General features: G+C 45.7%; 3 protein-coding genes and 1 long non-coding RNA gene across 10 annotated transcripts; 2 read left to right on the forward strand and 2 right to left on the reverse strand.

The window, feature by feature from the left end:
• Nucleotides 1-32,030: 32,030 nt before the first annotated feature.
• Nucleotides 32,031-34,175, forward strand: LOC310659673. The gene is made up of 3 exons (XR_014502926.1): nt 32,031-32,407; nt 33,015-33,079; nt 34,059-34,175. It is a non-coding gene; the product is annotated as an uncharacterized lncRNA (long non-coding RNA).
• Nucleotides 34,176-39,232: 5,057 nt separating this feature from the next.
• Nucleotides 39,233-49,483, reverse strand: TNFSF13B (TNF superfamily member 13b). The gene is made up of 6 exons (XM_083402874.1): nt 44,584-49,483; nt 44,363-44,459; nt 42,266-42,322; nt 41,252-41,364; nt 41,015-41,165; nt 39,233-40,096 (listed from the first exon to the last, which is right to left on the reverse strand). The coding sequence occupies exons 1-6, from the start codon at nt 44,890-44,892 to the stop codon at nt 39,984-39,986; spliced, it is 840 nt and encodes a 279-aa protein (XP_083259000.1). The 5' UTR covers nt 44,893-49,483; the 3' UTR covers nt 39,233-39,983.
• A 1,224-nt stretch (nt 49,484-50,707) lies between these two features.
• On the reverse strand, nt 50,708-63,956 carry ABHD13 (abhydrolase domain containing 13). Of its 6 annotated transcripts, none has more exons than XM_083402444.1 (3): nt 63,914-63,956; nt 57,335-60,873; nt 50,708-51,665 (listed from the first exon to the last, which is right to left on the reverse strand). In XM_083402444.1, the coding sequence occupies exon 2, from the start codon at nt 60,836-60,838 to the stop codon at nt 59,825-59,827; it is 1,014 nt and encodes a 337-aa protein (XP_083258570.1). In that variant the 5' UTR covers nt 60,839-60,873; nt 63,914-63,956; the 3' UTR covers nt 50,708-51,665; nt 57,335-59,824. The 6 variants fall into 6 exon arrangements, with proteins under 6 accessions (XP_083258570.1, XP_083258573.1, XP_083258574.1 ...); XM_083402447.1 differs by lacking the exon at nt 63,914-63,956 and adding an exon at nt 63,818-63,891; XM_083402448.1 differs by lacking the exon at nt 63,914-63,956 and adding an exon at nt 63,769-63,888.
• Nucleotides 63,957-64,057: 101 nt separating this feature from the next.
• On the forward strand, nt 64,058-68,922 carry LIG4 (DNA ligase 4). 2 transcript variants are annotated; one of them, XM_083401275.1, is made up of 2 exons: nt 64,058-64,497; nt 65,186-68,922. In XM_083401275.1, exon 2 carries the CDS (start codon nt 65,199-65,201, stop codon nt 67,932-67,934), a length of 2,736 nt encoding a protein of 911 aa, XP_083257401.1. In that variant the 5' UTR covers nt 64,058-64,497; nt 65,186-65,198; the 3' UTR covers nt 67,935-68,922. The 2 variants fall into 2 exon arrangements, with proteins under 2 accessions (XP_083257401.1, XP_083257402.1); XM_083401276.1 differs by having other exon boundaries at nt 64,080-64,497; nt 64,882-68,922.
• The last annotated feature ends 1,874 nt before the right edge of the window (nt 68,923-70,796 follow it).

Raw genomic sequence — 70,796 nt, forward strand, 5'->3', positions numbered from 1 at the left:
CACTGTCCCTTGGCCTAGAAAAAACAGTTTGCCTCTTATGAGAAGAAGACATAGAGACTCTTCCCCACCCCCCCTTCTATTTTTACTTCATTTCATGTTGGTGTTTTGAAAATAATAACAACAAAGATTTGGATCACTGTCAAAGGTATTTCCACAGTGCAGGGAGGGAAACAGAGAAGAAAATACTAGATTAATTTACCTCTGTTGTAGACTAACTGCTATCCCTAAACCTTTAGCCTAAACCACTACATTGACTTTTAAACTAACTCTCAGTTGAGAGTAGGAGAGAGCCAGTCATTTGCAAATGAGAATTACCCTTTGTGTTGTCTGAATGGCTCTTCTCCAGGCTATCACCTCAAATGGAAATTAGCCTGACTTAATTAGCTTTTAACACTTGTGGATTCCTTAGGATTAAAGAGGTGTCTGACACATAGCCTAATACACTTGGGTCATGATTAAATTCTGACACCTATTAGACCCAGGATATTATGGTGTCTAGCACCACAAACTCCTAAAAATATCATCCCTGGGTCAGCTGCACTGGTTCCAGACCCAGTCCATTTGGGGCTGATTGTAAAGTGCTGGTTTTAAGATTCAAGCTTTTAAGCTTGTGGCCAGGTTAGCTGAAAGATCACCTGCTCCTATACGACAATGTTCAGATATTTGTCTGAAGCCCTGTTCTGAGAGCCCTCATCCAAAGACGCCAGGCGGGAGAGGGTCTTCTTCAGTGGTAGAACTCTGGTTATGGAAGACCACCCCAGCAAAGCTTGCCTGGTGAGGTCCTTATGGTCTCTTTGGCAACAGGTAAAGACCAATTTTTCAGTCAGGCCTTTTAAGCAACTTGTGTTTTTGTCATCCAAGTACCTTGATTTATTGTTATGGATGCTGTAGATTGTTTCACTACTTTCTCTGCCAGAAATAACAAGTTTTATGCTTCTTCCTTTTAGATTTTTTATTTTAAAGTTCTGCAACTCTCCCATACAAGGCGGCCATACAGTTGTGGTAAGCAAGCAAATAGATAAAATAGTGGTGAAAAGGCGCTGCAACATTCTGTCACAGCCCCAGTTGTAACTGTTGTTGTTTAGTTGTTTAGTCGTGTCTGACTCTTCGTGACCCCATGGACCAGAGCACGCCAGGCTCTGGCGTGGTCCATGAAGGAGAGTTGTAACTAATACACTGTTAAGGACAACTACTAAAACTAGTGTGGTGTCGTGACCAGAGAGTTGTCTTAGGCGAGGGAGATTGAATGTCAAATCTCTGCTAAGCCACTGGATGACCTTGGCAATCATGATCTCTAGCCTCGCCTCCCTCACAGGGTTGATCTGGGGATAAGAACATGGGCCATGTACATTGCCTAAGCTTTGAATTAAAAGGGCGTTATAAACATGGAACAAGCAAACCAAATTGCAACAGTAACCTGCCCAGTCCCCTTGTTTACCTTTCCAGCCAAAGTGGACAATGGCAATAACAGAAGCCTGAAAGACTAGGGGACTGAGAATAAAAATAAACCAACATACTTATCGCCAAAGAGTGTTCTCGCCAAATTTAGTTTCTGCTCTGGCCAGAATGCCTTCCTGTACCTGTTATGTAAAGGGGCGGGCGAAGATGAAAGATGCACAACAGTAAGATTATGTGAATGCTGAGTCTGACAAACTCTCAAAGTCTATAAACAGAAAAGTGAGAACAGAAGGTCCCCCCGGAGAAAAACAACTAAACAGAAATCAGCAATTTCAGAGCAAGTTACTTCTTTCTTTCTTTCTGTGCAAACCGCCCCCCCCACCGCCCCCCCCCCCACCAGCCTCAAGTTAGTTTCTTAACAGTTTGCTCCTCTGAATGTTCATCTGCTTTGAGAAAGGCAGAGCCAAGACTGAGAAGATGGAAAGCCTTTAGACAGATAATAGGAGTGGCATGCAAAGAATGTAGCTCATTAGAGGCAGCGCCTTATGAAATATGGGGAGGGGAAAGATCTAGAAAAGGGTTGCTCGTTTAAGAATTTAAACTTATCAGCTTAAGGTCACAGCAATGAGATGAGATCATAGAAAATTAGTTGTATCCAGATTTTTGACAACGTTCATGCAAATTAAGCTTTGTGTGTGCATGATGACAAAAAAAAGAGGAGACGAACTGTAGCAGGGAAAGCCATAATTGCAAAACAAGCAAGCACTAAACTAGAGCAGGGGTGGCTAAGCTGTGACCCTCCCAAATTGTTGGACTCCATCAGCCTCAGCCAGGGATTCACTAGAGTAAGAATGTCAAGTTTCTTGAAATATTAACTGCTTATTAGGTTGGCCGTGTCTCCTACTTTAAGTAGGTCAATCCTCAGTTTGAAGGCATATTTTATGTGATGCACTGCCTGATCCAAACTCAGTTTACAAAAAAAAAATGTGCAGAAGGGAGAGCAGGAGACACTGGTGGAGGAAGGGGGTGTGATGGGTGTGGCCCACCCCAGGTGTCATCCCTGAGGGGGGGGTGACATTGCCCCCCCCGCCCCCTGGGCTGCTTGCCGCTTGCTGTGGGCAGTGCCCCCAGGATGCTCACCCCGCCCCTGCAGCCGGCTAGCCCTGCCCCCGGGTGCACAGCATGTGTGCCGCTGCGGGTGCTGGAACAGCCAGCTCCGCCTCTGGCAGGAGGAGCCTTGAAGACACCTGCCAACAGCTGGCACAGCTGCAGAGCAGACTGAGCAAACACAGAGCTCACCTGATCACAATCTTTCCACTATGGTGAGTCATGCTGAATTATTATAATTTATAAATTTGCATATGTTATAAAGTTATGTGTATATAATCATATGTAAACATTCTGCAAATCTATTTTGGCACATGTAGGTGACCACTCTATTGTTGACAGTAACAAAGGGCCTTTTCTCTTGAGCCACTTGACACATTATGCGTGGGGGGGGGGGATCACTTAATGTACATTTTTGTGTACACTCAACAAGGAGCTACAACAAATCATGTATTATCCACATGGGTGACACACTCACACTTTACATGTTAAATTTGTTTCATTTAAAACACTTACATTTAAAAATATAATCCATGAAATGCTTTTTACACTGATGAATATAAATATTTAGACTTCAGTTAATACGCAGAGTTAGTAGATTTTGTTCCCCTCTCTCCTGCCATAATGTATTTTTATTTATTATTTACAAATTTATTTAAAGGCTACCTTACTAAGGAATTTGAAAGGCATCATCTCACCCCTCATGGCCAGACCCCACAGTCACTACACAGAATTGCAGGGAAACCTGTGAAACCATCATGCTTTCCTGCACTTTTTCCAAAGCCAACATTGCCTGACTTTCAAATACATTAAAAGTTCTGAACGGTCACAGAAGTCAAAGGATTCTGCTGGGTTTCTTTTTTTCCAGATCAGGTTTCCAGTCAAGCAGTAACGGTGTGACTAGTGTTAGATCTTCCTGGATTACTGTTCAGAGACTTTTGTATTTATATTCCATAGTAGGAACTCCTATTGACTTCAGTTGCAATAGTGGCTGTTCAGCATTTGTGATCCATGGTGACTAACCTTAAATTCCACAATAAATAATGATCACACAAAGCTGGTATGTTCATTGTGCCCTGTGAACTGTGAACTGTGAACTGGAAAGACAAAGACTGCCATCAGCCAACTGATTATGTGCCACCAACAAAAAGAATCACTCTCAGGCAGTGAATCAAAGGGGTGAGACATGTCACCAGCCTCTGAAACAACGAAGTAGTCTCAGAAGTTACACACACACTTCTGGTTCCACCTCTAACTGCATTCCTAAGGTGACTTAAGCAAGATTGACTTCACTTTTGTGAGCAAACAAAGTTTGTCTATTACCTTAGGCCTAACTATGGAGATATTGTTGCCCTACTGAGAAGGAATAAAATCATCTTTAGGTGGGAGTTTCCCCAAGGACTATCTTTCAGTTTAAAAGGAAGGAAAATAAAAATAAGATCAGTAGAGGACAAAGTAAAGTTTTTCTTTAAATACGAAGAAGGTTGATGGACTATATGGAATTGGCGGGAAGGACTGGCAGAATCCGAGACCAGGGAGAAGAGTCGGTGGAAGAAGATTGGAAAAAGTTTAAAGACAATTTATAGAAATATTGTAAAATTATGAATGTTAGAAAAATGTTGGAATGAAGTTATATGGCTTTAGTAGAAATGTTATAAGGAATTAAGTATAAATAGATTAATAGAATATTAAAGGGAAAAATAAGGTTAGAATGTGTTAAGATGATTATAGGATAGAAAACAGAGGAAGATGGAAAGGAATTGCTGAAACAATTAATAGAAGTGGAATACAAAAAGGGAGGTGTGAGGAGGTCGTTGAAAGAAGTGAATGAAAGATAAGATATTGAAACTGTTGGATGTGTTTGATGTGTTTTAAATTGTTTTTGTTTTGTTTTGTTAGTTTAATGTGTTAGTGTTATGTAGTGTTTTTGTATTGTATTGTATTGTTTTTTCTTTTTTTTCTTTTTTGTAATGTTTAAATTGTTGGAAAAGTAATAAATATTATTTAAATAATTAAAAAAAACAAAGTTCGTCTATTACCATGTTTTCTCCTGATCCTAGTTTACACTGTATGGTGAGAAAATTATGTTTGTCTCCCATATGACCTTGCAATGCATAATAATGTCTTTCTTTATTAAATTTGTATCCTATTCTTCCTCCTAAATGAGACCAAGGTGGCTATATGAATAAGGATCATGAAAGATGCTGCAGTAGAAAAGATCTTTGCCCAGCTGTTTGTAAAGAGGTGGGCAGAACACATCACTTTGTGTGCTAAGACTTTCCCACAGTCTTCTTTGAATTCCAGCATTAATGCAAAATATAAATATATTTTGTATGTGGGACTTAAGATGGGAGAAGAAACTTGCTGCTCAAATCTGCTTTGCCCCCTTCCTTATCTGTCCCCTCCCCTTATATTTTTGCTGTTGCTGTAACTCTGTTTGTTTGTTTGTTTGTTTGTTTTTGTTTGTTTTTATCCCACACAAAACTGAACTGCATTTCTTGAGCTTTGGATCTCCAGTCATCATTTGTTGTGTAAGCTGGTTGCCAGAAGCCACATATATCAATATAATTTAGAATTAGCCCGCAGAAAAGTGATATACTATATAGGAGCGGTTCAGGTTAACTTTTCTTCTTTTTCCTCTGCTCCGTTTCATTGGAAAAATTGTACTTAAAGGAAGCAAACTGTTTGGCTGAAGCTGTTGTTTGAGAAAACACTCTTTGTAAAGACTGTGTCCAGTTTGATGCACCAGAGTGCTGCTGATACAGCTTGTTTTTGCAAAGGGAAATTGTTGCCTTTTGCTTTACAAGCTCAGATGATGCAAGCCATCAGCAGCACAATTGAAGCATGCAAGAACAGAGAAGGAGCCTTTAATTATGCAGTAGTTGCCATGACAACTTTGCGTATCTAATAGGATGGCATCATGGACCATCGCCCTCCCCCGCGCTATCCCCAATTGCTTTCTCTTTATAGTTTGCCCTGGAATTCCTGATCAGCGGTCAAAGGCTAAGGGTGAGTCTGTGCCAGCTTTGTAGCCAACTCAAAGACCTGATTCTGCACCAAGGAAACATAAACCATGTTGTGTCAAAACGTATGATTCAGGGTTTAAAAAATCTTTAAGATTCCCTATGGGAAGTGATGGGTGGGGGAGCTTGTAAGAATGGCAGATATTATAACAGCTGACATGCCCAGAAGAGAGGGGCACTTGAGACACAGCAGCACGAACAAGAGTGCCCTCCATACATATTTGGACCCCCACTCCTCCCCCTCTCACTTACATCTCCCTCATCCATGAAGAAGGGCTGAGACACCCGGGAAGTTACTCGAGCATCTGTGCGGAGCCTCCAGTGCTCAATGGGTTATGCCTTTGAAATAAGAATAATGAGGGGTCCCTTCAAGGGGTTCAGCTTCTTAAGGAAGACTGGACCTTCGGAGAGAGAGGACCTTTTAAGGCTCAAACTGGTCGGGAACAGAGACCAGACCAGGATATATGAAAGCAAAGCGGCTATAAGCCTGGTCTTTATTAAAGCTGTTGCAACAAGATGCTCCCTCCACACACAGGAGAGAGGAGGAGGTGTGCAAGCCCTTATATAGACTTTGAAATTGCCCACCCTGTAGCTCAAGACCACCCCCCAGATACATCATACCTACATCACAGAAGGGGTGTAGCCCAAGACCACCCCTTTAATACATCAGAGAAGGGGCGGACTACAACAGAAATCTGAGTGCTCTGTTTTTCTCCTGTCTGCTAGGTTACTTGATTGGATTACCTGGGCATCCTGGCCACTCTTTTGTTATGATAACTACTCAACTCCTGAATCCAGGTCACCGGTCACAGGCTCACCCTATTCATATTTTAAATGTGCCCTTGAGAGAGGATTTGTGAGCAGAGAGACAATGGGAGGTTCCCCATTTCCTTTGACCTTGCAGAGAAATATTTGAGGTCGATTTGGAAGAGAGAAAATGGTTTCAGGACTTTTCTGTGGGTTTCAGGCATGTGGTTTCCATATTTGTATGTATGCTTGGTACATTTATGAACATCTAATATATCTAATCTTAAATTTAGATTTTAACATCTAATCTTAAAATTCTTATAACACTTTCAAAGGATGCCTTTTCAGTGGAAGTTTTGGGGGCTGCAAGAAGATTCTCATGAAAAATAAACATTAAGACTCTTTTTTCCAGCAGTTAAGAGTATGTGAAGAAGCTGTTTTTAGAAAGCTCATCTGGGAACTCAGTTAAACGTAGGTGTATGAAAGGTGTGTTTTGCCCACTTTCAGGAGGGCAAAGTCCCAGTTCAAGGGCTTAGCTAATGCTAGGCAATTAAGCCTCAAGGTCAGCAGCATCATGATTTATTATACAATGATTTATTATACGTACACAGTTTTATGACTGTGAAGTTTAATTAAAAGTCAGTAAAGTCAGCTGTTAATTACAAGCTGAAAATGAGTATCAAAGGAACTTGTGACATTGCGTTTGATGCCTTCCTTAAATTTTCTTGAATTAAACTTATCTGGGCATTTTAAAGCTTGAGGGTCTATATATGGAATACCCACAATAAACACTCACAATGCACCACAGAACCATTAATGAGATTCTAAACCTCACACCCTTGAATTGCAAATGTGCAGGTACAGAAACATGCACCACCAGTGGTCAACTGATCACACATGTCCTTGCTCAAGACCTAATCCTCATTGGAGGCAGAAGCGGGATAGGAGATGTCAGCAGCATTGCTTGGTTGTGATAGGAACTACGCTAGCGCCTGCCTTTTCCTCCCAAGCAGCATGAGAGTCTTAATCTCAGGATTGGGAGTTCAAGCCCCAGGTTGGGCAAAAGATTCCAGCAATGCAGGGAGCTGGACTAGATAATCCTTGTGGTCCCCAGGGCTTTTCCTGGAGGTACTCAAGGGTACGCAGTGGCGGCACCTCTTGTTGTTGTTGAAAAGTGTGGCACTTACTGTAACAAAAGGACTGTTGGTCGCTCCCAACTCTACAATTCTATGATGCTGTGATTCTACTTTATATAGGGTCCAGCCCCTGATTAGAATTGTCCCAGGCAGCATCTTCCTAGTCCTAAAGAGAGAAAAATTCACACTTTAATGAAAACTAGATTCAAAAAATGTTTTTACTTATTCAGTTCTTCATGTTTTGCTTTACCATTCCCCAAAAATCTGAAAGCTTTTGAGATAGCAGAGAGAGAGAGAGAGAGAATGCAAAGCCCTCTATCAGGGGTAGATCTTAATCCTTATCTCACACCAAAGGGGTGGGCCATCCCAAGTCTCACCCAGGAGCTTCCATTTCTTCTCCCAGCCTCCCATGCTGGGAATTCTTCCCTTTCCTGCCTCTTACCCAGGGTCCTTCATCAGCCATCCATCACCTTTTTGTGAGTGTCCTCATCAACCCAGCGTAGAGGACATAAAAAACTGAAATGAAACAGCCAAGCTTTCTTAAAGGCAGGCAACTTATTTTGTATGAGCCCCTTAGTTCCACGCCCCTTAAACACAGCAAATAGACCAAACAGCTGCAAACCTTCCTAATACTGTATTCCATTATTGTTAACTTACTCTTCTCTGAACCAACTAGCCAGCCAATTAAAAATGATAATTTCTTTTTTGTCTTTGCATTTTCAAAAGAACACAAACAAACCCACAAATCTTATTTATATGTGTGTGTAGTTTCATTGTGGAATGTTTCATCTTCAAGGAGCTAAAAATCAAAGGCCACCAAAGTGTGGTTGACTTATACTGGAGGCAAGTCCAAACAAGCTCGCCATAAGCCTCCCTCCCTTCTCACACCTGGATACCATCATGCCTCTTCATATTCACTGTAGTGGCAAGGGCAAAAAAAAGAAAGAGAAATTCCATTTCTTGATGGGGCAGGCAAGTAACAAATTCAGCAAAACCCTGTCTAGAATTTAAATCTGCTCCTTGTCTGAGCGGGGTGGGGGAGCCAACAATTGCACGAACTTCCCCCCATTTGTCATTGGTTAAGGAAAGCCTGTGCTACTCAGTAAGATTTAAAAATAAAATAAAGACTCCTTATTGTGGGATAAGCAGCCTTATGTAAGCAACATGTTTAAGTCTAAGTAATGCATGAAAATAATAGAGAAAGCTGTTCTTTCAGGCTTAGCCCATCTTGGGAGGAATTAGGTAATCAAACCTTTGTTCCCTCCAGTCTACGTGAGAAGCTCAGCATGTGAAGAGGTCTGAGCTGGTTGCTCCAAGCTCAGCCTGCATGGCTCTAACAAGCCTCTCTTGAATTTTCTATATCATTAATTTAGGAACTTTCACCACTTTCTAATGAAGCCAAGTTTTACTGCCTATGCAATTTTTTCTGAGTGATGTAGGAAAAGCACATGGACATGACCTTTGAAGAGTTTGTAAGTAAACCAATTTTTAACTTACCAAATGTGTGGTCTTTTTCTATACTGGGGAAAGAGGGGCATTTTGGAACTCAGAAGGCCATATTTTAAAGGTCAAACAGCCTATATTTCCAAGCTTTGCTGCATATTTTGTGATTTTAAATCTCTGTTGGAGTTCTCTCCCCAAAGAGTACTTCCCCAAACCTGGATTTTGGCATCCAAGTAATTCTTCTTTCTATGCCTATTTTCCCCTTGAACCAACATCTTTGAGCAGGGCTTACCTTTGTTTCCCTCCATATCCTGTCCTGGCATTGCCTGCTTCCCATGACCACCCCTATACTGGCTTCCCCAGACCTCTGCATTCAGCAGCATCATTTAACAACCCATTCAGTGGACTGTCTGAACCCCTGCTGACCTTAAAACAAACAGTACACTTTACTGCAGCCTATTTAGAAGTTCAGCTTTTCTACACTGTAAGTGCCGACAACTTATACAGTATGAAATACTGCTGCTCTCATAAGCTGCTTACATCTCTGCTTTTGTAACATTTCAATATGATCCAGTTGAGCTGCAAAATGTAATCAATTCCAGCCTGAGTCAGGGATGTGGAACTACAGCCCAAATCCAGCCCACCAGGAATACGGCCCCCAGCACTCTCACCACTTCCTCTGCTGGTAATGGAAGTTGGATTGGGTGGTGAAGCTGGGAACAGTGCTCTGCCCTGTCAGCCGCTGGACAGGCACAGGTTTCTGTATTTCCTCTGCATACAATGACAAGAGGGTCTCCTTTATCTAGGCAGAGAAGAAGACAAACTGAGAAAAGGAGGCCAATTTTTTAATGCAAATAGTCTCTGTGTGTGTGTGTGTGTGAGAGAGAGAGAGAGAGAGAGAGAGGTGGGGTGGGGTGGGGGCAGGGGGAGAGAATGGTGTGTGTGTGATGGCCTGGGATGTGGACTCGGATGCTGAACCTGAGGGATCCCAGCCTGCACAGGATTCCCCGCCTCCAGAACCAGCTGAGCCGGGACTGGGGCATGAGCCTGAAGGGTCCTCACCTGTGCTGGATCCTCAGGTGCAGGCACCAGCTGAGTCTGCTCTGGCTCCTGAGGTGATGGAGGACCCATTGCCTGCAGGTGCTCCACTCTCAGCCCCGTCAGAGGAAGCTGAGGTTGCCTCTGGGTCCGATAACCCTCCAGCCTCTCCTGAGCTGCAGAGGCTCAGGGCAGAGAGGCGGAGGGAACTAAGTTCCCGCAGGAGGAGTGCTTGCCTCCAGGCCAGGAGAGGTGAGTCACCAGATGATTGGGGCTGCCCTATGCCTCGGGGCAGATAAAAGCCGGCCAGCCCCAGTCCCAAGTTGTGGGAGCAACATTGTTGGTTGCTAGTTCCTGCCAGAGCTCCTGACCCGCCCTGGCTCCCTGCTTGCTTGCCTGTTCCTGTTCTCCATGTGGAGGTTTCGTCTTACAGGACAAATAAAAACTACCTTCAGCTGTAAGTGTGAATGTTAACTTACAAACTGATGTAACAGAATATACCGGGAAACAGAAACAGGTCTATTGCTTGATGTTTTGTTGCCAATGTCTCCGACAGACTTTAGCAAATGGTAAAGCACTCTGTTCAAATAATGTAATGTATTGTACATTACAATACAGGGACGCGGGTGGTGCTGTGGGTAAAACCTCAGTGCCTAGGACTTGCCGATCGCAATGGTCGGCGGTTCAAATCCCTGCGGCGGGGTGCGCTCCCGTTGTTCAGTCCCAGCGCCTGCCAACCTAGCAGTTCGAAAGCACCCCTGGGTGCAAGTAGATAAATAGGGACCGCTTACCAGCGGGAAGGTAAACGGCGTTTCCGTGTGCTGTGCTGGCTCGCCAGATGCAGCTTGTCACGCTGGCCACGTGACCCGGAAGTGTCTGCGGACAGCGCTGGCTCCTGGCCTATAGAGTGACATGAGCACACAACCCTAGAGTCTGTCAAGACTGGCCCGAACAGGCAGGGGCACCTTTACCTTTACCTTTATTGTACCGTCCAGATGTGCCTTTGGGGGTTTCTGTAGGTTTTGAGCCAATTTGACCCGATCTGAAGCTCTCCCACCCTTGAGTTGGAAACCTCCAGAGTGGCTTTTCCAGGAATGTAGTTGGGAGGTAATTGGTCACCTCAACTTTTGACTTATGCTCAGTTACAGCTACCCGTCTCTCTGTGTTAATATTATTTTATCAGTGTATATGCCTACTGCATGTTCTATTAAAATGCAGTAATATAACTGTTTTGTTTGGAGCAATTTTCATCAGAACTGCAAGAAGTGGGTGAGGATTACACTCCCACTGCAGTTCCAGTCCTGACGGGGTCTCCCTGGAGTAGCTATTGTTGTTCAAATCCCAATCACATTAAATGCAATAAGGCATTTAAAGTTCAGTTGTCATTTTGTCCTCAGTCCAGGCCCATTCAGTCTGCTTCAAATATCTGTTGCCTTTGAAAACTCCTATCACTAACCACTCAGTTCACAGATTCTCCAGAAGAGGATTCCTCAGATGCCTGTTCTTCCATAGGCACCAACTCTAAGAGGCCCAGGTGCCTCTGGCCCCCATAAAACATTTGGGAGGCAATGTTGAGGACAATCAGGCATGGATTGGTGCGCAGGCACTGGGCTCCAATCAGAGCGGGGCGCTGGCGCCGGGTTCGGGGAAGGAGGCAGGAGGGCTCTGACAGGGTCCTAGAGCCCACCGCTCTCCTGCCAAAGGCCATGTATCTGTGTGCAAGAAAGAGCGAAAGGGGTTTCCTCAGCCAAGTGGAGTGTATGTGGTCCATTCCTGAGTCAAGGGAGAGAGGCAGCTGGTGGAAAGGGCACTCAAACCTGTCCGCCTCCTCCCCTGTCTGCCTGCCCCCCCCCCCAATTGCTTGCCTTGTATGTACAGAAAGCCAGTGTGGTGTAGTGGTTAAGAGCGGTAGTCTCGTAATCTGGGGAACCGGGTTCGCGTCTCCGCTCCTCCACATGCAGCTGCTGGGTGACCTTGGGCTAGTCACACTTCTCTGAAGTCTCTCAGCCTCATTCACCTCACAGAGTGTTTGTTGTGGAGGAGGAAGGGAAAGGAGAATGTTAGCGGCGGTTCCACCAGTTGACGCGATAGGCATCCCCGGTGCCCCCTTTGGTAGTGGCGGCGGCAGCAGCCCAGAGCCAGCCTGGTAGCGCAGTTGGCTCTGGCTGGCTTCAGGAGCTGCTCGCTGCCATGGCACCCACCATTTTGCCTCCCCATATGATGTGTCTTGTGCCGTTGAACCAATCATGCAACATTCACTCCCTACTAATAAATCTACAACACTTAAAATATAAATCCGGGAACATTAAATGAAATCCTGGGACATTCAAGGGATGGATTTTGTTCGGGGACAGATTTTTAAATCCAGGGACTGTCCCCGGGAAATGGGGGCATCTGGTAACCATAGTCTAAGGGCACCTTGGATCTGGATTGCCTCTTACATTTCTGCACAAACTTGTGCCTGCATTCTCAGTGGATTTACTTCCAGGCAAAACATTCCAAAAATTGTGTTTTATTCTGTAAAAGCAGCACACTAGACTAGAGGGAATTAATGAAATAATGTGGACAGGAGGAAAATGCTTAAACAAACACACCCCAGGTCATGCATGTAGCCAGGATTTTTGCTGGGGGGACATGCCTTTTGTTGGGGGGGGCAGAACCTCCGTTTACTATGTATTTTTATTGATTTTTATGCCCCAGGTCCCTCCTCCATTCAGCTTCTCTTACTTTTTCTGCTGTTATGGGAGGGCTCCCTCCCAAGTCCCAAATGATGGTGGTCAACATCCCTTCCTTAGCAAAAGTGATTTAGTCTCCTTAGCAATGGTGCTGCTTCCCAAGTGCCAGAGCATGAGAGTTGTCTTCATGTTTTGTTTTATAACTTTCTTTCGAAATGTCTGGTTGGATTTCTTTTCTTTTTTTTTAAGGAAGGCTACGTACCTCGAGCTTCTGCATGAATGGGGCCTAGAACATATGTGTTAAGTTGTGGGCGAACATAGTAGATGACACAGTGATTTCTCCAGAGCAGCTCTTTATTGTAGCTGGACAGAACTGAACAGCAAACAGCTCAGCCAGCCTGCTTTTATAGGAGCCGGCTGTCAACATTGTATCAACAACCACCCAGGGTTTCCCGCCTAAAATAACTGACGTGGACCTGAGTGAAAACTATCTACAGTATCCCCCTGTTGGCCCAGGGGGAGAACATCAGTACATAACACCCCTCCCCACCGAGATAAGGCGTTAGTTACAATCGTAATGGTTTCCTTATATACAGCACTACACGTAATGGTTCAATTAGGCACAAAAGCATATCGGTTACATTTCCCATACTTAAACCAACAGTGATACATGTCCAACAACATAGTCCTTTAAATAAGTTGGGCGCTTGGAAACTCTGCCAGACCGCCGGGGACTGGTAGCCAAGTCCGGAGGGCCACCCAATTCTTGCTGAGGCTGTGGTGCGACCCTAGGTGGCATTGAACCCAAATCCCCTGGATCCACTGCTGTGGATGGAGCCTCCGCAAGTGGAGTGGTCCGAGTCTGTGGTAAGTCTGGCAGACCCTCTGAAGCGGCTTGGTTCGGCTCCACGCTGGCAGTTTGCGAGGGAGGTGTAGGTGGAGCCTCGCCATCTGTAAGTTTCTCTTCTGGAGCCACGAGCGCAGTTGGGGTCACCACGGTAGTGTCCAAGTCCCCAACCCTGCGCCTAAGCTGGTCTATGTGCCGGCGCCACAAGCGTCCGTCTTCGAGTGCCACCTGGTACGAGCGAGGTCCAGTGACTCCCACTACTGTGGCTGGCACCCAAGGAATGTCCCCCACATAGTTCCGGGCAAAGACCTGGTTTCCTGGAACAAAAGACCGTGGAGCATTGGCACAGCCTGGGGGTTCAGCCACGGCAAAGTCCGGGTGCAGCCGGTCGAGCGGTGACCTGAGGCGGCGGCCCATAAGCAGTTCAGCAGGACTCCGCCCTGTGGCCGCATGAGGGGTGATGTGTTGCACGAACAAGTATTCGGCAACCCGCTCGTGCCAGTCTCCCCGGTCCAGGCGCGCCAGTGCCTCTTTTGCCGAGCGCACCATTCTCTCCGCTTGCCCGTTGCTGGATGGATGAATTGGTGCCGTTAGGGCATGGCGGATGCCCAGTCCCAAAAGATACCGCTCAAAAGTGCCTGACGTGAACTGTGGTCCGTTGTCGGAGACAAGGACATCAGGACACCCATGCGTCGCAAAGAGTCCTCGCAGCACCCGGATGATGGCCTCGGTAGTGGTGGAGGGCATCAGGGCCACCTCCAGCCATTTGGAATAGGCGTCTACCACTACCATAAAGGTCCGGCCGTGAAAGGGGCCAGCCAGATCGATGTGCACCCTCGACCAGGGTGTCTTTGGCGTCTCCCAGGTGTGTCCCTTAGCTGCCGGTGGTGCAGGCCTTGATTCTTGGCACGCTTGACAGGCGGACACCCAGGCAGTGATGGCATCGTCCATGTTAGGCCACCAGACGTAACACCGAGCCAACGCCTTCATTTTGACAATTCCCGGGTGGCCAACGTGCAGAGCCTCCAGGACGCGTTGACGGAGTCTTTGGGGAATCACGACGCGGTCTCCCCACAGCAGACAGCCGCGATGAGCCGAGAGTTCATGTTGTCTGGTTGTGAAGGGCTGGAACTCCGATGCAAAAGGCCCTTGTGGCCACCCCCTCCACACCCAGTTGAGCACACGGCTGATGGTGCGATCCTGGGCAGATGCGGAGGCCACAGTGGCAGCCGATACAGGCGCTTCCGGAAGATCCTCAATCAGGAGGAGCGATGAAGCTGGAGCCGGGTCTTCCACAAATGCTGGAAGAGGGCAACAGCTGAGGGCATCAGCATGGCCCATCGATTTCCCCGGGCGATGGACGAGCCGGTAGTGGTAGGCAGCCAGGAAAACAGTCCATCGCAGCATGCGCGGCGAGAGGACCAGTGGAGTTGGACGATCACCGGCGAGGAGGCCCAGGAGCGGCTTGTGGTCAGTGATGAGGTCAAAAGTCCTGCCATAGAGGTATTCATGGAACCTCTTCACTCCAGCCACAAGTGCCAGTGCCTCCTTGTCGAGCTGGCTGTAATTCCGTTCCGTCTGAGATAGCGTCCTGGAAAAGTAGGCGAGCGGTGCTTCTCTTCCGTCTGGAAAACGGTGACTAAGGACAGCGCCGATGCCAAAAGGTGAGGCATCGCAGGCAAGGACCAGCGGCCTGGATTCACTGTACTGTACCAGCACACTGTCCGATGAAAGGAGAGCCTTGACCGCGTTGAAGGCCGCCATCTCCCGATGACCCCAGGACCAAGGTGTCTTTGTGCTGAGGAGTCGGTGAAGAGGCTCAGCCACCGTGGCTTTGTGGGGCAGGAACATGTTATAAAAGTTCAGCAGCCCCAGGAACGCCTGCAACTCCGTCTTGTTCTTTGGGATGGGGGCCTGCTGGATAGCGCGGATCTTGGATGTGGTCGGGTGAAGTCCGGAGGCATCGATAAGATAGCCCAGGAACTCCACCTGTGGAACGGCGATCTGGCACTTCTCCCTCTTTACCTTGAGCCCAGCCTCTTGGAACCTGGTCAGCACGGCACGGAGGCGCTCGAACAGCTGCTGGTGTGAGTCTGCGGACACCAAGACGTCATCAAAATATGGTACCACGCCCGGAAGCCCTTGCAGGAGACGCTCCATAAGGCTTTGGAAGATGCCAGGAGCCACACTCACCCCGAACTGCAACCGGCGGCAACGGAATGCCCCTCGGTGGGTGACGATCGTCTGGGCTTCAGCAGTGGCATCATTGACGGGCAGTTGTTGATAGGCTTGGGCAAGGTCCAGCTTAGCGAAGACCTTACCTTCACCCAGGGAATGCAGCAGGTGTTGGACAACAGGAACCGGATAAGCGTGCTGCTGAAGTGCCTTGTTGATCGTGCACTTGTAGTCAGAGCAGATTCTCACCGACCCGTCTGGCTTGACAGGCGTGACGATGGGGGTTTCCCACTTGGCGTGGTCAACCGGCTCCAAAACTCCTTGGGCGATCAGCTTGTCCAGTTGTTCGTCCACCTTAGCCTTGAGAGCAAAGGGAACCCGGCGTGGCTTTAGCTTGATGGGGGCGACTTGTGGATCAAGGCTAAAGGAGATGGGCGTACCTGTATATTGCCCCAAAGTGCCGTCAAAAACCTCGGCAAAGTCTTTGATCAGACCCTCACTCTCTGCGTTAGAGATGCAGTTGATGCCGGTGACTTCCAGGCCGACGGCATCAAAACAGTCTAGCCCTAGGAGGCTTGGCCGCTGGCCTTCGACCACCACCAACCGGAGCAGGCCCGAAAAATCCTTGAATGCGATCCGGAACCGGCCAACGCCTACCACGGGAATGTCGTTTCCCTGGTAGTCTCTCAGGTGTACGCGGTGAGAGTCAAGTTGCCTTTTGGACACTCTGGGTACCAGTCTTTTCATGGTGCTCCAAGACACGATGGACAGGGCAGACCCGGTGTCGATCTCCATGTCACATGGAGCTCCTTCAATGAGCACCGTGACGTTCAGCTTGCGTCGCGTAGGCGAGTAGGTTTGGCCAATCGTGGTTCCAGACGGGCAGCGGCAGTTGGTGAGAGCGAAACAGCTTTCCTTGGCAGACTGGAGTGAAGACTTGGACTTCCGAGTTGGTGAAGGGGGGGTGTCAGACGGAGCCGATCGGCAGACCTTAGCGATGTGGCCCCTTCTGGAACACTTCCTACAGATGGCGTCTCTGAATCGACACTTGGCACGGGAATGGTTGCCTCCGCAGCCGGCACATTCCAGTTGGCCCTTGGACTTCTGTTGGAACTTCTTGCGCTCCCGCTTTGTCTGGTGCACGTCATCGTCTTCACTGGAGGATGCCTCATCACTGCTGGCCTCTTCGTGATGCACTGGAACTGGCTTCCTAGCAAGATGCGGGCTGCTGGACTTGCGGATCTCCTGGGCGGAGCGTTCAGCAGCTTCTGAGGCCACAGCCTCCTCAATGGCTTTCTGTAGCGTGAGGTCTGGCTTGGCGAGGAGACGCCGTTGCAGATGGATGTCCCGGACCCCGCAGACGATTCGATCCATCAGGGCATCATCTAAGTCTCGGAACTCGCAGTGCATTGCAGCCTGTCGCAGGGCGGTGGTGTAGTTGTTGATTGACTCCCCCTCTGCCTGGTTCCGGTGGTAGAACGCATGGCGGGCAGCAATCTTGGACGGCTTTGGTGCATAGTGGTTGCGGAGCTTCTCTTGGATCGTGTCCCACGGTGTTGCCTCGACTGCTTCAGGCGCAACCAATGCTCGGGCCGTCTCAAACACCTCAGGCCCACAGAGGCTGAGGAATAGGCCCCGCTTACGCTCCTGTGATACTTGCGTCAGCTCGTTGGCTTGGAGGTAGCAGTCGAACCGAGCGAGGTAGGAGTCCCATGATTCAGAGGCTGGCGCAAATGGCGGTAGAGGCACAAGTGAAGCCATGGTTCCGATGCCGGCATGAAGGGCGATGGATGGAACATCGAGCTCTAGCCAGAACAGTCAGCTCTGAATTGGTTCTGTTCAGTGATTTCGCTCAGTGATTCAGCTCAGTGATTCAGCTCTGCTCAGAGGGTGGCTGCATCTGGCTGTGCTCTGATGTCCATCGATCCCATCCTCGTCGCCAGTGTTAAGTTGTGGGCGAACATAGTAGATGACACAGTGATTTCTCCAGAGCAGCTCTTTATTGTAGCTGGACAGAACTGAACAGCAAACAGCTCAGCCGGCCTGCTTTTATAGGAGCCGGCTGTCAACATTGTATCAACAACAACCCAGGGTTTCCCGCCTAAAATAACTGACGTGGACCTGAGTGAAAACTATCTACAGTATCCCCCTGTTGGCCCAGGGGGAGAACATCAGTACATAACAATATGTCCCCCCTGTTGGTGGCCCTAGTTCTGGCTCAGAATTTCCCCTGGCACGCTAGTTTTCTGTGTGCCATGATTGCATTCAGTCACCTGAGCTCTTGGCATAAACTCATAAACTTGCACTTGGCATAAACTCATTTAATCAGGTTTATCACCTCAGTGAGAGTATAGTCTCATTTTCGATATAAAAAGCCTATCCAAGCAACTGATGTGCAGGTAAGTGGCTACTCATTATTACTGATAATTGCACCTTAAATCATGTTCCTTGAAATTCTTTTACAGATCTCTCCCAAGCACACACCTGAGATTTCAGCATCTCACTTCAAAGCGACTCCCTGCTACTACCTGTGGCTGATCCCTACCATCTCTGTCCAGCTGGATGTGAGTCCCAAGTTTGCTCCTCCCAGCTCTGTTTAGTCTATTTTACCTCTTTTTCCTCCTTTGGTCTGAGTCTTTGGCCCTTTGCCCACTCTACTGACCACATCCCCTGACTGTGCTTCTCCTGAACTCTTGAACTGCAGCAGGACCCCAGGAGCTTCTTAGTTAGATGCAAAATAACTCTAATATTTAATAAACCAGGAAATGATTTAACAGCTCTAGACACCATGTCTTTGCCAATTAAGCATTTGGCAATATTCCCAGTGTTGGCACAATAACTGTTTAACCTTCAGAGGTGCCTTCAGAGCACTTCCATCTTGCCTTGAGGTGACTCCTTCTCTGACAAAGATATTCAGGGCAGTGAAGGGCCAATGAAGTAAGGTAGCCTTGCTTTCCCAAGTTGTGATGTCCTGGAAAACAGTAGATAATGCCATATTTGAAGTGGGGAAATTTAAGTGTGTGTGTGAGAGAGTTTTAACATGAATACTGGTGAGAAAAACCACCTCGTGGGGATTTTTTTTTTTACCTTTAAAACAGTCAGGAATCAGCTACCCGCATTCACAGCATCATGTTGCAAACTGGTGGGTTCCATTAAGTACTAAAGACAGATGCAAATAAGGTAGCATTTACATTTCCAAAAGGGAGAGTAGCCATTCCTTGTTTGTCCCAACATGTTTTGGTGCAACATGACAGTTTTTGCACTTGGCATAAACTAATTTAATCATTATGCAAAGAGCTTCCTGCATTAGATTTGTAAGATAGCCACAGATGGCCCCCAATATGCTTTGCACCAGAGACATGTCTCCCCCCCCCATTTCTTTTTTTGTTTGTTTGTTTGTTTGTTTGTTTTGTTAAATAGCTAGGCTAAAGAGGACTCAAAAATTACTTTATGACTTTCAATTGATACTAATAAAGGCATTATTTGATTGCTATTGAAGGAAACTTTATCCTCTGTGTGTTGCTCAGGCCATCACCTGAGGCACATGTTCCCTTGCCTTGCCTTCAGAAATGAAGTGGGCAGGGACACAAAGGCCTTCTCCCTCATGGTGCCACATCGCATGGTGCCAGGCTTTCCTGAGGGAAGTCTGCCTGACTCTGTCTCTGCTCAACTTTTGGAGAGCTGTAGAAAGGTGGTTGTTTAGGGGGGTCCCTTGGGACACAACCAAAGCTCAGTAATGCAGCATGCGCTTTTCATGTGCTGGGTGCCAGATACAGCCTCTGGCACATCCAAGTTTAAAGAATGAGGTATCAGATGACATAAATAATAAAATTATTATTACTTTGGGAAGTTTTTTAATGTTTGATGCTTTATTATGTTTTTATATGTGTTGGAAACTGCCCAGAGTGGCTGGGGCAACCCAGCTAGATGGCTGGGGTATAAATAATAACATTATTAAAAATTACTGTTATAAAGATCCCTGTCTGAGATCTTGGCATAGACAATACTAGGCTAGAGGGACAAATTGTCTGACTTTGAATAAAGCAGGATTTTTGCTTACTATTCCTCCTCCTCCTGCTGCTAGATAGAGTGATATTTTAAATGTGACGCCCCCTTTACCCCCCCCCCTTTAGTTTGTACTGTTCAATATCATTTTATTGTTTTGTTTTCAAGCTGCTTTGGGATTCAAAGGAGTGGCATTAAATATTTCTAAATGACAGATATGGATGTACAGATGAAATTTCTTCAGCCCCTCTTAGCAGAAGTATTGACTTGCTCAGAACATTCAGAGCAAGCAGGTAAATAGAGGTGAATTGTGTTTTCTCACCCCCATCACTTGTTTAACTGTTCAAAGCAGACTTGTACCTCTGATAGATGGGCCTCTGGAAAGAGCACAGTCAAACTGTATCTCCTTCCCCATCACGGCAGGGGCTATTGCTGCTTCAGGGGCATATACACCTCCCCATTTTGTGTGTGTGTGTGTGTGTGTGTGTGTGTGTGTGTGTGTTTGTGTGTGAAACAAGTGCCAGTGTAGCTCAGCTCTCTTGTTTTGAAAATCCAAAGTTGCTCACAGAAAATAAGGTAAGAAACGACATTTAGCCATGCCGTCTTTGTTTTGCTTAAAGCTTGCTTGGAACTAGTGTCAGTCTCTGATTTATCTCATTATCATGCTACAAATGCTGGACTGAGGCAAGTTGGGGGATTATTAAAATATGACAACTGATGATAATTTGAGTTGTTGTCTCCAAGGGTGAGTTCAGATAATGAATTCAAGTAGGGTAACCTTGTGTAGACTTAGCACGCAGATTTCCGCACAAATTGCAAGTGGTGGGGAAATGGCATTGTGATAGCAGTCGTTGGCTGATGGGGGGGTTGGATAAACAACTTAATGCTTTATCATTACTCCAGCAATGGAACCAGCGCAGAGCACATTTGAGGCATGGCTGATCTCCCTGGTTTTTGGCAAGTGGTGCACAAAGAAGCTGTGGAATCATACAAAGCCCGTCTAGGATGGAAATAATAAAAGAAAACAAGTATTAGCTCAGCTGCTGGGTTAATTTTAGCAGTGAAAGCAAGTTCAAAGGTAACACAGCCAAAGCTGCGCCAATAAATCCTCTCCATCTCTTGGGAGCTGGGGGGGCAGTGACTTTGGGAGACTGGCTTTTGTGCTTTGACTCTTCTGGATGGAATGCGAACAATTTCTTGGTATTATTTTCCACAGGATATTAACAAGACAAAAGCAACTCGCTGGGGATTCTCTTCAAAGGCAATAGCTGAAATGCATAAAAGCCGGCTTGAGTCACAGTATGAGCTGAAATATTTCCTTTCCTCCATCCTATTAGAATACATTATTGTTCACAGATATGCACTGATCTAGCAGTTATTGTTTGCATCTCCAAAAACAACAAAAAGGAATTCATGGCGCATACTGATTCTCAACAGAGTAACCACAAGTAGCCCACCCACATCCTGGAAACTGAGAAAAATATTCTAGGACAGGGGATGTGAATTCTAGACAGGCTTGAATCTTGGTATCCAGTTCTGGGCTTAGACATTTTCATGGCACAAAGCAAAAAGCGATGACCCAGCCATCTTTGCTTTCAAATCAAACAGAGCTCTAATTTTGGTTAAAATGACATAGAAAGATAGGGACAAACAGAACACTATGGGCAGAGATGTGGAAGCCCAGAGAAAATGAGAGCGGAATTCCTCCCTCTTCAGGCCTTAACATCTGTATTACATCTTATGCATGATCCAGTTGACAATGTGTATTGAGACTTCCAAGAAGCTTTTGATAAGCAAGTTAGTTTAGTAGTCAGGGAAAATAGGAGAGGTGCCCTTATGGATCAGTAACTAATTAAAGAACAGGGAGGAGAAGGGAATTAGTGGACAATTTTCCCAGTAGAAAGGCTATAGAAAATTGACTCTCCAAAGGATTGGCATTGGGACCAGTGATTGTTAACTTGTTCATTAATGTTCCAGCGTTAGGAATGAGCAGTGAGAGAGCCAAATGTTTTTATTCACATTTTGTTCAGGGTAGTTAAAAGGGGTGGAGGGTTGCATGGGGCTCTAAAAAGATTTCTTCAAACTAAGTGGATTGGCAAATGCAATTCCAAGCAAGAAAATTGTGTGTGTGTGTGTGTGTGTGTGTGTGTGTGTCAAAGTAAAGGTAAAGGGACCCCTGACCATTAGGTCCAGTCATGACCGACTCTGGGGTTCCGGCGCACATCTTGCTTCATTGGCCGAGGGAGCCGGTGTACAGCTTCCGGGTCATGTGGCCAGCATGACTAAGCCACTTCTGGCGAACCAGAGCAGCGCACGGAAACGCCGTTTACCTTCCCGCCGGAGCGGTACCTATTTATCTACTTGCACTTTGACGTGCTTTCAAACTGCCAGGTTGGCAGGAGCTGGGACAGAGCATCAGGAGCTCACCCCATCGTGGGGATTCGAACCGCCGACCTTCTGATTGGCAAGCCCTAGGCTCTGTGGTTTAACCCACAGCGCCACTCGCGTCCCATGTGTGTATCTTAATATCACATAAAAGCTCATGAGGTCTGAAATTGTGGTGATGGATCAGGAATGAGACCTTGGGGTCATAGTGAATTGCTTGATGAAGGTGTTGATTCTGTAGCTAAACCTTGGGACTCTTCTGCCAGGCCACAGCCCTCGCTGGCTTGCTTTGCTTGCAGCCCCTTTTGTACCTTCTTCCCAGGGCCTCTTTCTAGAAAAAAAAGGTGCCAGGACACACCATGAAGTAGCCTTCTCTGCCACACTGCAGGCTGGGCTCAGGGCAGGACAAGTGCCAGCCAAGCACCCAGAGCTGGGCTTTCCACTGCCGGGAGACATGGCCTTCTGCCTCTGTGCCATTTGCGAGGCCTTTGAAGAAGCTGGAGTCCTTTTGGTGCTGCCCGGCTGCTGCTGCCGTGGCTGCAGCAAACTCAGCCCACCTGCTGTCTGCCAAGCACCTTCTGTCGGCCTCAGAGCTGGCTGAGTGGCAGCCGTGAGTGCAGCGGTTGCCTGGCAGCTTTTTGCAGCTGTGCCGCCACAGGACAAGGACAAGGAAGAAGTGCTGCAGCTGGAGCTGGCAGTGCCAAGAAAAGGTGCACCCTCCTCACACACCTGCTTTAGAAGCCAAGATTTGCTGGCGGGGTTTCCGGGACTGAATACTGGTGAATACTGCCAGAAAAAAGCACTGCTTCTGTGGGTCTTCATAGTGTCTCTTGGTTGCCTGGATAGAGGATAGAGAGGGGCAGGTGAGTGCAGTAACTTTACAAAGGTAAAATTCACCCACTTTTGCTTCTGGCCCCCACTGGCATGTGCCAAAGGTCACCCAGAAGGAAATGCATCCCTTGGCTGAAAATAGTTGTCCCACGTCTGATGCATAGGCTTGCGCCACAAAAGGAAGGAAACACAAAAGCCCCAACAAGAAAACACAGCAAGGGCTGGCTCTGCTTTGAAGCATAGCTGTCAACTTTCAGATTTGAAAATAAGGGATCAGCAGCCTCACCTGTCCCAGAGACAGTCTACGGGATATCTAACAATCCGGGATAGCAGCAGGAAGCAGCGGGAAATGGCACTAAAATAAGGGAATTTCCCACAAAAAAAGGGAAGGTTGACAGCTATGTTTTGAAGGCTTGTTCTGGCTGAGATATCGCCTTTTGCCCCTTTCCCTCCCGTACCTGTGTGGCTGTGTTTGCTTCTCTGAGGTGTTTTTGGGGGGTGGATGGAGCTATTTTCAGTGGCTGGGACTTACCGTATTTTTTGCACCATAACACTCACTTTTTTCCTCCTAAAAAGTAAGGGGAAATGTCTGCGTGTTATGGAGGGAATGCCTACGGGTGGCATGCCTACGGATTTTCCTCCTCTAAAAACTACATGCGTGTTATGGTCGGGTGCGTGTTATAGAGCGAAAAATACGGTATATCAGCAAAATTTCTCCTCCTTGTGTTTCAATGCCCTTTTACAATTTTTCATTGTTTTCTCAGATATATCCAGTACTACTACTACTACTACTACTACTAATAATAATAATAATAATAATAAAATTTCAAACCTAGGGGTTAGCATAGGTCTCCAACAGGGGCTCGTAGAACATGCAAAGAGGACAAGTATGTGCTTTGCAAGACTGTTTGGGAAACGCCTTAAATATTATGTCCTCACAGATTTTGCAGGAGCAGCTGGGCTAAGATGAGTTTTCCCTTTTACAAAACTTGCTACCAAAATTCGCCATGAAAGTCACTTTTGCTTAGCATCAACTGGACCCATTTTAAGATGGGTTAAGGGGGGGGGGGCACACACAGCTAAAGAACTTTCAACCCTCTGCACAGGGACAAGCCGAAGGGTCCAGAGTTTGTTTGCATGATAAACCTGGGCTGTCAGAGCGTGGCATTCAGAAATGTAATCTGAAAAAGAGCAATCGTCAATGAAAATGTCACTCTAGCTGCCTGCCCTCACAGAAAACAGAGCTTCATTATCATAATGGTGAAGGCTGTGATTTGACAAAGTTAACATTGCCTTTTTAAATGGTGGAGGACAGGCATGAGGAATTTTAATGATAATAAAGGTTGTTTTCCAGTTAGAGCATGACTTGTTGACAGTCGTTGGATGCAGGTCTGTCATACTGTATTATATGCTTCACTTCCTACGTTTCAAGCTCAGTCATAAAAAATTCTCCCTGAGCAGATCTTTATATAAATAAATAGAACAACCACCTAAGACAGGGGTGGCCATCTGGCAGCTCATGAGACACAACTGACCCACAAGGCCATTATTTTATTGGGCCTTGGGCAGCCCTATCAAAGGTTAAGCAAAGCTTTGTCAGAAATATATGCCCACATTTTCATTTGAAATGAAAAGAAAACTATTTCCCAAAGCTGTAAAAGATAGTCTGCATTTTAATGTTCCATGTTTCTTTGGGTTTGGGTGCAATGCTGTGAATGATAGCTGCTCAAAGACTTTATTGAAGAATCTAATATTCTATGAAAGAGCTGAGTTTGTGGCAAGAAATACTTTCAGACTCTGAATCACTATCTGGGAACTGAGTCTGTGTGTGTGTGTGTGTGTGTGTGTGTGTGTACACACACGTGTACATACACATATATGAATCAATTGTTTCTTTTGAATAATTCTGTGATTAAAAGTAGGTTATTCAAGAATGTAAATGGGAATCTTTTTCTGGCTTAATAGATCCCCTTTGTGCTGCAGGGTTCTGTCCTAGGCCCATTGTTGTTCAACATCTTTGTGAATGACTTGGATGAAGGAATTGAGGGAATGCTCCTGAGATTTGCAGGAGACACCAAACTGGGAGGGGAAGTAATGCCACAGAAGACAGAATCAGGATTCAAGATGACCTTAACAGACTGGAGAACTGGGCCCAAACTAACAGAATGAGCAGGGACAAATGTAAGGTTCTACCCTTAGGCAGGAAGACCATAAAATGGGGAACACCTGGCTTACTAGCAGTACATGTGAAAAGGATCTAGGGGTCTTTGTAGACATCTAGTCTCCCGATCTAGGGAAGTAATAGTACCACTCTGTTTTGCCTTGGTCAGACCACACATGGAAGACTGTGTCCAGTTCTCAGTGCCAAAGTTTAAGAAGCTTATTGTCAAGCTGGAGCATGTGCAAAGCAAGGCTGCCAAGATGATCAAGGTCTGGGAACCAAGCCTTATGAGGAATGGCTGAGGGAAATGGGTCTGTTTTGGCCCGGAAAAGAGGAGACTGAGAGGAAATATGATAGCCATCTTCACAACAACCTAAACTCCCAAACAGCATATGAATTGATATGGCTAACCTGGCCCAACAACTCCAACACAGGCATCCAAACGTCACTGCAATCAACCAGGCCCTGGGCTATCTCTCACGATACCAACACAAACAAATAAATAAATAATCTATCCATGTGATGCTGACACAAAATTCCACACATAAACTATCATTACCCAACCTTCCCCCCCCCACCTCACAAAACCTACGACAGGACTGTCTTACAACAAATGCAAATGACCTGTAGAAAGGACATTATAAACAACAACAAACTAGACATTTTATGTACCTTTGTTAACCCTGAAAATCTTACAACAAAAAATAAATTATATATAAAATACAGTGGTACCTCGGGTTACATACTCTTCAGGCTACAGACTCCGCTAACCCAGAAATAGTACCTTGGGTTAAGAACTTTGCTTCAGGATGAGAACAGAAAGCGTGTCCTGGAGGCGCAGCAGCAGCAGGAGGCCCCATTAGCTAAAGTGGTGCTTCAGGTTAAGAACAGTTTCAGGTTAAGAACGGACCTCCGGAACGAATTAAGTACTTAACCCGAGGTACCACTGTATCTCTAAAGCAGTCACATAGGGTTTTTGTCTCCTAAGATATGAGCTGGCCTTCCCAGTTTGGTGTCATCTGCATATTTGATGAGTATCACACTCTTTCATCCACGTTATTTATAAAGATGCCAGACATCACGAGGCACGAGGCAGATCTCTGCAGCACCCCACTTCTCTTTTCGCTCCAGGCTGATGAGAAGGCATTAGTGAGAACTCTGGGTACAGTCCATCAACCAACTATAAATCTGCCTGACTGTAAAAGGTAAAAAGGTAAAGGACCCCAGACGGTTAAATCCAGTCACAGGCGACTATGGAGTTGCGACGCTCATCTTGCTCTCAGGCCGAGGGAGCTGGCGTTTGTCCGCAGGTAGCTTTCTGGGTCATGTGGCCAGCAGGACTAAACCACTACTGGTGCACTGAGGACCGTGACGAGTGCCAGAGCACACGGAAACACCATTTACCTTCCCGCCACAGCAGTACCTATTTATCTATTTGCACAGGCATGCTTTTGAACTTCTAGGTTGGCAGAAGCTGGGACTGAGCAACGGGAGCTCACTCCACCGCGGGGATTCGAACCGCTGACCTTCCGATCAGCAAGCCCAAGAGGCTGAGTGGTTTAGACCACAGTGCCACCCGCATTGTCTAGACCATACTTTACCACCTTGTCCACAGGAATATCACAGGAGACCATATGCAAGGTTTGGTTTGATGGTGGAGGACCTTCCCTGCAGATGTGGGTGACCCTGGCCAATTCAGATGGCCTTCCCATAAACACCCAGAGGATGTCTGAATACTTTGGGAAGGTTTCTTGAGAGACAGGACTTGTGATTCTGTCAGCGAGTTTAAAAAATGTTTTTGTTTATCTTGGCATTTGACTGGTGGCTTCATATTTTAATTGCTGCTGCTTTATTTGCCAATATTGGTACTGTTTTAATGTCTTGTTGTTTTGTATACGTGTCTTGCTGATTCTTGTTAGCCTTCTTGTGAGAGTTTTACCCTAAAAGGTGGGATACAGATATATTCAAATGAAGTTCTGATTCTGCCTTCCCTTTTCTAACTTCTTGAGAATTAGGCAGAGGGCTAAGCTTCACCACAGCAGTTGCAATGATTGTGCTGCTGAGGAAGATCAAGAAAGGCAGGGATGTTGTCTTTGAATTCAGATACTTTTTTATTTAAGCCATCATTGACAAATGGCTTGAGTGAAGGCAGCTAATAAGAAGTAACTTCTTAGACTATAACAAGGGCACTCGATAGGTAGTACGCTGGCCGAGCTAATCCTGCCAACTAAAAGACAGGCATGCACATTAAAGTTTGGAGCAGGAACTCATTATATGCTTCAGTTCACTAACAGACCTGCAGGATTAGTGATTAACAGTCCTCCAGTGTGGAAGTCAAGAATTCTAGGCCTCTGCAGGCACAACACCATGTACAGGATAACACAATTGTAGGAGCACTTTCTTTCTTCATGAAGTTGGATAAGCTAACACAATTTGCTCAAATTAAGCACACTTAATTAAGAGAGGTGCTTGCTGCATGATCAGTTCCAAGCACATAAAGGGCCTGTGGGAAGAACCCCTCAACAACGACACATGTGCTGGCCATGCATCTGGCTGATGCATGAGTGATGTTAGTCTGGAAGCAGCAGGAACCCTAGTCCCAAATGCTGCTTGAAAATGAATTTGCTAAATATGTGGGCACATACCAGGAAGTTACAGCCAGTCACGGGTCCCCAGCACATGTGTTCTGTCTATGTGCCATATATACATACAACCAACTGAACTTTACAGTCTTCATCAGAGGCATGAGTGTATATGTATAACACAACTGTCACGTAAAGTGAGAACATGCCGTCTTCCAATCTTGTCTTGTTCTGGATTTAACTCGAAGGTTTGTGGCGGGAAGAGGTACTTGCCGAGTAGTTTGTGTTTTGATGCATTTTAATGCCGTTGCCAATTTTAAAGTTTATCCTTTACCTTTCCCCAACCCAACCACAATATTTCTAGCCCACAAAACAGCTATTTGGTGGGCATTGCATGGGGTAGACCTATATTATTTGCACCCAAAAACAAAAGATCAACATCAGTGGCAAAAACAGCAGCAGCAGCAGCAAGGAACATTCAGGGAGCCATGGGAGAGACTCATCTAAAAACCTGGTGGCTGCAGAATAATGGATAGTGAGTCACTTGCTTCAAGAAACACTGGAGGGGGACTGAAGACTTAGGAGTCTCTTTCACCTGTTCACCCTTCTAAAGCTGAGGCCTGAAGACTGTGAATCTTATTGGATGGATTTCCCCCAAATTGATTTTTGAACTTTGAATTTTGTTATTCATGCTTTTATACTGTATTTTATGCTGCTTCTATGTTGTATTACAATTGATTTGAATTTGTTGTTAGCCGCCCTGAGCCCGGTTTTCTGAACTGGGAATAATAATAATAATAATAAAGAATTATTATTATTATTATTATTATTATTATTATTATATGGCCAAAGCCCTGGCCTGACAACAAGCATCTCCCCTCCTTTCTGTGATCTCCTACCTGACATGCTCCCTGAGCCGCTGGATGCGTATGCCAGTATGAGAGACCCTATATTTCTCTCTCAAGTCAGGCTCAAGTATTACGTCCATGAAGGCCTGGGCTCTGTAGGCTCTGTAGGCTCTGAATCACCAGCCTCAAGACCCTGACCCAATCCCACAGCCAATAGCACAGCAGTCCCGGCTTCTGATAGCCCGTTTCTCCAACTGTGAGCTTGAGGTCAGAGCCGTCTTTCCCGTAGAGCTGAGTGGTGTGCTGCGCCAGGGCACCGGCCTCTCAGGGGCGCCCCAGAAAGAGGAGCTGCGTGGCTTTGCAGCCAGCCTCCCCTTTCCCTGCACGCCTGCCAGCTGCGCCCTGCCAACCGTAAGAAAGGGAGACCGGCAGGAGAAGCGGATCTCAATCAGCCTCCCCATTCTCAAAGGGAGACAAGCAGCTGATTTCAATCGGTCCAGCTTGTGGTGGCGGACTGAGCATCTACGTCCCCAGCGGACCAATCGGGAACGGCCCCGGGGGAACTTAAATGGAGGGCAGGAGGAGGGAGGGCAGAAGCCCTGTTTCCCGAAGAGATGGGGGAGGAAGGGTGCGCGTGCTGCTTGGCAGGTGAGTTTCTGGGGGTGGGAAAGGGGAGCTGGTCGAAAGCGGCGCCGATTCCCGCGACTCCCGAGCCTGCAGCGAGCGGCGGAGAGGCGCAGCTCCCCGGCTGGAGGAGGCAGGCAGGGGAGAGGGCGGGCGGGCGTCGTCCTTGCAGAGGTACAGAAAGGCGGGCGCCATCTGGGGGGGGGGGGGAGAGACTCGCCAGGAGAGGCTGGGACTGGGCAGGAGCGCCCAGCGGTTAGAGCGATCGCTCTGCGCGGAGGAAGGGAAGGGTCCCTCGGGGGGTTTCCCTGCATTTCCTCCACAAGAGGAGGGGGAAGCCGCCTCGAGTCCTGGCCAAGGGCGGGAAGCAAGAATTTCCTGCGAGCAGCTGGAGGCAGCTGGGGGGGGGAAGGCGCTCTCCAGAACCAGGAGCATATGCCCCGCTCCGCTGCGCCTCTCCAGCCCAAACCGCTTTGGAGGAACTGCCGGAGCAAAAGGGGTTTAACTGCCGCTTCCACGAAGAACCCCAGCGCTTTGAAGGGGACGCGTGTCATCCACGCGCTGAGAATCCGATGCAGCCAATCAGGAAGCGGCTTCCTGCCTGGCCTGACCCACCCAAGAGACGGGGGGAGCGGAGGAACCTTTTTAACCCCAGCACCACCAGGGCCCTGTGAAAATAGGCGAAGGGGGGAGCTAGGGGAGAATTCCTCCCCCCTCCACTCATTTCCCGAAGGACGTGGAGGCGGCTCGAATCTCTCGAACCTCCCTCTAGTCCTTCCTGCAGGATCGAGCGCCCTTTGTCTCCTCGCCTCCCCCCGCCCAGGCGCCTGAGATCGATTCGCCCACCCCTCCTTAGGCATTACTACGGAGCAACTTGTGCCCCTACGTCTCCAGTTGACCAATTGGAAACGGCCCCGGGGGAGGTCAGAGGCGGCTTTGTCCCAAAGAGATTGGACAGGCAGGGAGAGGGCGGAGCCATCCCGGAGGGGGGGCACCCTCGCGACGCTCGGCCCCCCCTTGGATGTTCGCCCCGCCCCCTCAGGCGGCACGAGGAGGATGTTTTTATTATTATTATTATTATTATTATTATTATTATTATTATTATTATTATATTTTACATTTCCTACCACTGGGCGATTTACAATATAAAAAAACAAAAAATTCCATAATAATTAAAAAAATAATAAAACACAAACATCGTTTAAAAGACTAAAGATTGTTTAATTAGCCAAAGGCCTAGGAGAAGAGGAAGATTTTTGCCTGGCACCTAAAATATGTAACAAAACGCCAGGCATGCCTCCCTGAGGAGAGCATTCCACAAGATATGCCAGTTCTAGGTTCTGTTGGTCGAGGGCAGGTGCACTACTGTATATACTGACCCGCACACTACAAACTGGTATTAGTGGTGGCTGTTTTTGTTGGTCTGTGGGACGCGGGTGTAGGACTTGCCGATCGTATGGTCAGCGGTTCGAATCCCCGCAGCGGGGTGTGCTCCCGTCGCTCGGTCCCAGCGCCTGCCAACCTAGCAATTCGAAAGCACCCCCGGGTGCAAGTAGATAAATAGGGACTGCTTACTAGCGGGAAGGTAAACGGCATTTCCGTGTGCTGCGCTGGCTCGCCAGATGCTGCTTGTCACGCTGGCCACGTGACCCGGAAGTGTCTGCGGACAGCGCTGGCTCCCGGCCTGTAGAGCACACAACCGTAGAGTCTGGCAAGACTGGCCCATATGGCCAGGGGTACCTTTACCTAATCTGATGGTGATAGTAAAACAGGTTCACAACTTTGCTTTCGTTTTTTTAAAGAAAATTGAAAGCAAAGAGATAGCTATGATGGCGCAGTAATATCTCACTTGGTGAGTTCTTTGAAAGATAGAGCAGGTTTGTAAATGGGGGTTGGTAGAAAAAACTAGCATTGAAGGATGCTGCAGCTTGTGTGCATTACAGGAACATCCTGCTGGATCAGACCAACGATACCATTCATGATTTTACACCTCTGTCAGGTCCTTCCTTTCCTCTGAAAGCCCCAAATGCTTTGGAGGAAAGAGGTTTGTGTGCCATAGGACCTGCTCTGTCCTCTAAGCTACGCTGCTGCCCTAAGATGAAGTAGAGCAGGGTTAGGCAACCTAAGGCCCGTGGGCTGGATGCTGCCGAATTGCCTTCTAAATCTGGCCCGCGGACAGTCCGGGAATTGGCGTGTTTTTACATGAGTAGAACGTGTCATTTTATTTAAAATGCATCTCTGGGTTATTTGTGGGGCATAGGAATTTGTTCATTTATCCCCCAAAAATATAGTCCGGCCCACCACATGGTCTGAGGGATGGTGGACCGGCCCACGGCTGAAAAAGGTTGCTAACCCCTGAAGTATAGGATTTTGTCTTGGCACCAATCTGGGGTTGACTTGGCTATACTGCAAGAGGTGGGGTGGGAGGAGTGCCATCTTCTGCTTTGGCTCAGGCAGCAAAATATATTGGGCCAGCCTTGTGTGCTTTCTGCTTGAGATGTAGCCGGCCAACTATATATTGGGACTGTGGAAGGCTCATGAACTTCTGAAGTGTTTAATGGGGCTGTTTCTGCCTGGGAAATAGCAGCTGCAGAAATTCAGCTGCTCTGGGTTTCAAGTCTGTTTGGCACAGCAGTCCTAATCCTTATTCAAAAGCAAGTTCCATTGACATTGCTGGAATGTGCTGAAGAGGTGCAGACTAAACAATGCCCATGTTACTACATTTATATACCACCTTTCCTCCAAGAAGCTAAGAACCTCACAGAGTGTTTGTTGGGGGGGGGGGAGGAAGGGAAAGGAGAATGTTAGCCGCTTTGAGACTCCTTCGGGTAGTGATAAAGCGGGATATCAAATCCAAACTCCTCCTCCTCTTCAAAGAAGGCTGCAGTGTCCACTGGAGCCTCTCCATCTTGGGCCAAGTTATCAAGAAGCTTTGTGCCGATCAGGCTGGGTTAGGACAATACAGTTAAGAAAGGTTCTTTAGTTTGTGCTGTATTGAAAAGTGTTCTCACTTGATTCTAGACCAGCTAGCCAATGTAGTGCCATCCCTAGTTGTTTGACTACAATTCCCACCACCGCAGGCCATTGGTCATCTGTCTGGGCCTGATGGGAGTTGTCATCCGACAACTTTTGGAAGCCACCACATCAGCTGTCTCTGTCCTAGATATAAAAGATCAGCTCTTGGGCCAGTTTTGCGTCTACTTAATAAGTAAAAACCTCCTTGTTCTTTTTTTGGTCATCCTCCTCCACCAGAGACTACATTAACTACAGGGGTAGCAAGCTGACACGGATTCTCCAGAATTCACTAAATGGAAATACTAAGACGGTGATTATCTGCACAGTCACTCAGACATCCTTGGAAGAAACTCTTGGCACTCTCCAGGTAAAACTAGACAGTTCCGTTTCCTTCCCCGAAATGTTTTGTGGGCAAAGTTGCCCAAAGTAGCAAGTAGGCAAGAAGTTATTTCCCTCTCTTTAAACTGGCATGCTTTGTTCTAGTGTAAGTATCTACAGTTATAGAATGTAGATGTAGCACTTCCTCTAATAGCTGGGGTGGGTATTGACGGCAAACTCTCAAACTCTTAAAAAGGGAGCTTGTGAAGACATGGTAGTCATGGAGTCTTGAATATCAGGTGGAAAAGGAAAGGTGGGGAGAAAGGCCTACTTGAGCTCCTGATAGCTTATCTGTTGCCCTCCAGATGTTGGAGGACTCCAACTCCCATCAGCCATGGTCAAATGATGGGAGCTGTAGTTCAACAACATTTGGAGGGCACCAGGTTGGCTAACCTAGGCTTCTCCCTTCTATGAGAGGTGAAGGTGTGCTGCAACATTTCGTTTAATGGGTCGCTTTTGCATTTACCGTAATAGCAAATGTTGATTTTTAAGATTCCATACTTCTGTAATTTTCAAAAAGAGATTTTAACAAAGGTATTTTTTTCTGACTTCTCCTTCAAAGAGCAGTTCTGACTGCATGTGCCTATCTCTCCTAGTTTGCGAGTACAGCAAAAAATATGGAAAATCTTAAGAGAGATCGTTGGAATGATGCCTAGAAGAAGTAAGTTGTTTTCTTTGAAATCTGAGTTCTAGGCTGGAACAGGTCAAATTGCATCTATATCAATTTTTTTGTTTTGTTTTGTTTTTAAATAGGGTTCATGCTCTGTTTTGCCAGCAATTACACCTTAAAAGCATAGCATTCTTTTAGTTGGTGACTCGGATTATAAAACTTTTTCTGTTCCGGGTCAGCTGCCTATACCATGTGTGGAGGGCGTAATCTGTGTTTAGATACACTCTCCGTTTTAAGAGTCTGGCTGAATTTTAATGGCAACCCTGAATAAAGTTGACAACCATTTCGTACAGGGGTTCTATTCCCGGCCCCACATACGTTGGAGGGGCATGTATAAGGGTACCCCAGCCCTGTTACGCCCTTTTCGTGACATGCTGAGCAAAGTTTTTGGGTCACTTCCAGGTTTGTTGCCATATGCAATCTCATGTCTTTCGGATGTGCATTAATCGGTTGTTGCGTGTATACAACCCTTTCCGCACTGGGGGTGGTGCAGACTTAATTTCAAAGAACTGACTTGAGGAACTTAAATGCTTTCATTGCTTAATGCTAATGTTTAACCTTCACAGCCATTAGTACTTACAGTACGTTATTACCATCACAGTACAGTGGTACCTTTGGTTACGTACTTAATTCGTTCTGGAGGTCCATTGTTAACCTGAAACTGTTCTTAACCTGAAGCACCACTTTAGCTAATGGGGCCTCCTGCTGCCGCCGCACCATCGGAGCACAATTTCTGTTCTCACCCTGAAGCAAAGTTCTTAACCTGAAGCACTATTTCTGGGTTAGCGGAGTCTGTAACCTGAAGCGTATGTAACCCGAGGTACCACTATAATATACAAATTAACAGCCACAATCCTCACAAGCAAGAAGTGGTCTACACCAAAGCACATGGGTATCCTATCCTTACTAGGAACATTGTGTGCCATTCAACCTTTGGTACTGATGCTTTCCCTTTCTGGTTTCATCACAGTCCCAGCTGGCACAGATCCTTGAAGAGAAGAAGGCTCTTGAAAACGAGCAGCAGGAGAAAATAAGGATTGTCACCAAGATGCTGGTGACACCATCTGCTTCTTCTGCATCAGCAGAGGAGTTCAAGTTAATATTTAAAAATTTAAATGTTGTGGGACCTTTGGTGGAAAACTGGTGGCTCTTCCACATTTCTTGTCTCAGCAGAAACTGCTGCTTGCCTTCTATCACTGTGTCATTGAGAGCGTGCTCACTTATGGCTTATGTGTGTGGTACGGAAGCTGTACTATCCAGGACATGATGGGGTTGTGCAGGGTTGTTAAGGCAGCAGAGAGCATTGTTGGCTGCCCACTCTCCACCTTAGAGCAGATTTATGCCACAAGGTGCCATAGGAAGGCACTGGACATAGTAAAAGATCCATCACATCCTGGTCACTGTCTCTTTTTGCTCTTGCCGTCGGGACGGAGATACAGGACGATGAAGACAAGAACGAGCCGTCTTAAGAACAGCTTCTTCTCCAGAGCGATCTCGGCCCTGAATGGGAAGCCCGGACTTTGAAAGTCATCTAATCTCCCTTGCTGTATTTTACTATATTGTTTAATTTGTGTTTTTATGGAGCAGTCAAGTAATTTCGTTGTCCCCGAAGGGGGCAATGACAATAAAGATATTATTATTATTATTATTATTATTATTATTATTATTATTATTTAACCAAATTGGGCGAGGGACGCCTGGGAATGGCTAGAAGAGTGCCACTGTAGAAAAGGACCTTCTGATGTGTGGAAGCTTAACCTAGCTCTGTTGAGGGATGCTTGAAGCAGGAAGTTCATCCCGGGAAGCTGGTATATCTCCAGGGAGCTGCTGGTGGTAGCCTTGCATGTATAATCAATCGGAACACTATTGTTTAGTCTTAGCCAAATGCCTTGAATTCTTTGGTCGGTTTGTCAATCTTAATGTAATGCTGCACCACACCTAAACCTCCCTTCAAGCTGGGAAATGGAATGGTGTGCCTAAACACCTTGCACTTCTGGTGTTTTTCCTCTTACTTGCTTTATCAGGAGGAAGTATCGTCAAAAGACTTGCAGATCAAGGAGCAAAGGAGTAAAACCGAAGCACTGGAAAACCACGTTAGTGAGCTACAAAAGATTTTGAATAACACGGGGGCTGAAATGGAAAAAATGAAGCAGTGCTCTCAGTGATGCTCTGGCAGTGAGACAGTGGTTAACAATCACCAGCAGTTTAAATGCCAGATGGAAATAGGCTACCAAAGTTGTACAGTAACAGCAGCATCTTCCTCCTACTAGACAAGAATAAGTTATTCACTTAAGTAAAGCTAGAGAGCCTTCGAAGCACAGCAAAGAACTTTCAGGCGGCCCTTTGAAAGCATCCTGCACTGCTTCCTAGGCGTAGTTTCTTCAGTATTGCATTAAGCACTTCAACTTGCGATGAAGCAGCAGCAGCAGCATGAGGCTGTGTGAAAGCCCTTTCCCCCAAACACCTCCCTGCTGCTCCTGAAACCTCTTTAAGCAGACAGCTAATTTTGATTATTATTCTCTTTCTCTTTCTGCCTCTTTCAAGAGCCTCAAACTCATAAATGGATATGTCTGCCTTCAGCTCTCTGAGCTCACATACCAGCTGCTCTTTCTCTAGTCATAATAATAATAATATAATAATAATAATAATTACGGTCCAACGACCCGTAACATAGATACAGAATAAAATACAGACTCATATAGACAACCCCCCCAGGGAAGGTAGACTGAAGCGTTATTTGTTTAGTCATGGGTATGTTGATCTTTGATTCATATGACTACTGAAAGAAACTTTGCCACGGCCACTGTGATATCATTGGACTTGTCGTCCAGAAGTATAGTAGGCTTCAGATTGAGCCGGCCGATTTGCCAGTAGTGGTTTAATCAATAGTTCCCTCGCTTGATCATATTGTCCGCAATGCAATAAAATATGCCTCATGCAGTCAACGTCCTGAGAGCACACACAGATCCTATTTTGATAAGGGATACCTCTCAGTCTGCCATTTAACACTTCTGATGGGAATACATTTAATCTGGCTTTGGTGAAAAGACGCCGATATGTTGGTACAGACAAATTTCTAAGATATGCTGGTGTCTGAAAATTGAACCCATAGTGAATTCCTACTGTTAATGGGCCACAGATAACATGAGATTGAGATAGGAGATCACTATGTGATATGTCCCAGAGCCTTTGCCTCAGAGATTCAAGGGCGGTATCATAGCCCAGATGGTACAGGAGAGAAGGTGGCATACCAAGCCAAGTGGCTTTTCTAACCATCATTTTCATCCATGAGCTGGTAAACTCCTTGTTGTTTAGGTATGGAAGTAACCCCTTCCCTAGGCCAAAGACTGAGATCTTGAGCCAGTATCTCAGGGAAGCCCACCATGCTTTAGTTCATAGAGGACATTCACCTGTTTCTAAAAATAGTATTGCCTTTGGAACACAATTTGGAACTTGTAGGGGGGACTGGAGAAACTTTGCCTTTCTCACACCATAAATATGCATGCCAACCAAATCGGTTGTCATGTCCTTCCGGATCTAATAAATCAGTATTTTCTAATTTGATCCAGTCCCGGATCCAAGTAATGCAGCTTGCATCATAGAAAAAATGAGAAGAGAGATGCCTCCTCTTTCTTTCACATCTGTTAATATTTTGTTTTATTCTCGGCTTCTTCCCTTTCCAGATAAATTTAAATATATCTTTTTGCCACTTTTTGAAGGAAACTGCATCACTTATTCCCGGTATTGTTTGGAATAAAAACAACATTTTTGGCAATACATTAATCTTGATTGCTGCAATTCTGCCTATTAAGGAGAGATTCATTCTTCCCCATGTTTCTAGATTCCTTTTTATCATTCCAACACTTTTCATAATTATCTTTATAAATATTAATATTTTGGTCTTGTTTAAATAATTTTGTCAGCCACTCTGAAAGGTGTAAAAAGAAAAGATGACCTAGAAATAGGATTATTTACACACCCACTTTGTCTTACCTCTTTTTCTGTTTCCCTTTCAAGAGCCTCAAACCAAAAGTGGGTATGTCCTTCCAGGTCTAATAAATCAGTATTTTCTAATTTGACCCAATCCTGTATCCAAGTAATGCAGCTTGCCTCATAGAAAAATTTTCAGTCTGGAATACAGCCATTTTTTCATATGTGGTGGAATTGTAAAATAATTATAAATTATTGGGACATGATTTATAATGAAATGGAAAAAAATGTTCAAGTTAACCTTTGGTAAAAGTTCAGTAGCATTTTTATTAGGTATTGTAGGGCAATATTTACCAAAAGATAATAATCTCTTTATGTATGCAACAACAGTGGCCAGAATTCTACTACCTCAAAGATGGAAAAGGGACAAAATACCAACAAAAAGGACATTGGCAAGAAAAGTTCATGGAATACGCTGAAATGGCGAAGTTAACTGAAAGACTCAAAGATAAGGACAATAATGACTTTTTAAAAGATTGGGAACCTTTTATGATATATATACAGAAACAATGCACTGAAATGAACTAATTTACAGGATTCGAGTAATGCACTTACAATGGACATATTTAAATAGAAAATAATAATATGAGGTAAAAATGTTAAGAATAATTAATAATACAATTTTAATTTCAGTATATAAGGCATCAAAACTATAAGCAGAAAAAATAAATATGCTATAAACCAAAAAGGGAAGTTGGGGGAAGTCACTGGGGGGGGGGTTAATTGAAATTTAAAAATGTACAGTAATTTGATTTTTTTATTATGTTAAAATTTGTAAGCTTAATAAAAAAAATTAAAAATGATTGCCAAGCATTCCAAGATCAAGTCCTTTGTGAAGGTCTACAATTTGCACCAATAAATATTTTTTAAAGCCCCTCCCCCCAAAAAAACTGTTCATGGTTTTTATACTTTATATGTAAAAAACTTTTTTTTAATGTGATTTTAAAAGATGAAATAAATAACAGACCTTTGCACAAATATTTCTGTTGTTGAAACTGAAGTCATCTTTCTAAAGTGTGGTGGCATAGAGATAAATTGAGACGTGTGTGAGCTCATCATGACAACCAGGACTCCGTAGCCACATCTCCAAGGGGATCAGTGATTTCCAAACTTCCATGGATCACTTGAAAATTGCTGAGGGTCTTTGTGGACCATTTAATAGCCTTTCTGCCTGTTGTAGCAATTGTAACATTCTGCGATGAGACAATGTATGGTCTTTCATTGAATTTCTATTGTTGCTTTTATTTATTGTGTTTCATTGTACTACAGTTTGCATTCCATTGAACTCAAATAATACAATAAACTACAATATGAGAAATAAAAGAAGCAACAAAAATTATAATTAAGAATTTAAGTGCCAGGAGGTGCCGGTCTACCTGGCGGAGGGGTTGACAGCATTACCAGGTCCAGCAGCCCATGGCCTCCTTGAGACCTACGGGTCTACCTCATGCAGAGTGCGAGATTGTGTCCAGTGCCCCAGGGTCTACTCCCTGGGAAGGCTCGTTCTTCCCAGTCCCCTTTGGAGGAAGAAAGGCTTCCCTAAAGCCCTAACCCAAATCCCTAACCCTAAAACCCTGGCCCTAACCCCTAACCCAACCATAATCCCTAACCCAACTTTAGTCCCCTAACCCTAAGGCCGAGAACAATCTACACTTAAAGTGCTTGCTGGTAAACATTTGCAGCCGTAGACTGGTCTGTAATAAAAAGGCAAAGAGTTCTAACATTAGAGAGAATGACAACCTGCACATGATGTGACCTCCTTCCCCCACATTCCTAACAGTCTTCAATGTCATCTAAGTGAAAAATGCCATCAATATTTGCACTACTTTGTTGGCCAATGGGGAATACAGTTTGATGCTGCAGAGATCTTCCTTTATCTGTTTGTGTGTGTTAGTATTTTATATACTGATAAGAACACATTTTTTGCTTGACTCTTAAAACTTGAAAGCTGGAAAGCTGCAATCTTTTACACTTACTGAAATGTAAATCCCACTGCAATGATTTTTACTTATGAACATGCATGGAATTCAATATCAAGGGTACTTCTGTGACATATTGCAATAATTCAGTTTTATTGCACTCTATGTGAATAATAATATTATAATATAATATAATATAATAATAATAATAATAATAATAATAATAATAATAATAATAATAATAATTTTATTATTTATATTCCACCTGAAAAAGCACAGTAAAACATCAAATATTAAAAAACTTCCCTATACAGTGGTACCTCGGGTTACAGACTCCGCTAACCCAGAAATAGTACCTCGGTTAAGAACTTTGCCCCAGGATGAGAAGAGAAATTGTGCGGCAGTAGTGCGGCAGCAGCGGGAGGCCCAATTAGCTAAAGTGGTGCTTCAGGTTAAGAACCGCTTCAGGTTAAGAATGGACTTCCGGAACAAATTAAGTTCTTAACCCAAGGTACCACTGTACGAGGCTGTCTTCAGGTGTCTTCTAAAAGTCAAACAGTTGTTTATTTCCTTGGCATCTAATGGGTGGTCATTCCACAGGGCACATTCTGCTGAAATAGTAATGCATCTCCCCTCCTTCCTCAAAAGAAAATTGATGTTGAAAATTGTAAGTCCTGCCATACTGGCTGTTGGGGGAGACAAACAGTAGAGAGGGCTGTTGCATTTCCAGTGGCCACTGTAGGAAGTAGAACACTAAACTAATCAAACACAGATCAAGACTGCTCTATTTAGGCTCTTATGTAACAAATGCTATATTTATATTCTTCTTACAAGTTTCATTTCTGGTAATCCACATGAGGTGGGTGTACCACTTCCAATCAGCTTCCTGTTTTCAATAAAACAGAAAACAGTACTCCATAAACCAACTAGCTAAAAATGAAACACGCAACAGATCCAACTCTTTGTACAATGAACAATGAAGAGCTTCACAGAAGTCTGACTGCACCAAAAAAAGTGGCATCTCCATTCAAGACTATCTTGGCTCCTATGCGCGGAACGGTGAGCTGAAGCTCATCCCCTTCTTCTAATTTTGCAATACCTGCCAAGAGAGTTTGAATATCCTTACAGAAATGTAAACATATAAACATGTACAGATTGTTATCAGTCAGTCCAGAGACACCTCTTTGATTTAATGTTGTTATTGCTGTGTTGCTAATAATAAGGTCCCAGGATGTAAAATAAAACTTATAATGCAACAAATCAAACATTTAATTTTCCCAAGTACAGCATAATACCTGGAAAGAGACTGTGGGGGTCTCCAGCAAGTGTTGGGAAGCAACACCTGTGTGACACATATGGTATCAGTCTGGGTGGGGGACTCTCTTCCTAACTCCGTAGGATTTTTGAGAGGATAAAGGGATGGACAATTATATACACTGCCTGAGATCCTTGGAGAAAGTGCAATATATAAATCTAATAAAATATTAAAAAATAAAGTTTGACTTCTAAAACTGAGGCCCAAGTTGGTGGCCACAGCTTTCAGGTCATGGAACAGGAAACGGAAGCCCTAAACTACCCACAAGATCTTAAGCATGATGTGAGCATTGCTTATAGACAGTTAATCATGCAAGTTCTCCAACACACACTTTTCAAGGGCAGGAAGTCATATGAATTGTTCCTCCACCACACAGAGACTGTTTGTCACCCAGGTAAGCATTTGCACTCAGGCTTCAAAATTACTGAGCACATTCTGCTGAAAGTAGCTTGAAATAACAGCCACAACTCCACTGAGGAGAATCTATTATTGTCTTTGAATACTGTTCACAGGCAACCACCACAGAGTAGGTAAAAATAAGGAATTTAGGAATTTATGTATGAGTTCAGTGAGTGGTTGCAGAAATATGTGGTACACACCCACACCACTTAGAAACACTGTGTCAGGTATTTTTTTAAGCTCCTTCTCATTCCATGTGTGTGGGACTTGACAAAATGTATTTAGGACAGGTAAGGTATTTACCAGCAGTATAACAAGAGTTGTTAGGATTAGTGAGAGGCATGTTTTGGATGCAACGAAATAATGTAACCAAACTGAGATCATCACCAACTACATGAGCTTTTTTCCTCTGGATCCAATGTCCCATTGCAAACATTTCATCTGTATACAAAACCTGAAGAATAAAGACAGAGAAAATTGATTACACTATGAAACTTTAAGAAAACAGAACAAACTCCAGGAGCTTACTGAATTCTTTACCTGACCATATATGAAAAAGTAGCCAGTTTCTCTGACAAGTATTTTATTTCCTTGCTCTTCAAGAGCAGTTCCTCTTTTAAAGCTAAGAAGCCATGGAACTATACTTGAACCATCTAAAAGAAACAAAAAAAAAATGTAAGAATAAGCTAATCAGTTTACGCTTCCTTTTAGTATCAAAGGCATGTTGCTGACTTTTGAAGAGAATCAGCTGGATTTTTTGAAATCGGTCGTTTCTACCTGTAAGATGAGATTCAAAGAGCTGTGGTAACAACCACTTTATACCTGCTTGTTTTCTCTTGAGTTACCAGGAATAAGGCACCCTCTCCCCATCACAGATTATTCATGTTTTCAAAAATTTCTGGAAAGTTGCAGCAGTGCAGCAAAAATAGAAAATGTGGATTGCCCTAGGATGCACAGAAAATTTCAATATATGCACCACTCGAGCTGGTATGGCTAACCTTTCTCCAGGCTGACAGCCAGACGGACCCAAGGGTCAATTATCTAAGTAGGCGTGGCCATTTTTTCCAGAAAGAAAAAGAAAAAAGAACAATTTGAGGGGTCTTGAGTAGGGTCATCTCTTGGCGTCACAGAAACACAACAGAGGGCGTGTATTTAACATCTTTAGAAAAAGAAATTGACAAATTTGGAAGGGCAAAAATCTTTTGAAATCACAGAGGGGAACAGAAGGAACGAAGCCAGGCCTCTTGGGATGCTGTCTGCAGCCCACAGGGTAGCAACCTCCGCAGTAACACAAGTGCAACAACGGAACAGAACTCAGAGACAGTGCTCACCTGAGCATGTGCTCCAATGAAGCAGCAGCTCACAGGATTTGAAGACAGGGTCACCATTTCAGCATAAGGCTGCGCTGGCAAATTCCCATTGGAAATGTGAAGGGATGCTACTAATGAAAAGCTGAGCACAATTTGATGTTTCTTGCCCTGTAGCAAGTGAAAGGTGGTGCTGCCCATTTATTTGTGGCAAGAGTAAAATGAGATTTAAAAAAGGCTGCATTACCATGTTGCTGAATGTCACGCTTGCTGTCAGCCATCAACTGAAGACATGACTGTAGAACTGAAGGGGGAAACAGAAGGAAGTAACTAAAATATACATCCCAGCAGCCAAGACACAAAAGTACAATTCCCCTGCAGTGGCCGCAGAACAGTGGCATAGCGTGGGGGGTGCAGGGGGGGCCGTCCGCACCGGGCGCAACATCGGGGGGGGGGCGCACTCGCAGCTCTCTGCCCCTACCTGGCTCACTCACTCTCTCTCACTGCAGTGCTGGCTGTGCGAATCCTCAGGTTAAGTACTTAATTCGTTCCGGATGTCCGTTCTTAACCCGAAACTGTTCTTAACCTGAAACACCACTTTAGCTAACGGGGGCTCCTGCTGCACGATTTCTGTTCTCATCCTGAAGCAACGTTCTTAACCCGAGGTAATATTTCTGGGTTAGCGGAGTTTGTAACCTGAAGTGTATGTAACCCGAGGTACCACTGTACTTATTTATCTGCTAATTCTGTATTGTGTCTTTCCACCAAATCGTGTTGCAGGCTAATAGTAAAAGAATACAAATATATTGTAAGAGAGAAAACCAGCAAAAGGTCCCTTACTATTTACAAATTTTAGCAATGTGGCTTCAATGAATCTGCGTCGTTAGTTTGTTCACCTTCTATAGATAAAATAACACTAGTGAACCTACCAGGGTTGAAGTGTTCCCCATGTGTGAAAACAGTAGATCAGACCAGGTGTGAGGAACATTTTTCAACCTAAGTGGGAAACTTGAAGGAGACCACCAGTGGAGCAAGCTGATTGGGCGCCTGGGGTGGCAAGCATGCCCTGCACCTGGGGGCGGGGCTAGCCGGGGCAGGACGCTCCACAGGGCCTCCGAGGAGTCTGCCTGCTTCCTCCCACTCAGTCACCCAACAGCTGAGGGAGAGGGGGCGGGTGGACCGTCTGGGGAGATGCGTGGCTCAGGTGCGCTGCTGGCCCCGCGGTGAGTGCCGCCCAACATTTTGTCACCCCCCACAGTGGTGACACCCGGGGTGGCCCGCCCCCGCACCCCTTCCTCCGGCACTGGAGGCCACATGCTAGTAGTGTGCAGCGCCAGAGGTAGAAGGGTGTGGAGCAAGCAAGCCCAATTCTAGGACACACTGCAGCTAGGCAAAAGCTCTCAGGGAGCTGGGAGAGCAGGGCTGGTGAAAATCATGACCTGGAGAGAGTCCCAAGGAATGGATTGGGCCATTCGGTCCCCAGGTCTGAGATTTCTCACCCGTGTGTGTGTGTGTGTGTGTGTGTGTGCGCGCGCACGCACACACACACACACACACAGGCATGCACACACACACTGTTCTTTTTCCTTAAAAATGTTTAGGGATACTCTCATTTTCCTGCTCATATTGAAATATTGCCCCTCAATGAGGCCAAATTCAAGATTCACAAAATGTTTAGGGGTATGCGTACCACTGCCCCCCCCCCCAGAAAAAAGCACTGTGTGTATCAATGTTACATTTTCCAAAACCACATTCACATTAAAATAAACATTTCCCCATTCATATCTTTCTTTAAAATAAACCAATCATTTACGACTTCCCTTCTTCCCCCTCCCTGGTTCCTTTAATTCTCCCACCTATTCTTGTATTTTCATTTAATTCCCTTTATCCTTTATTATTCCTTTGTTATGTGTTAGACTGTTGAATTTACCTTACTCCTACTAATGTTTTCACATGGTTATAGTTGTTTTCCACTCCACAACAATTTTCCATTCTTCTTTATATACTTGATCTTCTTGTTCTCTTACTTTATTCGTTAGACCTGCTAACTGCATATTCTGTCATTTTTAAAATTGCTAATCCTCCATATTTAGGACATCACTCACCCGCCATTTCTGGGCTAACAAAATCCTAGCTGCTGTAGTATAAAAACACATAAATAGTTTTTTCTGAGACCTAGGTACTTCCGTCTGTACTATTTTCAAAAGAAATGCCTAATTACCATAATTTTGGCTGTATGCCACAATCCCAGCAAAAAGGCTTACCTGCCATCTCTGGCTTTCATATTTGTTAGCCCATTTACTCCTTGGGGACCTGTCTTCTTTACTAAGCTCTTTTCACTTACCTGCTTCTCCTGCGTGCAGAGGAGACCTTTTCCCCCTGTGTTTTTCTCCACTCCACATTATCTCTTCACTACTTTGATGTGGTCCAGAAGAAATTTGCTGCCAACAACATATGCAGAAAGTCAATATTAGGGCTGTGACTCCTCTCCTTCCCCAAAGCGAATGGAAATTGCAGAACACCCAAAGAAGTAGATCTTTCCTTCCAAATGGGCCTGCAGCTCACCTGACTAGAAGCACCTTCTAATACATTCAAGTAGGGAATGAAGGAATTGGCCTCTTTGCTCTTTTCCAAAGACCTCCAGAGCTGTGGAAATGATGTCCTTGTCTGGACCCTGCAGTTCAGCTTGCTGCTCAGCAATGCTAGTTCTGATTTTAATGCTGTAACATAGTAGAAAGAGACTGCTGCAAGGCAAGATGACATGAACACTGCAAGCCCCAGAAATATCAGTAAGAACCCTTTAGGATCCAAGCCATTAAAAGGATGGGAGGTGGCAATATGGCTCTTTCCTCGCATGTAGGTCATAAATGCCATGCCTCCTTCCTTAAACACCAGATGAAAACTTCAGCTGATTCTTTCTGGTGAATGACCACATCTTGCCAGTTGCATCCAAGATATGTGGCCAAAATGCAGACAGCACTTACTTCCTGTCATGTGGGTCGGTTGATGGTATATGCATGACATTTAATGTTTGCTTCTGCTTTATGGCTCTGTTTCTGTAGTTCCGCAACTTACCTTCCGCATTTCAGTTTCAGCTTCACGTATAGCAGTTCAGCTACACAGTTTTGTATGATCTTCACCACATCCAAATGTCTGGTCATTTTGAATTCCATTGCACTCTTAGATAGCAAGCTGTGTGGGAAACTCTTGGCAAGGTGTAGAGAATACAATGTATTGGCTCTGAGTACCAAACATGACATAATTAGATATTTTCATTTTCCTCATACACAGTCATACCTCGAGTTGAACGTGCTTCAGGTTGAGTGCGTTCGAGTTGCGCTCCGCGGCAACCTGGAAGTAACAGAGCGCATTACTTCCGGGTTTCGCCGCTCGTGCATGCGCAGACGCTCAAAATGACATCACGTGCATGCGCGGAAGCGGCGAAACACGACCCGCACATGTGCAGACGCGGTGTCATGTCTTGCGTTCCCTTTGGGATGTGAACGGGGCTCTGGAACGGATCCCATTCGCATCCTGAGGTACCACTGTATAATCCAGTGACAGAAAGATTAAAACTCTGACATCATCAAAGAAATCCTATCAAACTACAGGGATTAACAATGCTACTCTTGTTTTTCAAAAGTCACTAAGAAATAATTATGTTAAAGCTCCTAGACCATGTATGTCTTATTGATACACTAAGGCTGAGGCCTATACCAATTTATGGAAATGGCTCATTGATCACAGTGGGGTTTAGAATCATAGAATCTTAAGAGTTGAAAGGGACCCAAGAGTCATCTAGTCCAATCCCGTGCTATGCAAGAAACACAGTTAAGAATCTCTGATACATGGTCACCCAACCTCTGTTTAAACATCTCCAGTGAATGATGGTCCACCACTGTCCACTGTTGAACAGTTATTTCTGTCAAAAAGTTCTTCCCATTGTTTTAGTTGGAATCTCCTTTCTTGTAATTTGAATCCATTGGTTTGTGTACTGTCCTGCAGTGTAGGAGAAAACAAGCTTGCTCCATTGTCCATGCGATATTTCAAGATGACTATTATATCTCCTCTGTCTTCTGTTTTCCAGGCTAAACATACCCAAATTTCTCAACCATTCCTCATAAGACATGGTTTCCAGGCACTTTATCATCTTGGTTGCCCACCTCCAAGGTTGTCAATACCCTTTGTAAACTGTGGTGCCCAGAACTGGACACAGGACTACCAGGTGTGGCCCGACCAAAGTAAAATAATGTGGGACTATTACTTCCCTTGATTAGGTCACTCTTGTTAAGCTTATGGTCTATTAAGATCCCTAGATCCTTTTCACATGCACTACTAGCAAGCCAGCTAACCCCTATCCTATATTTGTGCACCTGGCTATTCCTAGCTAAGTGTAGAACTTTACATTTGTCCCTATTGAAATTAATTTTGTTAGTTTGGGCAGTGATCTCTGATCCATAAAAATTATATTGAATCCTGATGCTGTCTTCTGTGGTATTAGCTACCCCTCTCAGACTGGTGTCATCAGCAAATTTGATGGGCATCTCCCACTATTCCTCCATCCAGGTACATTATAAATATGTTGCCCAACAATGGGTCCAGGACAGAACCCTGCAGCCCCCATACTTGTCACTTTTTACCAGGATAACAAGGATCCATTGGTGAGGAATTTCTTGGTTTGGTCAGTCAACCAGCCAGAAATCCACCTCATAGTAACATCATCTAGCTCACATTTTCTCAGCTTCTCCAGAAGAATATCATGGGGTCATTTTTTTTACTGAAATCAAGACACACTATAGTATATTGAGAGCATTCCCCAAACACAGATGTCTGGCATGACTTATTTTTGAGAAAGCCATGCTGGCTTTATTGCTGGCCCATTGCTAAGTAATGTAGGGTGACTGGGGCTGTGGGGGAGGTGGCCCAGCAACAGGCACCCTGCAGGGAGGCAAGCCACACGAGGGCCAGGCCTTTGGGGCTAGGCTGGGCCCCGCACTGTACCTGCCCAAGTTGCCCGCCCACTGGCCAGCTCTTTCCCCCTCAGCGCAGACATTTCATTTGATGCGGTGGCTCCGGCACTGACCTCTGACATTGCAACCAGGTGCCCTCACAACTGGTGGCAGATCTGGTGACAGTTCGCTGCATGGTCCTCATACAGGGCATAGATTTGAGTGACTATTACAACCTGTCTCTGATGTGCAGGCTCCAAAGGCAGTAGCTACACACCGGAGGCAAAGTGTAAAAGTCACTCAGAACGACTCCCTGCACAAGCGCCTTGTGGCAAAGTTAAGCCAAGGCTGATCTGAAGTTTGCTTATTTGAAATAAGAAATAACATCCATATCCTACAAATCAACTGAGTCTGACAACCATCAAACAGGTCACTTTATTGGCAAAATGCAGGCTCAGATATCTCACGGATACTTTCCAAAATAGACTTTCTTATGAATACTATTTAAAATATTCATTGTTGGTTATAGCTAATAACACTGCTTGTGTAACTGTATACTACACAAACAAAAAATAATTCTGAACATAACAAAGGAGGTTGATCCCAACTTGTTTAAGATTTTGTACACTAGTACCCAGTGTTTGAAATTAGCCAGGCACATTTTGCACCTGACTATCTGCCACTTGCGACCAAGTGAAGATGCCTGGAGGCCAGTATAGCGCCTGACATCTCCACCATCTGGAGGTACATGCCTGGGGATCCTTGGATCTTGACTGTTTTCACACACTAATACCACATCCTGTAGAATTCTATCCATTATATTGTATCTGCACAAGCAGAATGGATTTCAGGAACCAAAATGCTTGAGCAGGAGCAGTGAACAACGTTAGAGTTGATTGTAGCTTGTCTTCACTTACCCCACCCCACTGCCCTGCTGACAGTTGTGAAGAATATTATTATGTTATGAATGGTCCGTGTCACCATTAAGAAAAAGAGGTCGGAATAGTTCTTTATGGGGACTGTCCCTGGATAAAGTGACTTTTCTTCTTTAAGTTCTCAAAGTTCTAGACATTCTGTTTGGGGACTACAACCTTGGTTTAAGGAGTCATTTGGTGCCTAGCTTATCTGAGTTTCTAACACTGCTAAAACATTGAATTGGGTCTGGTAGTTCACTGGCTGTCTCTCCATTGGTCTCAGGACTTGTGGCACACAGCCCCATTGTGGTGCCCCCCTCATCAACATAGAAACTGTATTCTGTGCTAGTAGCAGCTTCCTGACAGTCTTCACATTCCAATATTCCTGGTGGGAGATGAGGCGATCCCTGTAAAGGAACAGGCGTGGCTGGTGAGCCTAAACTGTGCATAAGCCACTTGGGACAAGTTGAAATCCAGTACTGCTAGACTACAAACTTGTACCTTCAGGGGTACTGCAAACCCTCCAAAAGCAGGTCAACCACCAAACTGTCTTTGAAAAGAAGTTGAGAATGTGGCTGCCTGACTACTGACAGATTCAAGGCAAGCTGATCACATAACACCAATTCTGTTACAACTACATGGCTGGCTGGCTTGTTTTGACCTATAAAGCTCTTTGCAGTTCAGGATCCCAATATCTTCTGGAATGCGTCTTCCAATATGAACCTGCCTGGACCCTTATATTGTCTTCTGAGGCCCTTCTCCAGGTCCGCCCCCCCCCCCCCCGAAGAGGCTCAGAGGGTGGTGACAACAGAAAGGCCTTTTCCATTGTGGCTCCCCATCTGTGGAATGCTCTGCCCAGTAAGATCCATCTAGCGCTTTTATTGACATGTTTTTCGCACCAGGTAAAGACTTATCTTTTCCCAAGAGAGAGATGATATTGTTATGTTATCAAGTGTGATTGTGAAGCTTCCTGTTATGGGGGTGTTGGTGTTGTGTTTTTGTGGTATAATGTTTTGAGTTGCTGAGGTCTTTGGGTAACAAGTGACAAACAAGTCACATAATAATACCAATAATACTAATAATTCAAGGAGCTGGTTTTAACATGTAAAGCCTTATACAGCTTGTGTCTTATACAGGCCTCTCCCAACAACAATATACCTGGACCTTATGAGCATCTTCTGAGGCCCTTCTCCAAGTGCCCCTGCTGAGAGAGGCACAAGTATGACAACCAGGCAGATGGCCTTCTTCCTTCCATGCTCTCTGGAGTGAGGCCTGCATGGAGCTTCCAAATACCTTTTTGGAGTCAGAGGAAGACTTTTCTTCACCAAGGGAATCAAAGCTTTATGTTAGTACTGCTCTGGGTTGCTGATAAAACACCAGCTTTCAGAGCAGTAAGCGGTGGCTTATGAACTTAATTGCTCATCTAAATTTTTATGGTTGCTGTTTGATACTCTTTCTCAGATCATTATCGGTTTGCTTACCTGCCTCTCCTCCCCAGGTTGTGCAAGTTTCTGGTTTCTTGAAATGGCCAACATCTCAATCAGTTCCCTGAAGCAAAGTTTCCACACAATGGAAAAAGTCAGTTGCAGTTTCTGAAAATTGAGTTACAACCTTCACCCCTCCACAGTAAATAACAAGTCTAAGTAGAAAGATCCACAGAAACACTACAGTACCATGTCCATGCCACTTATTTTGGCGAAGTCGTATCAAAAGTATAAATGAAACACTGCCATCTACAGGATGATAATCCTCGTAATGTTCACTTCTTATGCAAAGCAAGTATATTAGAACTGTATCAGTTAGTAGTCTTTCAGGGTAAAAGAACTAAGCCCATATTTCTTGACTAGAAAAATAAGGGTTGCCATAAGACCCAATTTTCTATGGTTTGCTTGGATCTTTTAGGGGTAATAACTGGCCTGAATTTCCGGCTTTCATTCTAAAAGGGGAGAGGAGGAGGCCTCTGCTGTCATAGAATACAGGTGGGGAACCAGGAGCCCATCAACCTGATGCACCTCTGTAGCATTTTTCTATGCCTGCCCCTCACAATAATTTGCAATGGCACGGAGGGGGGAGGGGAGTCAGCAAACTACATGGGGGCTCTGTAGCTGACAAGATCAGCATTCATTTTTTTCAGTCTTTGCCACTGTGCCTGCATGGAGTTGTTCTCTAAGCAGATTGCAGCAGCAGCAGCAGCAGCAGCATCATAGTGTTGGTTGTGCTGTTACTACCAGCATCCTGAGTGCTTCCTGAGAATTTGTGCAATTTTGATGAATGTCCGGCCCTTTTTCTCCTTTCCAGGTCAACTTCAACTTCTTCAATTCACTCCCCACCTCCAAATTAAGGAGTGGGTGGTGGGAAGAAAGCCTGGGAGCTTGAAGCCCAAAGAGTTGATTCCCGGAGTTTGGAGCCTGTGTTTGCCTTTTGAAATCATCATCATTCAAAAGTGAAATATTCAGGTGCCAGGATTAGGCAGCAGCATAACAAGAGAAACTGCAGGATGTGAAATAGTAATCGTATTAATATGCCATGTTACAACATATTGAAGTAAGGAAGAAGAATCTATCTGAAAACAATTCTGATGCACTGACCAAAAAAAGGATAAGCTTACTAGACCAAACATCAACCAATCTTTACTCAAGTCATACGTGCCTTTAAAATTATCTGAACTGAATGTATAACAGATTAAGTTGGCAGTGTTGTAAGTGTTAAAGAGATTATTTTCCACTGCTGCCCAACTGATGGCTTATTCTACATTTTGAAACTACAGGAAATTGACAGATAATTATACTGAAAACAAAACGAACACACAGAAAAGGCTATTAGCAATTGTAGGTGTTATCAATTTATTGCATATGTTAGTACATAAAAATAGAGGTTATGTAAAAGGAAAATCAATCTACTATTGTAAAAAAAAACCATTAAAATGAAAATGGAAGTGCTTAATTAAATGCATGTCTAAAAATATGAAATGACAAATATTGTTTTTAATCTGTAGAAAACACACATATACCAACAGTCTGGCCCTAAACATGTTTACTTATAAGCAAATCTCACAGAACTCAACAATATTTACTTTAAGTGAAAATACATATGGCTGCAGTTTTAATTTTTGTTTTGATCTAAGTGAAACATTCAAAATTGAACCCACAAGTATCTTTAATTCTATTGCATGCAGCAATTATTATTTTTTTGGCAAGAGTTCTACCATAAAGTTTTGTGTCATTTGCAAAAAGTTACACAGACAACAAAAATCTATAGATGTTTCCCCATACTTATTTTCTAATTGAATTGTACTGAAATTTCAGTAACCTTTATTTTGTGGATCTGCCAAAGCAGAAGGTAGGGTATTTAACCTTAGCAAATAAATAAGAGCACCAAAAGGACATTTAAATATCCTTACTCTGATTTCAGTATCACCTTGTGCCACAATGCACAAACCCTTGAGTACAGACCCTCAATTGGTCCCATAAATTAATCCAGATTTTTTTTACTGAATTATCAAAGATAAAAATGTATTCAAAACAATACACCTGTCATTACAATTGGACCCAATAAGCTTGTGCTATAATATTTAAAAGCCTGACCTTCCTGAGGGGGGAGGGGGGACATCTGAAATAGAAAGGGGCTTTATACAGTTCCTATGCAAATACTCATTGTGAAAACAAGCACAAATTTCATATAAGCATCATACTCCAGCTCTGCACAAGTACTTACTTGAAAGCATAAGCTTCTCTTATCTCTTCAGGCATAACTGGGGAGTCTATGAATCCTTCTCCATTCAAAACTAGACTGTGCTGGTCCCGGGGGTAAGGTACCTTGGGTGTAGCAAAGTCCACACGAAGAGGGGCAAGGTCCGAGGCAGAGTGCCGGGCGGTGAACAGGAACGCTGGAACAGGAGGCTGTGCAGGGAACAGGAACACCGGATGGTCGGGAACAGGAGGCCGAGCAGGGAACAGGAGTACCGGATAGTCAGGAACAGGAGGCCGAGCAGGGATCAAGAACGCAGGAAGGTCCGAAGCCAACAACGACGTTGCTCCCGCAACCTGGGGCCGGGCTGACTGGGCTTTTATCCTCTTCTAAGGCCAGGGGCGGTCCCGGCCCCCAGGAGCCCCGCCTCCTCTGGCCTTAAGGCGAGCACTCCTCCTGGGGGCAACCAGTTCCCTTCGCCTCTCTGCTCTAAACCTCTGCAGATCAGGAGAGGCCGAAGGGTTACTGGGCCCTGGAGGAGGCTCACCTGTGGCCACTGAGTCGTCAAGCCTCTCTGGGGCCAGAAGGGCTTCACCTGGGGCCAGCTCCTGATGCACTGCCACAGGTGCAGGCTCTTCAGCATCTAGGCCTGGCCCCAGTTCAGCCGGCCCTGGAGGCGGGGACTCCTGTGCAGGCCGGGATTCCTCTGTTTCATCCTCCGAATCGGAATCCCAGGCCATCACACCATCCCCCCTCCCAGGCCCCCCCCTCAACCGAGGGTCCGGACCCGGCTTGCCGGGGTACGTCGCATGGAACTCTCGGAGGCAGGCAGGTGCGTGGACGTTGGCCGCTGGTTCCCAGGAACGGTCCTCCGGTCCGTACCCCTTCCAGTCAATGAGATACTGCAGCTTCCCCCTGCGGTATCGGGAGTCCAGGATGCGTTCCACCTCGTACTCAGGCTCTCCCCGAACCAACACTGGCTGCGGTCGGGGACGGTTCGGGTGGAACTCGTCGGGTGGGGCCACCGGACTCAAAAGGGACCTGTGGAAGACCGGGTGAACCTTCAGGGTTGCGGGTAACCGGAGACGAAATGCCACAGGAGAGACTTGGTCTACGATAGGGAACGGGCCGGTGAAGCGGGCGTCCAACTTCCGCGAAGGTCGAGAGGGGTGGAGGTGGCGAGTGGAGAGCCAAACCAGGTCACCGACGCGAAGTTCCGGCCCCACCTGGCGGTGGCGGTCGGCCTGGGCCTTGTACGCTTCCTTGGCCTGGTGCAGTTGCTCCACCAAAAGCTGTTGCTGGGACTGGAGCTCTTGAAGCCACTCCGTCACCGCCGGGACTGCGGATGTCGGCAGCACCTCTGGAAACAGCCGTGGATGATAACCATAACTGGCCTGGAACGGGGTCTGCTGGGTGGACGCATTCACCGCGTTATTGTAGGCGAACTCCGCCAATGCCAGGTGGTCGACCCAGTCATCCTGCTGGTAGCTGCAGTAACACCGGAGGTACTGCTCCAGCACCGCGTTCGCCCGTTCCGTCTGGCCATCGGTCTGTGGGTGGTAGGCTGACGAGAGGCAGACCTCCGTCCCGAGGGTCCGGTGTAGTGCTTGCCAGAACCGGGATGTGAACTGAACGCCCCGGTCGGACACCACGCGCTCAGGTAGGCCATGCAGGCGGAAGACATGCTGAAGGTACAGCTGAGCAGTTTCCTTGGCTGTGGGTACAGATGGACAGGGAGCGCAGTGCACCATCTTGGTGAAATGGTCGGAGAAAACCAGAAGGCAGGTACAGCCACGAGACGAGGGTAAGTCCACTACAAAGTCCAACGAAACCGTGTGCCAAGGGTGCGGTGGAACTGGCAATGGCTGAAGTAGGCCGGGGGGTCGCCCGGTAGGTCCCTTGGCGCGCCGGCAGACATCACAACCAGCAACGTAGCGAGCCACGTCAGCCTTCAGGCGGGGCCACCAAAACTCTCGACTGACCAGATGGGTGGTCCGATACCGTCCAAAGTGCCCCGCTGCTGGGGCATCATGGGCCATCCGGAGAACCTCCAGCCGTAGTGGCCCTGGCGGGATGTACAAACGACCGTGGTGCAGCAGAAGGCCCTGATGCAGGACCAGCCCCGGATACTGTGGGCTGGACCCTTCAGCCAGCTCCCGGAGTCGTTCCTGGGCCCAAGCGTCGACCCGCTGCTGTTCCCGCACCCGAACCTGCAGTGGCTGCGCCTCCTGGGTGGCCAGGAATGCAGCCGGAGGTAGGATCGTGGTGGGTTCTGCTTGCTGTACCGTGTCTGCGTTGTCGTCAGGTTTCCGGGACAGGGCATCCGCCTTCTGATTCTGAGAGCTAGGGATGTAGCGGATCCGGAACTGGAACCGGGAAAAGAACAACGCCCACCGGATCTGTCTTTGGTTCAGCTTGCGGGTGGTCTGGAGGTACTCCAGGTTCCGGTGGTCGGTTCTCACCTCCACCGGATGTCGTGCCCCCTCAAGATGGTGGCGCCAGACCTCAAAGGCTACCTTGATGGCCAGTAGTTCCCGCTCCCACACAGTATAGTTACGCTCCGCTGGTAGGAGCTGGCGGGAATAGAAGGCACAGGGTAAGAGTGGCGCTTCAGGACCAATCTGTTGAGACAAGACGGCACCGAGAGCCGTACTGGAAGCGTCGGTCTCCACCACAAAGGGTCGAGAGGGGTCAGGATGTTGCAAGATTGGTGCCCTCTGGAAACAGGCCTTCAACCCCTGAAACGCCTCCTCTGCCTCCTTGTCCCAGGAAAACGGCGTCTTTGGGCGCAGTAGCCGGGTCAACGGGGTGGTGCGATGAGCATAATCAGCGATGAAGGTCCGGTAGTAATTGGCGAACCCCAGGAAACGCTGTAGGTCCTTGCGGTTCCGGGGTGCCGCCCATTCTTGAACCGCTGTCACCTTCCCCGGGTCCATTTGCACCCCATCTGGAGAGAGCCGGTGACCAAGGAAGTCCACAGTCCGCTGATGGAACTCGCACTTGCTGAGCTTTGCGTACAAACGGTGCTCACGCAAGCGCTGCAGCACGGTCCGGACATGTCCCTCATGGCGAGCCGGGTCACGGGAGTAAATCAGTATGTCATCCAAATACACCACCACGTACTTGTCTAACAGGTCCTGAAACACGTGGTTGATGTAGCGTTGAAACACAGCAGGCGCGTTGCACAAACCGAAAGGCATAACCAAATATTCGAACTGCCCGTACCGGGTCCCAAACGCTGTCTTCCACTCATCCCCGGCTCGGATCCGAATCAAGTTGTAGGCCCCCCGGAGGTCCAGCTTGGTGAACACCTGTGCCCCTTGCACCCGCTCCAGCAGCTCCGAGATAAGGGGCAAGGGGTACCGGTCTGGGACGGTAATTTTGTTCAGGGCTCGGTAATCATGGCAAGGGCGGAGTTCCCCACATTTCTTCTTAACAAAAAGCACCGGCGCCGCGGTGGGCGAGGTGGAAGGCCTAATGAACCCACGCTCCAGGTTCTTGCGCAAGAAGTCCTGCAAAGCCTCGCGCTCTGGCTCTGTTAGGGAATATAAGCGACTCACTGGTAAAGGCGCTCCGGGTTGGAGGTCTATGCCGCAGTCAAAAGGCCGATGCGGCGGCAGCTGGTCTGCCCCCCGTTCCTCGAACACGTCCTGGTAGTCCTGGTACACGGCTGGGAGCGTGGGTGCTGCCTCCTCTGAGGGCGCGGCCGCCAGCGTTCCGGATTGAGCATGGGAACATGGGTCTGGGTAGTGCACGGTCCGTTTGACCCAGTCAATCTGAACGTTGTGGGCCTCCAGCCAGTCCATCCCGAGCACCAGGGGGAAGCGGGGCATAGAGGCAATGTCCAAAGTTCGCAACTCCCGGTGCTGCTGGAGACACAGGACCAGAGGCTGGGTCTCCTGAGTAACGGCACCTGAACGCAGAAGTCGTCCGTCAATCGCTTCCACCTGGACCGGTACTGGCTTGTTCCGAAGTGGCACCTGATGATGGGCGGCAAAAGCAGCGTCCATATAGGAGCGGGTTGCCCCTGAATCTACCAAAGCATGGGTGAGGATCCAGGGCCCACCTGGAGGGTATAAACGTACCGAAACCATAAGATGTTGCAAGTCCATTGGTGCGGGCCCATTCTGTACGGTTTGGGACCCCCGGTAGCTAGGGCCATCAGCTACTGGGGTTGGCGGTTTCCCTGCGGCTGGCGTTTCTCAGGGCAGGACCGAGCGAAGTGTCCACTTCCGCCACAGTAAAGACAGAGATTTCCATCCCGACGCCGCGCCTTCTCTGCGGGGGAAAGGCGTGGCCGCACTGCCCCGAGCTGCATAGGCTCCTCCGTTAAATCAGTTGTGACCGTGGGGCTGCCGGAAAAAGCTGGTGCCGTGAACTGGAAGTGTCGGCGACCCCGGGCCTGACGACGATCCTCCAACCGGTCGCCTATTTGTAGACTCCGTTGAATGAGAGTGTCCAGCGTGGTGGGGCGTTCCATTGTGGCCAACTGGTCCAGTACCTCGTCCGAAAGCCCTTCGAGATACTGGTCCCGCAGTGCCGAGTCATTCCAGGTCAAGTCCTGTGCCAACAGCCGGAACTCCGTGGTATATGTGGCCACCGTGGACTTGCCCTGTTTCAAATGCCGAATCGCCCGGTTGGCTTGACTCTCTTTCTGGGGGTTGCCGAACGCGGCCTCCAAACGATTGCAAAACCCCGTATAGTCTGCCAGCAAGGGGGAGTCTTGCCTGAGTAGCGGCAACGCCCACTTGGCCGCCTGGTCCTTTAACAAGCTAATCAAAAAGTGCACCTTGGTACGGTCGTCAGGAAAGTTCCGGGCTCGCCCCTGAATATACAGTTTGGCCTGGGCCAGGAACATGGGAAAGCTGGCCGGGGCTCCATCAAATTTCTCAGGCAAAGCCACTGGGTACTTGCCCGGAGCCGGGGCGTCGGCCCCAGAAGCCGGTAGGGCTTCCAAGCGTTGCTGAAGTGCCTCAACCGCGTCACTGAGCTGCTGCACGGTGTGAGACAAGGCCTGGTTCTCCTGGGCCAAAGCCACCAGTGCAGCCGCCTGTTCAGCCATGGCCTCTGGCTCTTCCCGAACGCACCCCGACGAAGGGGGAGTGCGGGAGGTGGCGGGAGCAAACTGTGCTGGTCCCGGGGGTAAGGTACCTTGGGTGTAGCAAAGTCCACACGAAGAGGGGCAAGGTCCGAGGCAGAGTGCCGGGCGGTGAACAGGAACGCTGGAACAGGAGGCTGTGCAGGGAACAGGAACACCGGATGGTCGGGAACAGGAGGCCGAGCAGGGAACAGGAGTACCGGATAGTCAGGAACAGGAGGCCGAGCAGGGATCAAGAACGCAGGAAGGTCCGAAGCCAACAACGACGTTGCTCCCGCAACCTGGGGCCGGGCTGACTGGGCTTTTATCCTCTTCTAAGGCCAGGGGCGGTCCCGGCCCCCAGGAGCCCCGCCTCCTCTGGCCTTAAGGCGAGCACTCCTCCTGGGGGCAACCAGTTCCCTTCGCCTCTCTGCTCTAAACCTCTGCAGATCAGGAGAGGCCGAAGGGTTACTGGGCCCTGGAGGAGGCTCACCTGTGGCCACTGAGTCGTCAAGCCTCTCTGGGGCCAGAAGGGCTTCACCTGGGGCCAGCTCCTGATGCACTGCCACAGGTGCAGGCTCTTCAGCATCTAGGCCTGGCCCCAGTTCAGCCGGCCCTGGAGGCGGGGACTCCTGTGCAGGCCGGGATTCCTCTGTTTCATCCTCCGAATCGGAATCCCAGGCCATCACATAGACCATTGCTAATCTTTCTGGAAAGTACCACAGATTTCGGAGGCAAAATTCGAAGCTCAAGTCTCGGCTGATTTACTGTCCCACAAAGGGCTGTTCAGTTGCTCTTATATAAAAGATAATGTAACCTATATTTTTTCTACAAGTTGATGAGCTCCAAGCAAAGTCAAAGTGCACATAGCAAATACACATATCATTATAAAAAGATGAGGGGAAAGGGATATATCTACAACAAATGCTATAAGATTAATAATTACTGTAAGATTCTCTTCCAAAGCAATACTCAGGCCAATAATATACTGATCATTGTCGTCTAGGGTGTCATTGCAGCATTCCTGCACTGTTTTAACTTCACGCTTTCTACAACTGTGGATGGTATGATCTACATCCTACAGTATGCTACTGCATGCTAATGCTGAAGGTTTTGTATAAGGCTTAATTTACTTTCTGTGAACACTAATAGAGGCATGTTTCCAAAACCGATGAAGCTAAAATAGCACACCACAAAAAAGAATGGCAAAGAACAAACGCTGTGGTTGCTGAAATATATCAAATTATTTAAGAGTTTATTTGCAGTTTCTGTGTCATGTAATAAATGTTAATAGAATGATGAATGAGATGTTGGAAGAAGACTAAACAGGAAGCAATTATGTCAGAGAAGATAGAGGAAAAACAGAAAGAAAATGTCCTCAAATACTCAATATTGGTTCTAAGGGGCAATATCCAATGTTAGTCATACTCAGCAGACTCACTGAAATCAATGGATTTAAGTAATTTCAGTCCACTGAAGACTCTGAGTATGACTAACAATTAAGTATTACCCATTAGTTTTCCACTTCCTGCACAAGCATATGCATAATACCTTGATTTATGCGCTTTTCAAACAAGCACCACCAGTTTCAAAACTGACTCTTTGATTTTACTACATCTTTAAAAATGAGTGGTTAAAATTGCATTCTGTAAGATTCTGGAGCACTCTAAATGGGTAAACTGTTTTTTCTCTTTCTCGGAAAATAAAAAACTTTTTTTGCAATAAATGAATTGTTTATAAAGTAAAAATAAAACAACACACACACATACTAGATATCCTAATAGAATAAGTAATTTGATTTTGTAAAGTATACTCAATTTCAAACTCATTATTTAATACCGTCTTCATCACTTAGTCTGGCCCTCTTAATAGCTCAATCCCAAGTATATTTTCATGAGGAAGTCCTGTTGTTTGGTGGGACTTATTTCCTGAGAAGTACACCTATGATTCTGGCCTTTAATAACCAAAATATTTTCAGTTTTATTCATGTTACATGACATCTGTCAACAATGTTTAGAAAATGACAACCATGCTGCAGTGAAAGAAAACCAATTCCCCTACAAGAAAACTTTTTAATTAAACGTTTTAAAATAGTTAAAGAGTTTGATATGAAAAGCAGAAGTAAATGTTAGACAGTAGATTTTTAAAAAACCCTTTCCCTGTAGTCCAACGTCTCATATTGTTGTTTAAGTAGAAAGCAATATTCCAACCTGACTTTAGGTTTGATGCATTTAGCACTCATGGCTTCTAGGGGAACAAGCACAAGAGGCAAAATGCACAAGCGCTAAGTAAGGGCACTAAACCTTCCAGTACAAGGATAGCAAACATAGCAACATGAACACTAGTCAGCCCGTCTTCATGACTGGATGGGAATATCAACACTAATATATCATTAACTTCAAATGCATCTTTTCTCCATTCATCCTGCATGTGGATGTAATAAGCAATGAATGCAGCCATGTCATACTGAATAGAGTGTACTTCCATAATTTTTTTAATTCCTACCCTGCCTTTCCTCCCAAAGGAGCCCAGGGGGCCATTAGTGCTACTTATAATATTAAGCACACTACACAATCTGAGATTCAGGGGTTTATCATGCATCCCAAAGCTCTAGCTATAGTGTGTGTCGCTAATCATGGTTACCTATGCAGCCAAAACATACACTGCATGCAACAGCTCTGTTCTTCTCTTAAAACCAGTGGGCAACATCCAATGATGTCTGTCTGCCTGCACAACAGAAATCTTCTTGTACAACAGAACTTCCGGTTTCTCTTCTCCCTGCCCCATCCCACCCTGCTCTATGAAGCATCCTATAATTCTCTGGAGCAAAATTGGGGGGGGGGGGGCGCTACAAAGGAAAGAAGTCCCATTGCACAGGTGGATTCCTCTTGCACCACATCAGATCTCCCCAAGGGTTAATTTTATTTTTACCAATAAGTTTATTAATGTGTCTTAATCTAAGAAACGGAAATTAAGATTAATTTTATCAAAAACATCACTTATTTATAACGCTAAGTGTAAAAACTAGCTGGCTCATAATTTATTAGATCTCTCCATGTTTAATTTTGCTCTTTAGATAAGTACAAGACAGAGTACACACTTTGAAAATTGTCATTCTTTATCACTTTCTACAAATCCAGGTACAATGCAGTTGTATCAGACAGAAAGACTGGAGTTAGTTATATTATTGTTACATTAGATGACATTTTTGCCATTTCTTCAGGGGAATAACTCTTTGCAACTTCTTTGATGAATTGTTCAAGTGCTGTGAAGTAGCCTTGGCACTGCCAAGTGTCATTATGAGTTCCATCTGGAAATATTGCCAATCTCTTAGTCCGCGCAGGGGAAAGCTCATAAAGCTGCTTCATCATAACTGGAGGAATCAGCTGGTCAGCAAGCCCAGAGATGAAGAGTGAAGGCATTCTGCACTGAGATATTTTCCGATAGGAGAGGAACTTGTTTTTATAGCACCACAAGGGAAGGTACCTCATCGGAAAGAAAGAAAACAGAGTGCTGGCCATATGCGGGATACTAAGGAATGTGTTCTCCACGATGATGGCAGAAATCCTATGGGAATTCTCAGATGCTAGGCGAATAGCAACTGCTCCCCCCAAGGATCGTCCAAAGAGAAAGATTTTTGTCTTGTCAAGATCAGATCTAGTCATCACATAGTCTAGCACAGCCTCAGAATCTAAATAGATGCCATCCTCGCTTGCTTCTCCTTCACTTTTTCCATAGCCTCTATAGTCAACCAGCAATAAGTTTACTTTCAGGTTTACCAGCATCAGCAAAGCATTGGGTAGTCTGTGACCAATGTTTCCTGCATTTCCATGAAAGTAAATGATAGTAGGTGAATATGAGGAATTGTCTCCTGTGTTTCTGAGAAGAATCAGATTGAGCAACACACCATCTTTGGTTTTGATGAAGATATTTTCATGTGGGATGCCAGTAGGCATGGGGACATAGAGTCGTGATGAAGCAGGTTGCTCTGGGAAATAAAGCAACACATCCTGGAATTTATATAATATACCTGCAATAGATACAAATATTAACAGAGGTAATATCATGCCTCCATACAAATGAAAAGTTACTATCAAAGGTAAGAGAGAGATACGGCAGAGGCCCCAGGACCATGAGACCAATGCAAGGAGCCACTTTTCAATGAAAGTCCAAAGCATCCATGATTTTTCCATTATAGTAGTCAATGAATCTTTAGTCCATATGAAGCCTGAAAAAAGAAAATAAATAAGCTTCTTTAAAAACAACTTTTAAAAGGGACAACAAATGTATAAGGTAATTCATACCTATACTTTATGTAGTGCAAAAGACGTGTGGGCTCCAAAATAAATTTAAATAAATAATTTAAATAAATAAAAACACGCGTGGGATTTCAAAATAAATTGAAATACTGTTGGGGGAAGGAAATCTAGATCTAGAATATTGTGTGTAATCAATGCCATTAGTATTTCTTCAGAGAGCATAATGTGTAATATCTACAAGAAATAACTCCAAAGCTCAATAGCAAAAGCAGAAAAAATTCTGGAGCTGCTTAAATGACACTTTTCTAAATACAATCACTAAGTACAATTTGATTAGCATCTTTCAAACACCCCTACCAGTCGTTCTGCCCCCCACAGCAGCTACTACCCTCACAAACAGTACAGTATGTCTGGGAGTGCAGAGCAGGATTAGGGAATCAAGAGAAACTGTTAGAAACAGATGTGCCTTCACATAATGAGGCTCTGGATCCCAGCTAGCATCATATAGACCAGTGGTGGCCAAACGTGGCCCTCCAGCTGTTTTTGGATTACAACTCCCATAATCCCTAGCTAACAGGACCAGTGGTCACTGATATAGACAATACACAAAATGCCTATATGCTTCAAACTGAAGCCATTCAGAATAATAGAATAAAGTTACACAGGTGCCTGGTAACTGAGGACCAATAAAATAAAAATATAGGACTACCTAAAACGATGTTGTTAGATTTTATGGATCTTTGTAAAGCAATTAAAGACAAGATAGGGGATTCAGCTGAAGATGAAATAAATTTTGTGTGCAAAATATGTCATTTAGAGGGGGTAGTTTCCCAAACCTGTATCTTTATAAATTTGTGAACAGCTGTCAAGGAGCTATCAGCAATCCAGGCCAACCACAGGGCAGGCACATACATGAAAGGCACGGAATGCAATTAGCTCCTTATTAACAGAAAACAACACAGCAGATTCCTCTAGTTCATCTTAATCCAGCTAAAACATTGCTGAAACTGACCACTAGCTCTGAGCTTCCCACCTCTAGCCTTTCACTCTGGATCTCTCCCAAGAGGACGAAGTCTGCATTGAGGGGGCAAGCTCCTCCTCTGGGCCTGCCTGGCCCGTAGCTCAGCAATGTGCAGGACTCTTTTTGAGTGGGGTGGCAGAAGGGGAGGCAAGCCAGCAGGACTGAGACTGTTTTGCTGCTGTGTAGCAGGGCCAACCTCCGACTCCTCTTAAGTTGGCACTCACACTGTGACTCTCAGTCTCTAAGCCTGTCCTGGAAGACCCTCCTTCTCCTGACCTCTCTTGATCACTCAAACTCCCTGCTTCTAGGGGGGCCCTGCTTGCATCTCCCTCATGCTCTTCTAGTCACCCCCTTCCATCCCATCCATGACCAAAGTTGGTCACCCTATTTTGAACAGTGTAGCATCAAAGACACTTTGATGCTCAAAAGGCCAGGAGTGACATTGATTTGAGTTAATAGTAGTGTTGGCAGCAGAATATACAATACCAGAAAATTTAAACCTATAAGAATAAAACAACTCATCAAACCAGCAAAACCACCACTTAAAACCTGCTAAGCTACCTGGTTAAAGCAAATAGGATTACAGCATATGTTAGGTAAAAGCCATCTGAAATAGACCAATGCTTACTTAAAAGCTTGCAGAGACAGTCACCTGCACCACCACTCATGGGAAGTTCCATAGTCCTTTAGGTCCATAGCCACACACACACACAAAATATACGATTCAGCCACATTTGGAATACTGCATATGCTGTAGCCGTAATTGCTCCATTTCAAGTGAATACTGTATTGTTAGGCCTTCATATCCAGAAACAGGACACACAGCACTTAAAGGAGTACCGATGGTGTGCCAAGTTACAAAAGGAAGTGTATTAGCCAGTATTGCCTCACTATCATAATTGTTACCGTAATTTTGAAAAACAGGAATGAGGCTACATTAATAACTGTTAAATTTATCAAATAAGTAATTGCAGCTTTGGAAAACATCTTGTATCAGACATGATTCTTATTAATTTCCAGTTAAGAGTTGCTCTTTTAATAGGGCATTACAGGCTGCAGTGTTCACATACAAAAGAGAACTCACAAACTCAACTATGCATCCCAGAGTGATGCTCCCAGAATGCTTGTGATTTTTCACAAGCAACTTTTTAGGCTATTAAATAATGTTTTTAATATATTACCCAGGCAGCTTTCCTGGATTTCTACTGTGGCTATCACCAAAGCTTCTGGAATGCCACCACAGAGCCAAACTTTTGCCTTATAATAGAGTGGAGGCTACATGCATTATTACTTGGAAAAATCAGGACTTCCAGGTAAACATGCACAAAGCCATTCTACCGCCGTGAACATACTCACATCGAAGCAAATTCCACTGGAATAAACTGGAACTGCGAAGCACACTTATTTCAGATACTATACAAACTCAGCAGGGCTAGATTCCAAAGAATGTCATTTAGAGCTAAGTAATGAGGCTGCCGGCAGATCTTCAGCAGCGAGGCCAGAGAGAGCGGCAACCGGTCAGAACCGACGGCGCCGGGCTGCGCGGCCCTCGAAGGCGCGCGGGCGTTTGGTGCGAGGCGCGGCAGCCGCCTGGGCGAGACAAGGACGCGGGATGTGGGCCCTGGGCAGGAGGGGGCCGAGGCAGGGGTCAGCCGCGAGAAAGGGCCTTCCTGCAGCACCGAGAGCCGCCGCCGTCGCCCTGCCCAGGAAGCGCCAGGCAAGCCGCGCTTCGCTACCTGCTGCGAGGCGGAAGGCGAGAGCAGGGCAGGCGGGGGACGAGGCCGTCCTCGGCGAGGAGCGCAGGGCAGAGAGGAGAGTCCCGCAGCTCCCCGGCCGCCCCTACCTGCGTCTCCGCTGCTCCGCTCGGGCGGATGGAGCCCCGAGGCGCCCACCTCATCGCGGTCCCGGGCGGGACATGCCCGCGCCCCGCTCCCGCCTCCTCCGTCGTCCTCCCCGCCCCCCGGCCGGGAATCTCCTCGCCCACTCACCACTTCCGGGAAACCGGCACGGACGGCAACGCTTCCGGGTCAAAGTTCGAAGGGCAAAGGTTTCCAACGAGCGCCGCGACGGAGCCTATCAGGGGAGCGCCTGGTGGTGGGGGAAGGAAGAAGGAAACCCCGCGAGAACAGGCGAGGTCTCGCGCATGCGCAGAGCAGAAAGGCCGGCGGCGCTCTTCCTGTCAGGCTGCGCTTTGGTCTCCGTGCGAGCGGCGGAGGCGGACGAGGAGGAGCCCCGCGGAGGCGAGAAGGAAGGGAGCCAGAGCCCGGGGCCCAGCAGGCCGGCCGCGGCTCCGCGGGGTCTCTCCCCTCTGCGGGCCAGGCAGACCCTCCGGCGCCTCAGGCCAAGGCTTGGACGTGGGAGGAGAAGCCCCCGAGCTGCTCTTGACGGGTCGCCGCCGCCGCCGCCAGGGGCCCCCGAAGTGGCCTGGACACACCTGCGGGGAGTCGCAGCTACGTCAACATGTCATTTCTGTATCGGTGTCTGCGACGTCGTGCTCCTCCCACATGTTAAAACTAAAGATATTTCAACATTGTTCTCTAGTATGAACCTGGAAATACGACCTATCCAGACGGTGAGATACTTCTGTCTATCGTTTTTCATGTGTGTCTCTTGCTCTTTCCTCTTTCGGCCACTCATTGCTAGACCAGACCACTGACCCCTCAAGTCCAGCACCTGCTCTCTCAGTGGCTAACGCTGTGGAAGAAATGCCCACACAGGAGATGAGAGCAACAGCCCTCTCTCTCCTCACTTGTGATTCACAGCAGCTAGCATTAAGAGGCAAATTGCATGTTTCTCTGGGGGTAGAACATTCCCATTATGGCTCCATGAATTTATCTAATGCTCTTTTAAAGCCATCAGATTTGGTGGTCAGCGCTATCTCTTGCAGGAATGAATTCCATAGTTTAGTTGTGCAATGTGTGAAAAAGTACTTTTTTGCTTTCTTTGCAACATTCAGCTTCACAGGGTGGCCCTGAGTTATGAGAAGAGAAAAACTTCCTAAATCCCTCCGCAGCTATCACCACATCATGCATAGATGGCATACAAATAAAATGATGTATGTATCATCTTACCATTTTTCTAAACTAAAGAGCGAGATGAGCACGCAACCCCAGAGTCATCTGTGACTGGACCTAATGTTGTGTAATAAAACTGAGATTCATTTTAAATGTAGAGCTATGTGGCTAATTCAAGGAAAAGCAGGAATAAGGTGGGAGTTGTACTATTTGAAGACAAACTTGCCATTTTCTTTCTTTTTGTAGTGAAATACTCAAGATGTCTTCCATCTCTACTTCCTGTTCTCCTTCCCAACTAACTGTGGCATCACAAGTTCCTTTTGAAGATCTCTGTTCAACATTAGAACGAATACAAAAATGCAAATCCCGACCTGAGAAAACCAAGAATTTCAAGGAGTTTTTAGATTCCTGGAGGAAATATCATGATGCTCTTCATAAAAATGAAAAAGATGTAACAGATTCTTTTTATCCAGCAATGAGGCTTATTCTTCCACAGTTGGAAAGAGAAAGGATGGCTTATGGAATTAAAGAAACCATGCTTGCTAAGCTGTATATTGAGCTGTTAAATTTACCCAAAGATGGAAAAGATGCTTTAAAACTCTTAAATTATCGAACACCTACTGGCTCACGGGGAGATGCTGGAGACTTTGCTATGATTGCCTATTTTGTGTTGAAACAAAGGTGTCCCAGGAAAGGTCAACTGACCATAAAACAAGTGAACGATATTTTAGATTCCATTTCTAATAATAATGCTGCCAAAAGGAGAGATCTGGTCAAGAAGAGCCTTCTTCAGTTAATAACTCAGAGTTCAGCACTTGAACAGAAATGGTTGATCAGGATGATCATAAAAGATTTGAAACTTGGTGTCAGCCAGCAAACCTTACTTTCCATCTTTCATCCTGATGCTTCAGAGTTGCACAATGTTACAACTGATTTGGAGAAAGTCTGTAGACAGTTACACAATCCTTCTGTATTTCTTAGTGATGTTTCTATTACATTATTTTCTGCCTTTAAACCGATGCTTGCTGCTATTGCTGATATACAACAAATTGAAAAACAAATGAACAACCAGAGTTTTTACATAGAAACCAAATTAGATGGTGAGCGAATGCAGATGCACAAAGATGGAGATGTTTACAAGTATTTTTCCCGAAATGGGTATGATTATACTCAGCAGTTTGGAGCTTCTCCCTTGGAAGGTTCATTGACTCCATTTATTCATAATATCTTCAACAATAATATTCAGAACTGCATTCTAGATGGTGAAATGATGGCCTACAATCCCACCACACAGAACTTTGTACAGAAGGGTAGCAAATTTGACATCAAAAAGATGTCGGATGATTCAGATTTACAGACATGCTTCTGTGTGTTTGATGTTCTAATGGTTAATAACCAAAAATTGGGTCATGAGATGTTGAGCAAAAGATATGAGAAACTGAATGAGATATTTACACCAATAAAAGGTCGTTTGCAGTTTGTTCCTAAAAATCAAGCTAACACTCAGAAAGAAGTAATAGATTCTCTAAATGAAGCAATAGATAACAGAGAAGAAGGAATTGTGGTAAAAGATCCCATGTCAATTTACAAGCCGGACAAACGTGGGGAAGGATGGTTCAAGATCAAACCAGAGTATGTTAGTGGACTAATGGATGAACTAGACCTTTTAATTGTTGGGGGCTACTGGGGAAAAGGTCTTCGTGGTGGCATGATGTCACATTTTTTATGTGCAGTTGCTGAGACTCCTCCGCCTGGTGAAAAGCCATCAGTGTTCCACTCCATTTGTCGTGTTGGTTCTGGTTACACTATGAAAGAACTTTATGATCTTGGCTTGAAATTAGCCAAATATTGGAAACCTTATCGTAAAAAAGATCCTCCTTTAAGTATCTTGTGTGGAACTGAGAAGCCTGAAGTCTATATTGAGCCTTGTAATTCAGTCATCGTCCAGATTAAAGCAGCTGAGATTGTGAGCAGTGATATGTACAAAACTGATTATACATTACGTTTCCCTCGTATTGAGAGGATAAGAGAAGATAAAGAATGGCATGATTGTATGACTCTTGACATTCTAGAGCAACTCAGAGGTAAAGCTTGTGGAAAGCTAGCGACTAAGCACTTTGATATAGATAATGATGAGCCACAAGGAAAGAAACGTAAAACTGTGCCCAAGATTAAAAAAAAAATTGGTTTAATAGATCATTTTAAAGCTCCTGATCTTTCAAATGTAAACCAGATTTCCAGTATATTTGAAGATGTTGAGTTTTGTGTTATGACAGGGACACAAAAATATTCAAAATATCAGCTGGAAAGTAAAATAGCGGAATATGGCGGCAGCATAGTCCAGAATCCTGGTTTGGACACCTATTGTGTGATTGCAGGAATCGAGAATGTCAGAGTGAAAAATATTATTTCTTCTGACAAGTATGATGTTGTGAGAGCGGAGTGGCTTTTACAGTGCTTTCAATCCAAAACATTTGTACCCTGGCAGCTTGATTTCATGATTCACATGTCGCCAGAAACAAAACAACATTTTGCCTGTGAATATGACTGCTATGGTGATAGTTACACAGGGGATACTGATATTGCCAAACTAAAGCAGGTGTTCTCAAGAATGAATAACTTTCAGGCAGAGATCTCTCAGGATGCAATTGCTGACATAGAAGCACGTTATTCATGGGAAAGCTCTCCATTAAGTATGTTCAGGCAGCACACGATTTACCTGGCGCCTTCTGATGAATTGAGTAATTCAGGTGCTAGGATTAAACAAACAAAACTATTAACTGCAGCGCTGATACTTCGATTTCATGGAGCGAAAGTGGTTCAGCAGCTTGAAGAGGGTGTATCCCATGTAATCAGTGGAGATCATGCTCATTTGAAGGAGATAAAGACTCTGAGAAGAACGTTCAAAAGGAAGTTTAAAATTTTGTCTGAGCAGTGGGTAAAGGATTCTATAAAGACTGGCAAGTTACAAAATGAAAATGTTTACTTAATTTAAATCATTTCATTTAATAGGAAAATAATTACTTTGATTAACTTCATTTATCTATTTAATGAATTCTGCCAAGCTCTTTTTAATACTTCACTTCATTTTGAAGTTTGTAGATAAAGTTTCACAAGTATGAACATGGAAGAAAAGCTTTCAGGTATGGTGCTGAAAATTAGGTTATTTTTTAAAAAAAACAACCCTCCATTTTATTGAGCTGCAGCTAGCACATTTATAGAGCTGCTTTGGTCAAATATTTGTTAAACATAAACCCAACTTGCAAATGAGTTAAACTGGAGAAAGTGGACCTGAAGTAATTTAGTCAAACCCAATAGGACTATAAACCAAGCAAGTGTAACCACCTCCAGTACTGTGGATCTAGTCCAGGCTTCCTCAACCTCTGCCCTCCAGATGTTTTTGGCCTACAACTCCCATGATCCCAAGCTAGCAGGACCAGTGGTCAGGGATGATGGGAATTGTAGTCTCAAAACATCTGGAGGGCCGAGGTTGAGGAAGCCTCATCTAGTCACTGTAGAGCTCTGCCGGCACAGGTGCTGGTGAGGATCCAGGCGTCTCCGCCGTGGCAGCCTGTGTGCCTTCTCCAACTCTGCTCTTCCTGGCAGGAAAGAAATGAGGGTGGATAAGTGATCTTGCAATCGGGTCCTTTTAACAGATGTTTTTATAAATAACCATTTTCCTCCCACGGGGAAAATCTTTAGGCGAAACAGTGGGGCCCTTACCAGTGTTGGAGCTTCAAAAGCTGTTAGATGTTTCCATAACTGCTGTGTGGGGGATCTGACATTTTATTTCTCCATCATCGATGGACAGGGAGCTCTGATGTTTCCTCGGACTCTTGGGATATATTTCTGGGGTCACAGGATTGCAGTTTGCGGATTATAATTTGAATTTAAAAGTCTAAAAAAATTAAATCTGGGCATTCATTCTTTGAAAGAAAGCTCTGTAAATAACTATACAAATAAAATACTTTTTTTAAAAAAAACCTGCTTCTGATTTTGAAATCAGAAAGTCTTGCTGAGAGTACTTTCTGATGTATTTCAAGTATACTAGGAACACTTTTTGATATATTTTGGACGCTGACAATACTAATATTGAAGAGTCTTTGTTATCCAAACATTTTTAAATTTTCTACTAGGTGACATAATCATAGGTTTTGAAGCCAAAGGGGAAGGGGAAGACAGTAGTACAGTATTGCAGTCTTCTTTCATTCCAGATCAAGTGTGGGAAAAGGTTTGATATTTTAGGCCACATACCAACTAAAATACACCAACACATACCCTTTCTTGCATTGTATTTATATTTCCCATTTATATCCCCCCCCCCCCCTTTTTCAAATAAAACGTCATACATGCATTGTTTGTTCATTTGCCACATTTCACGGCTTGGCTTGGCCATGTCAGGTCTCAGTGCCATGGATAGTGTCAGTGAGCGAGCTGAGGAGGGGGCAGTGGGAGGCAGGGGTCCAGGACCAGGAATCTTCTTCACCTGCTGAGCAGCAGCAGCAGCAGAAAGCTCCAGCTTTTGTAAGCAGAGTTTCCAGCCTCAGTTGCTGGAAACAACATTCATTGTTCCTGGCCGGACCTTGCTGTTTCTTGCTTCTCGTGACCTCGGCTTGGATGCTTGGCTTTCTTGACCCTTGGATTGTCTGACTATGTGAACTGAGATACTCTTGACCTTGGACTGGATCTTGGACTCTGCCTTCAGGCAAGTACCCCCTTGAGGTTGATTCTCCCTCCACTAAGCTCTGCCGTGGCTGACAGCACAGGACTAGGACACTAGCCAATCCAACAGTCCAGAGTTGCCCCTTGTACTTGACACACTATGTTTCTCAAAAACACTATCCTTTTTTAAAAAGAAAGCTGGAGCTAGCTGGCTCTCATCAGGAGCAAGAAGGCTGATCAGCAGCCGATGGAGGCACTTTGCCTTCTGCTCCTTCAGGCTGCTGCCCAGCAGGTGAAGCTGTTTCCTGGCTTCTGACAGCCGGCAGATGTGGCTTCTCCCTTGGCGGGTGGGATTTGTGGAGAACAGTGGGCTAATCCTTCCCTGGCCTAATCCTGTGGCAGAGAGAGGGCACCCAAAGGCAGCTGCCTCAACAGCAGCAACTCTCAAGTCAGCCTCGTGTGTGCATCTCACCAGCTCGGCACAGGCCAATCCATAATATATTTGTAAAATTAGCATGGGGAGAGAGAAGGTCACAAAAACTCAACTCTTCCTCCCTACCTGTCTGGCCACATGAAATAATACAAAATGTATGTCAGAAAGGATCCTTGCAATCAGGGTTGTCATCCATTCCTTAAAAACAGGATAGTCCTGTTTAGGGGGCATGGAGTCTCCTGTCTTGTTTGACCCCCAACTTGTCCCATTTTTGAAGTCATAAAAATAAAAATTGGCATTTGTGTGCTCACCCAAACTTGCTTGTAACATATTAGCTGCTTAGAAAGGTGAGCCCTCCCTCCCTTCCAAAGATTGACACTCCAGGCTTGCCAATAATGGGGCAGCAGCCTTGAGAAAATGTTTGTTCATTGCAGAGTAGGGAGGCAGAGTGTTACTGAAGTTCAGTAAGGAGTGTTTAGATTAATCCTGCCAATTAATTGTTTTTAAAAGATGCTTCCCCCCCTCATTCTCACAAACAGAAATAAATGCATATTTTACGATAGCACATGTCACTTACAATTGTTAGAATTGGTGTGGGTAATAAAACTTAAACCCCTGTATTGCAAACCAGCCTTGTTACCCCTTATATTACAAATGCAGAGGGAGGAAGCAGAGACTGGCAGAATCACTAAAAGTTAGTGACTTTCCTCTAGGCCAGACGTTTTAAACCTTTTTGAGTCCCTGGCTCCCTTGATCAACTAT

This window comes from Podarcis tiliguerta (assembly GCF_965153285.1).
Source record: "Podarcis tiliguerta genome assembly, chromosome: 1".
Classification (NCBI taxonomy): domain Eukaryota; kingdom Metazoa; phylum Chordata; class Lepidosauria; order Squamata; family Lacertidae; genus Podarcis; species Podarcis tiliguerta.

What these genes read in the sequence shown, in the direction of transcription:
- ABHD13 (XM_083402443.1), bottom strand. Translation starts at nt 62,605, where the DNA reads ATGGAACTTCCCATGAGTGGTGGTGCAGGTGACTGTCTCTGCAAGCTT. An exon ending in CTGTCTCTGCAAGCTTTTAA is followed by an intron (nt 60,874 to 62,553) that starts GTAAGCATTGGT and finishes TTCTTTTTTCAG; the next exon opens with GCTTCATATGGACTAAAGAT.
- LIG4 (XM_083401275.1), top strand. Translation starts at nt 65,199, where the DNA reads ATGTCTTCCATCTCTACTTCCTGTTCTCCTTCCCAACTAACTGTGGCA.
- TNFSF13B (XM_083402874.1), bottom strand. Translation starts at nt 44,892, where the DNA reads ATGGCATTTATGACCTACATGCGAGGAAAGAGCCATATTGCCACCTCC. An exon ending in TAGAAGGTGCTTCTAGTCAG is followed by an intron (nt 44,460 to 44,583) that starts GTGAGCTGCAGG and finishes TGTTGTTGGCAG; the next exon opens with CAAATTTCTTCTGGACCACA. An exon ending in TCTGCACGCAGGAGAAGCAG is followed by an intron (nt 42,323 to 44,362) that starts GTAAGTGAAAAG and finishes TTCCCCCTTCAG; the next exon opens with TTCTACAGTCATGTCTTCAG.